This window comes from Haliotis asinina, chromosome 1 (assembly GCF_037392515.1).
Source record: "Haliotis asinina isolate JCU_RB_2024 chromosome 1, JCU_Hal_asi_v2, whole genome shotgun sequence".
Taxonomy (NCBI): Eukaryota; Metazoa; Mollusca; class Gastropoda; order Lepetellida; family Haliotidae; genus Haliotis; species Haliotis asinina.
The window spans coordinates 29,757,439-29,829,527 of NC_090280.1; the positions used below are offsets into that span (position 1 = coordinate 29,757,439).

Here is a 72,089-nt window from a genome sequence, read left to right on the forward strand (position 1 = left end):
TATGAAATGACCATGAGAAATACAGTGACCATTTGTTATTTTAACTACTCTCTCCATCAGCTGGTTCACCCTTAAATGTGATGTGAAATATGTGTTTGCAAAGTTGTTTGAAAGAGGTAGTAATTCTTCGAATCAAATTCTCACTTCGATCGAAACTAAACCAAATGTAGATATAATAATTTGTAATCGCTGTTGACGTCACAGTGTTATATTAAGCTTATATGGAACTAGAAACGTGTTATATCGAGTAATGCAATACACCTAGGTATATATGTATATAATGCCGGAATATATTTTACGTAAACCAATGTTTGAAATGTGGGTCTTGTGACAATACTACTGTCGCCTCAAAACAATCGTGTAAGCTCACACAAGTAGCCATGTATACATATAGTACGTATGTACGTATATACACTAAGCTGTTCTCTGATTGCATTTATATGTTTAATATTTTAATGTATAATCTGAATCTTGATCTCTGTTGGAATCTACACTATCAGCGAATTCTTCAAAGACTTTGTAAGTCTACAATGTATATGTTTGGTGATGCATCGTGTTTATGTTATCATAGATTGTAAGTCCGTGAATCCAACCCCACTGATATATAAACTACTTTCCGTTGACCACAAAGCCGCTCAATACACCCTCAAGAGTTATCCAATATTGTTTTTTAAACCTCTTCCCCACCTCTCTGGCACCCTGAATCACCTTCTAATCTGCCTCCACCCTCTGACTACCAAATCATCACCTTGTTTCTATACATACTGAAGATAGACTTGGCGGTCCACATCCCAACAAGCACTTGTTTCACGGGATCTGTACAACAATACAAATCCCTTCTTTTGCCCCACACCACGACGAATTTACCTGTTTCAAAGTCAGTGATGCGGCTAGGTAGAGCATTGAACAAAGTCTAGATAACCGTGATAAATTACATATAAATTGCCATGGTTCAAAATTTCATTCAATGACAGGAAATACCCACTGAACTCCTACTAAGCAAATAAAACCACGGGGTGTGACGTCTTCAATTCATCCTTGCACTGTTGTAAACCTGACTTTTGTCAACGGCGTTGAAATAAAACTTAATTGCAAGACACTTTCCGAGATGCTGAATTACTCCAAACCTCGGCTAACATATGCTGGATAAGGCGTTGTATAGTCACACCTCGACAGCGAATACATGGTCCTGATTGGCTGAAGAGGAAGGTCAGGGGTTATTCTTCTGTAAGGACATGCTGGAAAGGCGCAGCCTGTATTCAATGGTCCCCGGGCGGCAATTATCACAGAGCTATCTGAAGAAGACAAGAGTGTAAGTGAATATTTATCCCCGCGTGGACGTCGCTCAGAGACAGACAAACCACGGAGTTGTCGTTCCCGGACGACGCTGTCACTGTCAATGGAACATCTAGGAGACACAGGGGAACCCGCAGGTAAGGGGGACGATGGTCTCGGGGTGGGGGAGAGGGTGCATACCTGGATGGGATTAGTATTGGTGTGACTCCAGGCAGCGCCTACTCTGCTGCCACCCGCATATAAACATAACGCTTGTTGGATGAGAAACCTTTCGTATTCAGCCCTGAAGGTATTGGCATATCAGTTCTTTTTGTATGGACAGTTTGGTATATTGTAGTGAATTTGTGTTATATTAAACATTCCGCATCCCACCTTACCCACCATTAGTCAGTTTACATGGTATAACAAAACACTTCTTAATAATATTCATTCGTGATAGTTGACATATTTGATCCCACATGACTTGCAAATGTATTGGAACAACATTTCTTGTTTTATAGAGAATTTGGTAAATGGCACTGAATTTGTGTTATGCTCAACACTCTGGCGTGTAGTCAGTTTACATGATGTTACATATCAGTACTGAATAAAACTTGTTCGTGATAGTTGACATATTTGATCCTGGAGAACTTCGAAGAAATGTATTTGGGACAACATTTCTTGTTTTACAAACAGGTTGGTAAATGCTACTGAATTTGTGTTATACTGAACACTCTGTATCGCACCTTACCAGCTATTAGTCAATTTGCATGATATAACAAACCACCTCTGGAGTATATTCATCCGTGAAAGCTACTGTGTTTAGTAAGAAACCGCCTTAGCACATATGTGCTATTTTATGAGAGACAGTGTTGATGAATGTGACTAAATATTTGTCTCCCAGAAGATGCCAGTTTCACCAAGTTACAATTTGCTGATTATCAGGGAATGAGGTTTTACAAACACAGTGTTATTCCTGTTCTTGGTGTCACCAAGCAAACAATATTTATAACATGCATTAATACTAAGCCAAGATGTTGTTTGTAAACTGAAAATGAAGTCTTTTGACATGGGATCAAAGGTCCAATACGTTTCGGCATAAGAGAGCTCAAACTTCAAAAGACAAATAACTGTCATCCATTGGAAAGTGTTAGTAATGTATAAATTAATTAACAGCAAAATCAGGTAGAATGGGCTTGACGGTAATTCTCTGTACATTTACAAATTATTGTTACAGATGTTCCTATGATGAATTCTTTGCATTTTAACTAGAAATGATAACAATACGTAACAATAAGAGTCAGTAGGTAATTTTCATATAAAACAATTCTTTATTTATATAACTCTTAGGAAGTCAAGATCGAAATTTGTACTGGTATGTCACAATATCACTGTATGTCGGCGTCGACACCACCATACAGGCTTACCTATACCTAGTTCCACAACATAACACATTGCTTATTTGTTGGCTATAGACATTGCTTGTTTATACATTTGTACCCAAACAAAGACTTTGTATGTTTGTCAGACTTAGTTAAGTAATGTTCATATTCCTGATTATATTGCGGTTGTCAATACATATTGCCAGAATTGTGCACATCAAAGTTATAGCTTACAGTTATCAAAATTATTTCAAGGAAATGCACTTTTAACTCATATCTGTTTGATGACATGATGGACGTCGGCAATGTAAAATGATGACAATTTATTTCATATTTGCAACTTATTTAATCCTGTACTGGTATTCAAGTAAATGAACTGGTTACATTTGAGCATCATGTTTATGTGTGTTTCATTTCAATATACCTTAATATATACCTTCAACACATATTGGTATTATTACTGCATAAAGCCTCAAAATATTGCAAGTCTATAAAGGTCAGAGAACAGATCACAGACGTAGATTTACATGAAGGGCATATTGCATTTTGACAAGTGTGTGTGTGCAACACAATTATGACATACTGTGGCTGTGTTAAAATCATGACATTTAATGATAAATTATTTAAATGGGTTTCTCTGCCAACAATTAAACACTCAGCACAATAAGGCAACACAATAGAAGCTACAAAATCTTTACCACATTCATAAGGAATCTGTGCAAAAAGCCGAGTCGGTTGTACAACTGTGACTATATCATGAACAGGTGTTGTTTGTAAACAAATCGGGTCTGAACCAGACAACCCAGTGATTGTCACGATACGATGACAGAGCATGGTGGTACCCGTCATAAGCATATGCTAAGTCTACTCATTTGCTCACCTCATGTTTTGTAATGTTTTGTGTGCGATTAAGTTTGTGTTCTACATCCTCCATATATACTTTGTCAACGTACGGCGCAATTACCACGCATTTCAAATGCCAGCTGCTAGGTATAAGTTTACTGTATCACTTAATATGAACAGGTTCTCCCTTCTACTTCCAATGTTTACAAGCCACATTGAAACACTGAAGCACTGCTGAAACAAATACTAATGATATAGTCAGACCTGTACAATACATTTTGCTTTTATTTACTGTGGACATGGAAATGATTTGGTCGCTTCTATTCCTACGTCAAATATTAAGCAAAACATTCACACACGGTATGTGGTGAGTGGAACAAATAGGAAATCAGTATTCTTCATGGTGACCTGTTTGATACGTGCATCGAACATAAATTCTGCAATCTTTTGTCAGTAACACTTTCTTAATGAATGTACGGTTTGGGCACATGTAATATTCAAGCATATATATTTCAAGCTATCTATATCATTTCCGTGAGTTTTTAGTCGCCATTGATAACCTATTTGTACCGTTGGTATGATCTTGTGAATTGTGATCTACAATCTTGTTTTACGCATATTCAAAACAGACCAACTCTGTCCAAGAAATTTCCTGATGAATATGTATCCCGGTCTAACGATTCCAAAGATACAAAAGATTAGTATTCCCTGACCCGATGTCATATGTAAACACTAGCATCACCCCTACATTTGTATGTGGAGATAAACATTGTGTAACACATTCATCTGACATTTTGAAATTTGAAAGGCGTTCTACATATTTGCACCCCGGCAACCAGAGAGGTTTCTCGGAGACGACTTCACCGCTGTAAATAGGCAGGATTTAGTGAGGGGAACTCACTACGGGAAATTATCAACTGCGCACCGTTATAGCCTTTGTTTTGCACGAAACAAACCGGTTACGGTGCAGCTTCATATTAATCCTATTTCCTTTTAGTTATGCCCAACAATACAACACAGTCCACACATTCTGGAAGCGGTGTGTCAGCTGTAGCGAGGCAACAGCCCAGAGTTGGGGCAAGAATGTCATAAACCGCTCTGGCTTTGTCCTGACAACGAGAGTTACCCCGCATGAGGCCCAACCGTTCAATGGTGGAGGGGGGAAAGTAACGGTGTATCAGTATGGCTTGACAACAGCAGGGTGACGCTCATCTGGGTCTCATTGAATGGGAAATAGAATTATGTGGTTTGATTAGTCTTCAGCTGAATAGAAATCGTCTCGGTCGGGACGGGAAATGAATGCTCACGCAGCGGGTACAAACGTGTGCACCGAAAACAACATATACTAAACAAAATAGTTAGGGATCATGAATATATCTGGTTTGTGTCCTCAATCTTTATTGCAAAAAATGTTCCCCCCAAATCCTCGATCTTTTACCTTTTTTTCTCTATAAGTAGTGAGTGAGTTTAGATTTTGAGTCTCATCGGCAATATTTCAGCCCCATTGTCACTAAGTCACGTTCAAGATTTGTAATGATTAAAGATAAAATATATAACCCCCTGATTATTATTGCAGTAAAACAAGTAGACTATCACAGATGTAAATTTAAAACTATTAGTTAAATCTAAAACAGTTTAACTGTTTTATCAGACGATACAATAAAAACAGGCTGTTGATCGCCAGTAACTGAAGGCAGGTCACTATACCAGCTAGGGACTATGGGGACCTACAGTACTTTTCTTATCCTATCTAGATTTACACCGCCCCTTCAGCCGCTGACGGCTGAAGAAAATTGATCACAAAAATACCACGTTTAGAAAATACTTCTATAAGTAGATGGAGGGAGACCAACACTGTACATCTGCACAAACTGGTTAACTGGCCATGGTATGTTCAAGCAAACAAATATACAGGAAACTGTGCCTGTCTTATACTGATAGTGTTAGTGTTTGCAGTTTCCTTCAGATCTTTTCCTCGTTATATGGCTGTAATATCGCCGATGCGATGTAAAATTTCAACTCATTCACGCCATTCTTTTAGCGTTAAGATAGTCGTAAGTTGATGTTAATGAATGGTACTTACGGTCATCGTAACACGTTGAGAAAATCTAAGCCCTGGGTATTTAGGGGATGATCGCATATTCGAGTGTCATTTGGTATACATATTTGATTGTTATGGTGTATTGTTCAAGGTACATTTCTGTGTGATGGGTTCAGTGTTTTACTGGCTATTTAGACACTCGCCACATGGTGTCTTTACCAGATCAACACGCTGACAAATGTTTGTAACTCAGAGGCTGTCAACTGATATTAACATAATATCGGTGTTCCTTTGAACATCTATTTTCTACCAAGTTCAAATTGAGTACGACCGACCAAATCATTCAAAGTAAGTTTATCACGGCCAAGCCTTTAATCGTAGTTTTTTGTCTTGGTTTAGGTCTTTAAGCAACGGCGATTTGACGCGTGCAGACGTTACATACATGTATGTGGCACTGTTTCGAATACACGTTGAATACCTGGAACCGCCTTTGATGAGAAACTGTGACACACATTAATTATTCTGCATTATTTTGTGTGTGCTGCAAAAACGCCATGTCAGAATCATTCCTGAAGGACCCGTTGATGGAGTTTCCCGAACGTGTTGTACCCAGTGATACACAACGCGTGTTTGTACCACCCCATATGCGCCATCTATTCTGTCAGAGGCATGAGTGTTGATTATCACACCCTATAACCTCTATTACATAATTTGATTTGGAACAGCGTTATATTTTCCAACATCACGTTTATCTCCGCGTTATTAACATTTTTTAAAATATCATACTGTGTTGGAAAAGCAGAGGTATATAATGTGATTATGTAGCTCTGAATGACTTTGAAAACCAATCACAAGCCAGCATTTATTGAAGTCACGGTAGAATACCACCTCCTAATCTCCAGCTATTCTGCCAGCGGGATGGGAGTTGATTATCACATCCTATAACCCCCACGACATAATTACGACTGTCTTGGTTCTTTCTTCAATTTTGGAAACGCATTTTCTCAAATTCATTACATTGGTGTTTTGCCTCAGTAATCGTAATTCAATAACTGAGAATGAAAGCTATTTTGTTTATTATTTTGTACAATAAAATTTCATTTTAACAAGACCTAAATCTTGTCACGTAATACATGGTGCATCATTTGTACAACAACAAAACAAACAAAAATATCAATGGTTTTTAAAACAAATCAAATCACGAATATCTATCTATCTCTCGACATTCATACATATTTTAATATATCTGATATCGTGTGTGTGTTTGTGTGTCTGTCTGTGTGTCTGTCTGTGTGTGCGTGTCTGTGTGTGCTTGTTATCTGAGATGAGTCCGTTCACCACATGATTTGCACTCACATGTTCTCTGCTGAGCGAAACAGGTGCCAGATGTTCATTGGAACTTGGCCCACTTTACTTGAAGATCCGGGTTTGTATTGATCTTCAGTAACCGATACTCGTCGTAAGAGGAGACTAACGCAATCGGGTGGTCAGGTTTGCTGTTTCTGCTGACCCATGACATCGCATGTCAACTGCGTAGATACATGCCCATATTAGCATATTAACAAATGTTGCCAAATTCGTCCAACATCTATACCATCCACCTTTAACACTGTAATCTATGAGGAAGCATGTATTTATCTATCCAGCCTGCTTAATCTTTAACAGTATCAGAGATCAACCGTATATATTTGACATATACATATATTTGGCTACACATGATGACCCATCTACCTCTACTCCAGTACGACATTCATCAGATACGACTTCAGTCACCCGGATACCTGCCGTTATACGGCCGTTCCGTCGCCAGGTAACCGCTGAGCGACCAGTTGGAGCCTGTCGTAAAATACCACCACAGGGTATATCGTTAAAAAGAGCTTTGGAAAATTCTGACAATGAGCGTTTATAAAATATTCTTTCACGAATTAACCGTTCATTAGGCGTTAAAGTAGTTGTTGAGGTTGTAAAGATATTTCCGCGAGATCAAGGTCAGCATTAAGGCGGATGGGCTGTAAGTGAGATGCATTTATTGGACTACCATTAACACGCCCTCAGTGTTCTGTTAACGAGAGATTTGTGCCCGCAGGGCTTTCAATGATATATTCCACGGCTAGTGTGTGCTTAAAGATGTCGCTTAAACTAACTGCAAGCCCTTTATCTCACGCATTTAACTCCAGATTAAATTTATATTTTTTTTTTGTTACTTTACAAGATGTTTAGTTTAATCTTGTGCAATTGCATAATCGAATCTGTCTTATTGTTTTTACCTACATCTTACATTTGGTTCGATAACATTGAACCTGTAACAGTAGCAACACTGAACTAAGCACATACCAACCCTAGACCAACGTGTGAGTGACTTTAGTTTTATGCCGCTTTTATCAATATTCCAGCAATATCACTGCATGGTCCACAAGAGATGGGTTCACACATTGTACCCCTGTAAGGAATCGAACCCGGTTCTTCGACGCTACCCGCTTCCCCACCTACACTGACCCAGTGTATTTGTTGTTGTTATATTGGGTTTTTAAATGCTGTAGCCTGGATAAAATGATTTTAAATGAATGTGTACCAGTTGTTATGGTTATATACCTAAAACGTATCAACATATATTAACTTAAATTACCATACACCAAATGTTAAAAAATGATTATACGTGTTACACTTTTGCTGAATTTGCAAAATTTGTAAATAGTCACAAGTATGTTTTGTAAGGAGTTGTCGAGCTTTTCGTGAGCGAAGAGCTTCGTATCTTAAGGGATCATGAAATTTACTTCCAAGGGACATGATATGAGTAATTTTTAATCATGTACATTTTCCATAATAACGATATCAGTATTAGCATTCTAGTGGGAGTGTACATGTGTTTAAATGTAACCCCATTGATTCTCATGCTTGCAATTTGTTTTCATTTATTTTATGATGCACTGAATGAAATTATGGAATCAGACTATTAATTTTGAAAATTTAGTTAAACTTTCTTTTCACCTTAGCTGATCCTTAGTAAAAATTGAGCCATGATGTTTTTAATAGAACATGTATTCATCGAAGAAAGTGACTGATTGGGTGAGTAAGTATAGTTCTTTGCCGCCTTTGTGGCCACCAGAAATGGGTTACACACATTCTACCCATTTGGGGGATCGAACCCGGGAATTCGGAGATCCCGCCGCCCTCAGCAATGTTGAGTACTGTTCTCTCTATCTCATTAAATAGCAGGAGGGGTAGTTCGAATTCGACATTGGATGCAATGCTCAGCAACTCTAACGTGGATTGCATAAAATGATGAATGTTGCCATCTGAATTAGTCTAATGTGTTGGCTAGCTTGTATTAATTACAAGGTTTAGCAAAAATTAGGCATTGCAATGGTCAATTTGTTGCACGTGATCTCGATCTCAGACTTAGTTGTCCTTGATCTTGATCTCAAATTTAGTTGTCCTTGATCTTGATCTCAAATTTAGTTGTCCTTGATCTTGATCTCAAATTTAGTTGTCCTTGATCTTGATCTCAAATTTAGTTTTCCTTGATCTCAGAGCTGCTTCTAGCAGTATTGCAGCAATATCGTCGTGACATACACGAGAAATGGGCTTCATACACTGTACCCATGTGGGGAATCGAACCCGGGTCTTTGTCGAGACGAGCGAAAGCTTTAACCACAAGGCTACCCCTGCCTTATTAGTAACAGAAACAGACAGACGCAAGGATTTTGATTTGAGTGAAACAGAATGTTGGTTTTTTTTGTTTTTGTTTTTTTGTTTTTGTTTTTGTTTTTGTTTTTGTTTTTGTTTTTGTTTTTGTTTTTGTTTTTTTTTGTTTTTGGTTTTTGTTTTGTTTTGTTTTTGTTTTTTGTTGTTTTTTTTTTGTTTTTTGGTTTTTTTTGTTTTTTGTTTTTTTTGGGGGGGGTTTTGGGGGGGTTGGGGGGGTTTTTTGGGGTTGTTTTTTTTTGTTTTTTTTTTTGTTTTTTTGTTGTTGTTGTCTGGATTTTTTTGTTGTTGTTGAATGTGAGTATTAATCTTTACTTGTATTTATGGATTTAGTAACAATATATCATACGTTGTGTGTTAATTTCTCTCAAGGGTAATACAGTCTGATGTACGCCACTTTGTATCAGTGTACCCGAGCCGGTAGGCGTCCATCAGGCGGTATTACCCAAAGAAGAAGCATACAGCGTATTTATCTTACCGCTATATTCAATATACCAAATATCATTTTTTTTTAATTTGAAGATTACTACCGACGTTGTGTCATGTAAACAAAATGGCGCTTTGTTACTCGACTGGATTTTTAAAATCAGTGAAAACTGAGTGTGTAAAATAAAATAAAATAAGGAGTTCAACGGAATAAAACAGCATTTCGAGGTGATTTAAGAAGTAACGCAGTGTAAGATACTTTTTGTCTTTACGTCAACTTTGCTATGCTTTCTGCAAAAACCTTATGAAGTTAAAACAATGCTTCTGTGACATATATATTCTTATCTTACCTCACGCATAACTGTCGCTGTCTGATTGGATGAGTGCTCCTCTATAATTTTCAATGTATCCCCTGTACAAGCGAGGTGCATGGCATTACATCCCGCTGCCAATAACAACGCATTCGGTACTTCGTGGTAGTTACTTTTTTATTTCGAATAACATAAAATGAAGCATGATGCACGGAAATTACCGATGTTTTGCACATGGAAATCGATGGAAGGGAGCTAACACAAAGTATGTTTTTCTTGTGTCGGACGTGTACGATCTGACATCCATGCTTCACACAGTTCAAAATTAACATTGACATGTTCGGTAAGATAAATACGTTGTTCACTGGTCCCTCGGTGACCATGGATTGAGGTACCCGCGATGTTTGTTTAAATTCCCCTCCCCCAATGCCCCTCGTGACCACTTTTAGCTTCATATCGTACATGTGTTTAGTAGTGTATAGTGGACTGGGGTAAAGTGTTGATCAGCTGGCTGCATAGTATACTCATGGAAACAAATAAGTACACGTGTTCCTTTATTTATTCCCAGAGTGCAATGTATTCCTTGTGACAAAAACGGGAAAGGAATAAAGGGACCCTGGTTTTCAGTAGATGTAGTACTACTATATCTGGATGCTGGACTCAGCATTCCCTATGTGATGTTGATGAACATATGCGATCAATAACATGCATCAGTCATCCTATATCTGTGTTTTAGACTGGTTTGAGCACTGCTTGGACCCGTCTCGTCGTTGCGGTCACGGCAATGGAGGCGTAGAAGAGGCTGTTACGGAGCCTGACAGAAACGAGTCTCTGTCGGATGAAGACCAGGACAAGAGTCAGTATTACGTTTTTGAAACAGAACAAAGGTTTTTTTTTCAAGATAATCCATTGTTATATTTCACCGTCTTCCCACTTTTTAGATAAAAGTATTTTCGTTTTGGTGAGACAAAACCAATCTCAATTTGAAAGATTTAATTCTTAAGATTTAAACTCAAATGTCACTCCAAATATATCCCCTTCTTCCCTTCATTTCTTAATTTATTTGATTTTAGCTTCCATTTCCATCAAATATATTTGAAATATTCTCAAAAAGCAACTGCGTTCATATGCATTTTTAGTACATTGTATTCGTGAATGATATTGCAATGGCCTCTGTTCGCGTTGACGAAAATCTTTGTCAGCTGAAGCCATGACCACTCAGGTCATCCTTAACTGTGTACTACCTTATCATATCTGTAGATGAGATTCTAAGGACTACAGTAAAACTACGAGAGAATATCAACACCGCTGTTACTGCATCTTTTGATACAAATATGTGAACGACATCGTTACCTGACTGATATTCTCGTACTGTACCAGGATGAAGTGGCAGTTTTAGGATCTTTCAGATCTTAAAAACCTCTCATGACGTCTCAGAAAATGCCATGTATATTTAAAAATTATGCACCGTCTTACCTTTTACTAGATTTGTTTTAGTGCAGGATTGGAATATATGTAGTGAAGCACATAAATGGGTCGATACGGACTTCTTGTTTTGGGGCTTGTTTCAGGGCTGGATATGAGAAACATTTTGTTAATGTATGACATATTTTCTTCTATATAGCGGCTATTCCAAAGGCACGTATAGGCTCCAAGCCGCACTCGACACCTCAAACGTTGAAATGGTAAGTGAGAATGTAAATCCTTGAATATCTGAGTGAGTGCATGAGCTAACATTTACAATGTATCAATAAAATCCTAGACGCAATGAATACATATCAAAGAAAGATGTTAAAATCACTACATCAGCACAAAATTAGTGCGTAGCCTTACGCCATAATACACATACGGCTATAAGTCGACATCAACCGAAGGTGAACCCCCATACTAGCGACACTGAAGTATTTGCACTCTTACTACTTATATGGAATTGACCTGGATTTACACCACCCTCTCAGCAGTATCAACAAAATGATTAAAACTTATATCTATATACCAAGTGTAACATCTTGGTATGGATATGTATACTATGTGGAATATGTATCACAATACTCACGTGTAGCAACGGTTTGCATTCTACCCTAAACATCCTTTCTTGCACAATTTTGAAACAATAAACATGAATGAGTTAAAATAAACTTTTTGCACGCAAGATAAATGTAAGTGTGTTCTGTGTTCACGCTTGTTTAAGAATTTATACCGGAACGTCGTTGCGTAATGTAAGTAGTGAAGTGGTCATTCATAAATCATCTTACTTTTCTTTCGTAGACTTCGTTTGTTTACGGATGTCATTATATGTTCCTCAAGGCTGGAGGAGAACTATGAGATAGCAGATGGGGTGTGCATCCCCCGCTCCACCCTGTACCTCCACTACCTGGACTTCTGTGAGAAGAACGACACCCAACCAGTCAACGCCGCCAGCTTTGGGAAGGTATGTCAGCTACCCACTTATCTGTATACAGCGATCCTTGTAAAACGGGAAGTTGGCGTTCTGCAGGGTGACTGACTGAGTCAGTATGGTTTTATGCTACTTTTAGCAATATCACGACGGGGCACCAGGAATGGACTTCACAGGTTGTACCATGTTGTGGAATCGAACCCAAATCTTCGTCGTGACGAGCGAACGCTTTAACCACTAGGTTACCCCACTGCCCCTTGGTCTGTAAAAGCTCATACTTGTGGCAAAGGGATGGAGGAGTAGCCTAGTGGTTAAAGCCTTCGTTTGTCACACCGAGCATCCGGGTTCGATTCCACCATGTATCATTTTTTTGGTGTCTGTCATGACATTGCTGGAATATTGCTAACAGCGCAAAGCCATACTCACTCATGTGATGAAATGTACGTCTAATTTGACTAGATTTCCCTCTTACTGAGATGACTGAGGCAACAGGTAATACTAATTGTACATTTATGAAGTCTAAGATACACGGTTAACCATCCAGCGACTCTCTGCGCCTAATGTTGCTACGCTTCAAATGATTTGTGACCTAAGTTCTGTGCATCTGGCCATGCACCGCTCATGCAATTACAAAATGGCTGTGTTGCAGATAATCCGCCAACAGTTTCCTCAGATAACAACAAGGAGACTCGGAACCAGAGGCCAATCCAAGTAAGTACACACTTTGGAAAATCTGCATAAGTAGTATAGACAATAGGAGCACTGGACCAATAGCATTTCACCCCACTTCTGCTCATACCCACACACCAAAACGGATAAATCATCAAACAACAGCTGAGCATTGCCACAATTTGCTAAACTATTATTGTACATAATTTCACGTTTTTAAATATTAGAACAATGTTCTTTCAACCCCATTGCTCTCATCCCATTGCTGAAACACAAAAGTGGCCATTTATGTAATTCTTGTTTGCTAAATCAAGTGTCCGAGCCTCCTTCTCATTGCGATTTTCTGATATGCACCATTCAAACACCATGCACCTTTTGTGCCAAAACGTAATATGTGTGCATCATAGTTTGGTACTGTTCTGTTATGTGATCAATGACCAATCGTGTGATAGGATCTAGACCCAGATGCATCTAATGTAGTCAGCGGTCTGTCCAGTTCATGATCAAGTGAGACTAAGCGACCTGGCATGGTAATCATAGCTGGTCACCCTATATTACCCATTGTGTCATCTTAGAAGAGGTAATGCTGTATATATTAATATGCTAAAAGCGCGTCATTCCCAAGATAACATTGTTACACTTAACCACTTTCTAAAAGGCATGTGTACTGCCACTGCCACTGCCACCACTGCTGCTACTACTACTACTCCTACTCCTACCACCACTACTACTACTGCTGCTGCTGCTGTTGCTTCTGCTAGAACAACTACGACTTCTACTACAGTATTATTGTGTCTTTCTTTGTAGGTATCATTACTATGGAATCGGTGTACGTGAAAACTCCCAGTACTTCGAGGTCATGTACTCGGCCAAGGCGGCACAGGGGTGAGTAACGTTAGACAGAGCTCACCCTGCTTAGTCAAGTTTCATTCTTACCACATGTTACCTACTACGGGAACAAACTGCTCCGACCCAATGGGATTGCCATCGCCAGCTATTCACACTTGCTGCCAATTGCCGTTTTGGTTCTTATTGTTTCATAGTTAATTGTAAAATAACAACTTAACATTTTTATGCTCTGTCACGGTGAAAAGGAATGGGTTATATAAATACATTGTCAGTGTTTGCTGAGAGGACGTACTAACCAAGAATATGTCAGTTTTGTGTGAACGTTAATACAATATAATGTGTTTTCGTTTTATCTTGAAACTCTGTAAAAGTAAATACATGTACAATGCATGCGATGTAAAAAATATTAAAAAGTAATGATACTTTTCATTTTTTTTGTCTAGAACCGGCGACAACAAGAAGGACGGATCAAAACAGGTAAAACATTGCTCGATATATACCTTGTCTGTCTGTTTGATGATGAATAGTACAATGTTACACCATTTAAATCGACTGACGTTGCAGTATTCGTTTGTGGTATTTATACCATGTTAACTAACTGACGTTGCATGAAAGGTTGTTACCTTTACGACATGTATACACATATATACTGACATGGTGTTATTCATTTGATATTTCACCTTGTCTACCTAACTCATAGCAATACATGTATGTGTTTATCTACTAAAGCGTCTCAATGCGTTGTAACACACATATCGTTTCTATCTACTGAAGCGGTCTAATGCAGTGTTATACATATATAGTGTCTATCTAGTGATGTGTCTTAATGCACTGTAATACACATATCGTGTCCATTTGGTGATACGTCGTAATGCATTGTCTTCCACACACTTTGTCTATCTACTGACATGTTAAACTGGATCTTCACAATTCGAAATACAGAAACAATAGCCAAATGTCAGACCTTGTCCTTGTTTTCTTTGGATGAAATGATTACATATATGTGTAGGTAGGTCTAGGGTTTTTGTATTTCACGACTTTTAAACATATTCATGGAAATTTCCTGAATTTGTAATTTCTAATGTTCCGAGCGGATTTTGTAGGAACTAGGCAACTTTATCGCAGAACTAGGCAATGGATATTTTATGAACGCTTCTATGGCCTCGTAATTTGTATTTCTCGAAACTGAACATTCATTTCTGTGTTTGAAAGTATCAACACAGCCTTGCTCTATATTTTTCTAAACTGCGAAAGGCACTATGTGTTCATAGTGAGTGAATTAAGATTTTTAAGTAACAATAGCAATATTTCTACCAATATTTCTACTAAAAGCTTTTTAATTCATGATAAATACATTTTGTAAACGAAGGGCAATAAAGCAAATAGAAGAATACTAGATGTAAATGAGAAAACATTTTATCTGTTGAGACAATGCAATGTAGAAACATGCTACACTGATCGTAATATCTAACTGTGAAACTAGTTTACGGTATTATGAGCTTCTTAGGAGACACAACGCCCACTACAGTGGGGTGGACTTATGTTACATGATAACGCTGATCAATTTCTCTGCTTCCACAAGGTCATTTATAGATGTTTCTGCGAAGGAAATCAATATGTTTACATATACGTGAATACTGAAGCCAATTCATGCGCTATGTATAAATGGTTGATGGTTGAATGAGTTGTGTCTAGAGTCAGTGGTTGTTGTCTGTATGTGTGGTGTCTACAGTCAATGGTTGCTGTCCGTATGTGTGGTTTCTACAGTCGACGGGATGTCCGTATGTGTGGTGTCTACAGACAATGCTTGTCCGTATGTGTGGTGTCTACAGCTAATGGTTGTTGTCCGTATGTGTGGTGTCTACAGTCAGTGGTTGTTGTCTGTATGTGTGGCGTCTACAGTCCATGGCTGTCGTCTGTATGTGTGGTGTCTACAGGCAATGGTTGTTGTCTCTATGTGTGGTGTCTGCAGTCAATGGTGGTTTCTGTATGTGTGGTGCCTACAGTCAATGGTTATGTGTAGATGGTGGCGTATTCCCCGAGGTCCAAGCTGGGCACCCTCCTTCCAGACTTCCCAGATATAAAAGACGTCAAGATTCCACCCAACATCGATGAATCAAAGGTAACGTTAGCCACACACATTTCTAATCTGGCTCATTAATTCATGTGTATTATGTATCGCGCCATTTTACAAACGCAATCCTATATTTGGCTGTATCGATCTGTACAGACTTCAGTTGTCAAAGAGATACCAGGTACTATATTTCATCAACACAGGTAAATCACACTTTTCCAAAACCTTTGATGTTAATCACTTTTATTGTGACGTTAATCATGATGTAACCGACATTTGAGACATGACACTGAATACAACATGAAATGTAGACAGTTTTGTTTAATTCTTTGTAGACTCTTTCGGGGTACTTATCCGTGTGTATGTTGTAAATATTCCCGCGGCACGCATTCACGCCAGCAAGTATACATGTAGCAATCCGTTAAAAGAAACGTTGAACACTATGTTTCAGCTTGTTAACAAGATCTTTGTGCTAAATAAAGTTACATTACAACTTCAGGTATTACTATCAAGGAACGCAGAAAGGCTTCTCAAATATCCTTGTGCTGACCAATCGCACGTGACTATTTCTTTACTGTGGTTCCGTCCGAAAAACCCAAATTCAACACTGTTGTTGCTGATGTTGCTGCTTTTGCAGGTGGTGACGTTCCTGATGATGTACCGGACACACTGTCAGAGAATACTTGACACTGTCATCAGAGCAAACTTCGAAGAGGTGGGTTTGCGATGACGTCATCAATGCTATTTGTACAATGGCCACCTGGTTCTACAGACATACTAAGTACTGTCTCTAATTGTTGAAAATTTAACATACACTCTATGGCCTAGACTGTTTCGGTGTTGATAAATGGCAACGTGTGATCTGATTGTGATGAAATGGTGTGTCAGTACCATTGCTTGAATACCGTACCCACTGAATACAACACTTAAGTCGAGGTCTGTACAATACACAGAACCCACTTGAAGCCAGAGACAAACGGAATATCTTGAGGGAATGAGGGAGTGAGTGAGGATATTTTAGGTATCTCAAAGTTGCTCGCGTTGTCAGTGGTCACGATAAGCAGGAAGTTGTATAGCTGTGTAATCACCCAAAACTGGAAATATCGAGTTGCATGAGACAAAGGCCATCTGTTTCTATGACCTCAAATCCAATCAATATCACTACCTTCTTTTCCGTAGCTGTTTAGATACATGTATGCTAGAAACTGTCTATTACCACTCTGAAAGAGGGGCGGTAGAGTAGCCTAGTGGTTAAAGCGTTCGCTCGTCACGCCAAAGACCCGGGTTCATCTCTCCACGTGGGTACGATCCCCTATGTGCGAAGCCCATTTCTGGTATTGTGATGGAAATTGTTCAAAGCGGCATAGAACTAATCTGACTCTGGTGTCAATCACAAGAATATATAATTATAAAGCTCGTTATTCTGCACCGTTACATTTTTACATCAAATGTAAGCGAGTGAATCATGTTTAATACCACGTCGTCACTTTTTACCTGTTTGTCAGGAAGATCATTGTTTAACGCGGTACAGCTGATATTGAACACCACTAAAATATCGATGACATCAGTAGACGTCAATAAAGATTCTCCCTTTCTGCACATATTGAACGTATGCTTCATGCTTCAGGTACAAAGCTTCCTGCTTCACTTCTGGCAGGGGATGCCAGCACACATGGTGCCGATCTTGGACTGTCAGTCTATCGTCATGCTGGTGGGCGTCTGTGACTCAATCTTGTATAAGGCTATAGCCAGCGTCCTAATGCCCACAGTGCTACAGGCGCTGCCAGACAGGTAAGTCATCGCTGTCTCACACTTAACCTCACATCATCGCCCCACTGACTCTGTTTTACTTTAAGATTTATCAGATTGATTGAATTTAGTTTTACGCCTTACTCAACAACATTACAGCTATATGGTCTGTAACATACTCGCAGACATACATACAGACAATGGACCAGACAATCTAGTTATCAACAACTGAGCATCTATTTACGGGTATGAGATACGATGACATGCGTCAACCAAGTCAGCTAGCCTTGACCACCCGATGCCATTTGTAGCCTTAAACGACATGCATGGGTTACTGAAGATCAATTCTTCACGATTCGTCTTCAGAATACATACACAGCTCTTTAAAATCCCACGTGAGGACTGATATTTGCATAACATGGAACTAATTTGTAAGAAAGATGATTTTGCTGTTCATTATATACTGCCACAGAGGTATATTCATTTAAAAGCCCTGTATCGCTGTAGGGAATATGGGAAAGGGGATCTTTCGAAAAAGAACGGATTTCAGGAAAGTGCTCTATCATGCAAATCAGTCTACGTAACCTTTGCAGATTGTCTTATGTCCTCACCTAAATTATATATTATTTAAAGAAATGTGTGGTATCTGAATCAAGCTGAAAATTATTGCTATGCTCTCATAGAAATGTGTCGTTTCACAAATTCTAAGGTGCTTCTAGAAAAACACTTGTTCTAGAAAAACACGTGTTTTCTAGAAAACACTTCTTACATGCTATTGCACATCTTTGTACATCTTGTTCACCTATATGGTAAAGACAACAACACATCACAATGAACTCGGTGCTCTAAAATACAATGTTGTCGTCTATACCCACTGAATACAACACTTCAGTCGAGGTCTGTACAATACATAGATCCCGCCATGCCATTTAAAACAACGTTATCTTCGGTGACCTTCCACCGCAATGCCTCTGTTGATGCCCTTTTCAATACAAAGCGTTTAAGTCATTCCCATTCAATGTCACGCTTGAGTCGCTAAAATTCCAGTGCCAAGCTTTAGTCGATGGTCCTATGATACGAGACTGATACGTTTAAATCCATACTCTCATATGATATCGGCCGGGAATAATGTACCAAAGTGTATTTAGGCATACATAAAGGGACTTTCATAGAGTAAGCATGCCTCAATCAGTTCTTCCTACTTGTATTTCAGTTTGACCCAGGTGATTCGGAGGTTTGCCCGCCAGCTAGACGAGTGGCTCAAACAGGCTCTGGACACACTTCCTGACTGTCTACAAAGAACAAAATTTGACCGTAAGTGTTCCAGCCACATACATCGCTTATACAGTTTATCCATTGACTGAGGAATTATTAAGATTCAGGAAATGACTGGGGTGCAGATTACCATATTCCAAAGTCAGTATGACATATGAACAGTCAACATTTAAACTTCTACGCTTCAATTATTAATATTCCTGATACACCCAGTCTGCCAGGGGCGGCGGGGTAGTCTAGTGGTTAAAGTGTTTGCTCGTCGCGTCGAAGACCCAGGTTTGAGCACAATGTGTAGAGCCCATTTCTGTTGTCTTTCTTTCGTGTAATTGCTGGAATATTGCTAAAGTTCACCCACACAGCATGACAACATCATAACCACTGTAATATATGTGTTCAGTGGCGAGGCGGTTTGCCCAGGTGCTACGGCGGCAGACATCCCTGAACCACCTGTGCCAGGCGGCCCGAAGCGTGATTCATAGCTCCGACATCACCCTACAGATGCTTGACGACTGGCTCAGTGTCGACCTCAGCAGCATCGTCAAGCAGACTCTGTACACCATGGATCACTACTCTGAGCGGGAACATGAAACGATATTCAATTGTAAGTGACTGACTGTATCAGCTGACGATTTTGGCGTTTTGGGGCGGTGGGTGGGTGGGTTGGTAGGTTGGTCTGTGAAACCTAATTCTAGAATCCCTCGCCGTGATATTGCTGGAATCTTGCTGAAAACTAAACTCACTACATTCCGAGACACATCAATTCTCGTTATAGCGAAGGGTAATTGCGAGGTTAGGACGTAAATACCTCGCTCTTACATTCCCCGTGTGTCTACTGCACAGTGAGTGTGTGAGTGAGTGAGTGAGTGAGTGAGTGAGTGAGTGAGTGAGGATTTTAAGTCACGTTGGCAGTATTTCAGTCATATCGTGACCAAATCAAGTTATAGATTTATAATAATGAAAGGGAAATTATAAAAAGAGAACTGTCAGCAAAGGACAGTAAAAAACTAGGGTATTACAGATATATAATTTTAACCAGTAATTAAATGTAAGGCATTTTATCTACACATGACAACACAATATAAAAACAGGCTATAGACCATGGTGACTTACCTTTCGGCTATTTGCAAAGTTATGACAACATGGCCCTCAGTTAAAATAACATTTACTGTGCGGGTAAAATTGTGGTTTGTATAGATTTGCTTCAGTAGTTTGCGGAGACAAATACCGTTTTGTGCACAGAGACCTTCCTAATTATGTTAATTTTATTATTAATTTTATTTGCCCTACAGTGTGCACAGAGTTCGAGCGTCTTCTGGAGGAGCAGGCCCCAATCGAGTCGTACATCGAGTGGCTAGACAGCATGGTGGACCGCTGTGTCATACAGGTAAGGACAAACCAAAGCACCTACCTCAACACAGACCCGCGAAGAGCCAGATAAGAATTGGTCTTCATTCTTGTCGTAAGAGGCGACCAACGGGACTGGGTTAGTAGACATATGTCATCGTATCTCATTTGTGTAGAACGACGCACTTGATGCTGATCACTGGATTGTGTGGTCCAGATCCGATTACTTACATACCTTCGCCATAGAGCTTGAATACTGTTCAGTGCGGTGTTAAAGATCAAACAGAAAAACCTCTAACAGACATCACACGCTCTCATGTGTGACTTATGACATTGCTAGTACAAGACGTCCTCCGGTATGTTTTGAACACTGGAGTTTCGAATTCAGCATTGCTGTAATCTACATATTTTGTCAAACTCTCAGTTCCAACACATACGTTAAACCTTGTAAAACATGTATTCCAACTCACACTAGTCTGACTTGTCGTATATACCACACTCTTAGAAATACCACACATTATAATGTGATACCCTGATATTTGTCTCTGAACTGACTCTTGACTTGTTTCAGCCCAGCTTGAAGAAGTCCGGGACGATGCGACGACTGGCCCGGCAGTTTCTGCTAATGTGGTCGTGCTTTGGGACCAGGGTCATTCGGGATATGACGCTGCACAGTTCGCCTAGCTTTGGTAAGTTACTCGGGTGAGTTTACTTTTACGCCGCACGTAGCAATATTCCAGCTATATGGCGGGGGTTTGTGAATAATTGAGTCTGGACCAGACAATCCCGTGATCAACGGCATGAGCATTGATCTACGCGACTTGGATACGATGACATGTGTCAACCAAGTCAGCGAACCTGACCATCCGATCTCATTCCTTGCCTCTTACGACAAGAGTCCTGAAGACCAATTCTAACCTGGATCTCCACGGGTCTATTGGCTAAAGCGTTTGCTCGTCACGCCGTTCTGATGATTATTATTATTATGTTGCTTGATGTTCTTATAATCATTAATTTTATTATGAAAGGCTCCTTCCATCTCCTGCATCTGATGTTTGACGATTATGTGATGTACCTGGTGGAGAACCTATACTGTCAAGAGCGAGCTAACGATTTCCTGCGAGCTATCAAGGGAGAGAACTCAGACAGTAAGCAGTATTTCATCGTACATGTTCTCATGGAATGATAAGAACAGAGCACAGAAAGACAGGTGAAAAATATATGATAATCAATAAGCCAATCAAAGCGAAAAAAACACAAATACCGTTTCGTTTGTCTTGCTTTGAGAGAACTTCTGTGCTCAAAAGAAGTCATTTGGGTTACGTGTACCAAATTATACTGTGTAATAGAAAGCTCGTTGGTCAGTATGTTTGATTGCGATATGTATGGAAAGCCCAATGGCGTAGCCTGGTATAGCGATAAATTGATTGTGTGATCTACATTCCAGATCCAATAGAAGATATCATTCTTCCAGATCCAAGTGTTATCAAGGAAAGCTTGTTATCACCCGCTGACACGGCGACCTTGACCCCTACGATACAAGAACGAGGTTCTGTCATCACGAATGCACGCAGTGTCATGGGCCACATGTCAGGTAAGTTCATAAGTCAATCATCCGGACATTCCATTCTAGAGTTGGCGTCCACAAAGAGTGAGTGAGTACTGTTTTGTACCACTTTCAGTAACATTCATTTGGGACACCAGAATTGTGCTTCACACATGGTACCCACGTGGGGAATCAATCCCGTATCTTCGGCCTAAAGAGCGAACGCATTAACCTCTGGGTTCCCCACTGCCCCTCCATTTTAGAAGTGATATGCCACGTTACAACCTACCATGACGCAACCGGAGTGATGTCCATTGACAAATCACATTGAACTTGAAGGGTAATGTCTCTTATAATTACAGCTGTTGACCAAGTGCTTTGCATAATGGTTTATATAAACATATCTTCTGTACAGCGTACGATGACGCAAGTGGTGTGACGTCATCATCTTGCAGCGAGAGACTGACCAATCAGAACAAAGTGACGCCAGACTCGCCTCGGTCTCGACATCAAATCCCTGTCTCACAAAGGTACGTACACACGTGTCTCGATACACAAATCTGTCGAAGAGATGATTTAAGACGGTCTTATCTCCATAAGCCGCACTCTGAAATAACTACATGATTTGCACTCAAATTGGAATCTCGGTCCACTTTACTTGAAGATACGGGTCAGTGTTGATCTTCAGAAACACTGAAGCATGTAACGGGATCGGGTGGTCAGGCTTGCTGGCTTGGTTAACACATGTCATCGGTTCCCAATCGCGTATACCAGTGCTATATAAATCAACCAAAGGCGGCCAACTATAATATGAGTTGACGTCTATGCAAGGTTTCGAATCCACGTCAAGGACGTATATACAGAAATTCATTTTGAGGGTTGGATTCGAGGAATGGCGGCCATGGATGTAGTAATGTGGTGTGTCCCACTCTTATGTTCTTTCCATACTGAGTATATATCATTGTCGTCCAACTCCCTCACATGATTAACGATGCTAAGTAACATTGATCGTTCCCAGCACACCTGTTAATTTTGTCGCTTTAGGTGTGTGTTGATCAACACCGCACTCAGCAATAGTCCAAATATAATTCAGACAATCCAGTGACCAACTTCATGATCATTTGTGGGGTACGATGACATGTGTCAACCAAGTCAGCAAGCCTGACCACCCGACGGATCAGGTTGTCAAATTACTGAACAGCATCGGGTTACATTTGTGTCAACGTTCCTGTGGCCTTGAATGTAAGAAATGAAAGGACTGCAAGCAGGCCTGAGCCAAGCCCGTCTAGGCTTCTACTTCGAAACATTAAGCCAATATTTGTTCGATCACACTCTTGAAATTCCCTAATAATCTATCCTATCAATCTTTTGTCCACTGACATCTTCAGGAAAGCATTTCTTTTCATTCCAGCAATAACCAAGCGGTGTTCCAGTCATGTGCTTCTTACAGCGCCCCCTACAGTCAAGGTCACACAAAAAGTACACATGCGCATCCAGGAGGTCAAGTGCAATACAACTATGACGTCACTTCCGGACAGGTTTGTAATGGCTTTAACCTCACCGTAAAAACGTTTCATATGGAAAATGTACTTTAAAGTATTAACGTAATTGTTTCAAGTTTCAATACCCTTACAAATTACGTATTACATGTACAGAATATTTGCTTATTACTACAAAGGCCTGCGTTCATTTTCCTTCGTTGTTAGAATGTGAGAATTCCCAGTGTCACACGTTTGTTTTGACGTCTAGTAATGATGACCTGCGGCTGTTGAAAAATAAGAATCTTCACCCTCAGGATCAGAAGTTTGTTATGTCTTTGTCCACTACTGTTAACTACTAAATACTGCCGATAGCAGCATGAAACAATCTTTAGTCACTCACATTTAACACACAGAACACTCGTGTACATGAGTTATCTGTCTCCGCTTGTATTCATGAAAGCTGCATGCGCCTGTTTGTTTACAGATGCCTGGTCAACTGACAGAGGAGACCGGAAGACAGGCTGCCATGTCACAGTCCGCCATGCGCAGTGGGGGTATTGCCACGGACTGGTCACTTAGCAACCACACGAGGCAACAAACGTCAATGAACGAAAATGTTCCCCCTCTAATTAAGATGTGAGTACTTTCTTGTATTTTATTCAGTTCGGGTAAGGGTTAGCTGCTTTGTTGTTTGACGCCGCATTCTGCTATATTCCAGCAATATTCCTGCGATCTCTAGATAACTGAGTCTGGATCAGCCTTGATCAACATCATGAGCATCTAGGCAAAATGGGATACGACAAGCATGTGTCAACCAAGTCAGCGAGACTGACCACCCGATCCCGTTAGTCAAGATGGTAGTTCCCCTGGTTCAGTCCTTCAAATACATACACAGTATTTGAAGATTTTCTTTTGTTATTTGTACACCAATATTATCATATTTATTCATTTCCAGGAACGAAACCCATGGCTATACTTCTTCGTTCCCCCCATCCATCCGACAGTCAGGCATGGAGTGCGGAGCCTACAGCTACGACAACGTTGGAAAACCTGCCCCACAGACAACTCCGGACAACAGTTCCTACGGTTACCATGGATACACCCCCGTCGGAGATTTTTATAACTTCACGGATCCCAACTCAAAGCGAAAATTAGAAGAGGACACATTTTTTCGATCGTATAAGAGACAGACAAAGGACTTCTATTATGAGAATATTCCTGGAGGTTTCGCACAGATGTAACTGATGTGGCAGCATGGATGGGTGTTATTTATTTCAAAACAGTGCTATGAGTATGTATGTTGTTGCGCGAATGTTCAATGTTAAAAATGCATTGTGTTGGGAACCTGTTATGTACTTGTCCTTAAAACATTTTTCAATTTATGACATCTAATATCTTCCAACGATTATCAAGGCCAACATGGAAATAACGACTTTCAGGCACGCCTCATGTAAGTCATTTATCGTGGATCACTATTGCAGCATGAGTGAGTGAGTTTAATTTTACGCCGCTTATAGCAATATTCCCGCAATATCGCGGCGGAGACACAAGACATGGGCTTCACACAAGCGTTTGATACAGGTGTCCACATTCGGAATTGCGCCTTCGGCGTGATGAGAGAACGCTCTAACCACTGGGCTACCCCATTGTCCCGCGAGAGCTGTACTCGGTTGCAATGTATGGACTTTTATCTACTATTTATTTAGGTTATTTACAGGAACCAATAGCTTAGACTTCATGTTCCGCCGATCATCTTTTGTAAGTCATTGTGCGATGATTGTAATATGTGCCAAAATCTTTTAATACAATATCATGTATGTATTTTGTCATCTGCACGAGAGTTACTGGCTTGTTGTCTTCGAGTCTGCGAGCGGTTTCACCATAATCGTTGGGAATTGTACAGTCCTAGTCAGAAACATGTTTACCATGTTAGGCTCGTATTCGGAAGGTCCATCTAAGCGATGTGACTGTTCTAATTTATGTATGATCTTAATTTAACAAACGTGAGATAAAATGAAACAAGTCTAATATCACTGTTATTGTCGTTTATTTGTACTTATGGACACACGGAAATGTGGAACAATGGTCTCAATACACGCATCTTTTTTTAATTGTGTGAGTTTAGTTTTACGCCGCTTTTAGCAATCTGTTTAGTTATCCTAGCGACTTGGAGTGCCTCAGCTTCCGTCATGAACAGGCATTCGTGAAGAGCCGCGTGCATCTCCTGGTGGTGAGTGCTGGATAAAGATAACAGTTCTTCCTCCTTGTGCTTGCTGGTGATAAGAGGTGGTTGCGCTCTTGTGTCGACGGAGGAAAGGATTCTTGTGGTTGAGGGTACAGGAACCGGGAGCAGTGCTCCTACTGCCCAACACACCACTTTGACCTTGACTTCACGCTTGGTAGAACGGGCCCATTCCATCATGGCTGGTCACGCCATGTCCTGTGCATGGAAACCATATACATGTACAATGAAAACGTTCTGCATTGCTTCAAAGGTAAAAATACATATATGGAAATTCTTTTGTGTATATTTGTTTAGTGAGCGCATGAGTCAAGTCTGATAATCACATCGGCAATATCGATGCCATATCGTGACTAAAGTTTTGAATTATAAATTCCTATAAATTCTGAAAAGGAACTGTCAACGAAGGGGTCGAGAAATACATTGGATTTCAAAATAGGACAATTCAGTATAAAAATGGACTCTAGATCGCCAACAACTGAAGGTAGATCACCATACTATGGAACACAAGGACATGAAACTCACTTCAGTCAAATTTTAAAGGAACGAAAAGACTGCGTTTAAAAATCTGTTGAGCTGAAAATTAACTTTGAAAGATTTGGAACTTACGCACCATCTCATAATTGTCCTGTTCCAGTGGTAAATCTGGCGATGCTGACATTCAATATCTATTTACAGGTTTGTCATTTATGTGGTATACAAGTGTTGTTAAATACCAAAAGTAATGCAAACATATATCGCTCAACTCCTGCCGACACATTGTACGTGACAGGACCAGTTCCTTGTTTGACAGGTCGGAACAGGAAGTAACAGCAGAAATAAAACACAAAGGAGTCTCTTCTGTAGAACGCTTCACCAGAAAGGAGGATTCGACAATTGATGCATCGAATACATACTAGTTTACGCTTACCAGATCATCACTGCCACAATCCACCAATGCTGTGAATGTGAAAATTTGAGTAGGGGCGTAGGTCCCCAGTGTACGTCGATGCTGTACTGTAGTCACTGTTAGGTTTGCAAAAGCACAGGCGATAGTAATGATCATACTGACATCCAACAAACACTATGTAAACTGTGGCGGGGTACGCATAGCCTCAGCTAGGTTTCATCCTACTTGGCAAAATGAATAAAGAATTCTGAGGCTAAATTGTGCTAAGGTTACCTTAGTGACTTACGATCACCTTTGTGCTTTGTGAAAGGAAGTCCAGGTCAGCACAAACTACGTCCGCTTCATATCAGACGGAATTGATCTGGATCAGCTCGGAAGAACCACTTGCTGCAGCACTGGTTGGCAGTCAAACATCTACATCGTACTCTACTTCTCCGAAAGACCTGGATTAGAATTAATCTTCAGTAATCCATGCTTTTCATAAGAGGTGATCGGGTGGTCAGACTCGCTGAAATAAGTATCTACCACAACTGTCTCTTAATTAATGTTAAGCTATTGTCTTCCTTACTTTCCCGCGGAGAGCCTCCAAAACAACACAAAGTAGCCCTATTTATTTACAATGTATTTTGTAAAGAAATGAATTAATTAGTTTTTCGTATATTGGTCTATGGCCTTTCACACAATAAAGAATTAAATAGAATTGAATTGGCTGACACATTTTATCGTATCTCATTTGCGTAGAATGATGCGCATGCTGTTGATCACTGGATTGTCTAGTCCATACATCATTATTAGCAGACCGCCGCCACATGATTTGAATGCTACTGAGCGGAGCGTTAAACAACAAGCTAACCAACCAACAGGTTTTCTGCAATGTTCCTCATGTGTCAAAATTGATGTGCAGAAAGCCAGACTCCATCTCAACCAGTCTTGGATCAAACAAAGGTAAAATTTGTTATTGCTGTACAGGAACTGAGTTCATAGGTATCATTTTAAAGAACTGGTGCCTGGTGCAAATATCAAAACTGTTAATAACTAGACATATGGAGGGGATCGGAAACCTTCCATCAGCTACACAGAGCAGTATTTATTATCTGTTCTAAACTTGCTTACGGCTGCATCATTTGTGGTAAAGTTTGTAAAAGTAAATAGTACTGTTCAATTCAATTCATCAACAAGGCCTGACTTTTTTGTTTGTTTGTTTGTTTTGTTTGTTTGTTAACGCTCATAAGCCCTAACCGAAACAACGTTGTTACAGTATCAGAAACGTACGTTTGACTTTGACGGAATTTCAAGGGGTGAGAATACTCTCCTGTAAGGCATCATTTACAAACTGTGTTACATCAAAGATGAATTTCTCCACTTTGGGAATGTGCAAATACCGTGCATGTGAACAGTTGTTGTAATGTTTTGTAACGAATTCGCCAGTTTATACTGATTTTTATGATTTATTGAAATCAGCACAATAATATTTTCAACGTTAGGAATTTGTTTTACAATACACAAATCAGTTCATGTGTACACAGTACCTTTAAACGGTATGGAATATTCTGCAAAATTTAGTTTAGAACTGTTGACTGAAGAAGGACTAGTAAAAATGACAAACATTATTGATAGCAACTTTGTTACGAGAGTGCGACGTTTCGGTACAGATTCTTGTACCAAAATCAAGCAGAATGTAACATACAGTGGTGACGAAATATAGGTAGCCACTAAAAGATGTTACACAAGTCAAACCTTTTGATAGGTAGTCTACATAATTATCTTGAACATGTTGCCAAAATATTATCTCTGTCACTATGATAAGCAGTTAAACCAGTGGAGGATCTATCATAAACCAAACTGTAAGTGGTAACAAATCGACGTATTTGTCAACTAGAATATTACCATTTGAGAATTCAAAAATGATTTTTAGAGGCATTTAGAAGTTGGACGAACATGCATACATGACAATTTGTATGGATAGCAACTATTTTTATTGCTTACACGGCATTTGACAGCATATTCAGATGAATGCTGTCATTACGTGGGTGGATAGATAGATTTTATCCAATTAATTACACTTCTTGCCGATTAATAAATAACTTGACAACACGTAATTTAAACAATTAACAAGATCACTACGGTCAAATATAGCGACAGAATATAAAGAGAATCTAAGGTTTTTTCAGTGCGGCTCCCATAGAGATTTCTGTGACGCTTCACTCAATATCGACGAATATTCGTCTACCCAAGAAAGTCTCAAACAAAGCTCGGAAATAGAACACTTAGTGTTGCTCCCGGTATTTACAGGTGGAATTTCTGTGGAGCGGAAACTTCTTCACCTCAGAAAACAGCGACTGGCATTCGTCACAAAAATCGACAACTAACTGTCAACAACTGCTAACTGACTAGAGCTACGTCACAATCCTCATGACGTAATTTGTTTACAATAAACAAGCAATATTAATATTAATTTATCACTGGTGCAGTATTTAAGTTTCCTCAGGTAAAAGGATGTGCATTAGTTCACACGACATTAGTAGTAGTTTCTGAATACCATGTAAATGGTATTACTTCTCCCAGTCTAAAAACCAAGCATAAATACAATGAACCTGACTGTGTTTATATACACTGGAAACTCGTCCAGTGCAAGCACCACCGGAAGCAACCCGAGGCGGAATGTTACAATTGGGGTTGTATATGATAGATAGATAGATAGATAGATAGATAGATAGATAGATAGATAGATAGATAGATAGATAGATAGATAGATAGATAGATAGATAGATAGATAGATAGATAGATAGATAGATAGATAGATCCTCGTTTAATTGAAATTACAGAAAACGCAACAAAATCACTATGAGTAAGTTTTAATCTAAACTTTTAATCATGTCAGAATGAAGGAAATACGGAAAGGAACAACTTCACATCAAAATAGTGGTTACTAGCTTTCCACTCTCAACAGAGACCAGGATTCAGACTGCAACTTGATCTGGTCAGGACATATCAGAGATCACTGGTCATTAATGGGTAAATATTTATAACATCCAGATCAAAAACATTACGAAACACTTGAACACAAATTAAGAACACAATTTCAAATAGAACTTAACTTGATTTTCCTGTGTGAAAAACTGAAATATCCGAAGATTTCCGAGTGTTACGAAGTTTTCCGAACGCTTATCGTAAAACCGGTTTTCGATGAAGGTATCTCAATACCCATTGATTTCATATCTGAACCGGGAAATAACGGTAAACCGGTTTTATCGCGCAACCCTAACTCTGCCTATCAGCGTCAGTTTGTCAACATCATCTGGCCAACAATCTACATTCAAGATTGACACTCCTTGCTGACTGCTCTCTCATTGGAAACAAGCTTCATTTGGGGTAACAGGTCTCCGTATAATGCCGAGACTATGGGGAGTTAATATTTGATGTTTGTGACTCATTACCTTAGACTTGTGACTCAACTGAATGGTACAACAAATCAGTATTGTGAATCACTGTAACTTACTCATTGTTTGCTCAATATTTGAATATTTTAGACTTGTATTTTGCTGGTTAAAACAGGGATTTCCTGTACCTTTTGTCACGGCAATTTATTAACCGTAACAACTGTTCCTCATTTGTATTTATACAGCAATCGTGCATGGATATTTGCAGCAAAGTCAGTGTATTCTTTTTTCAAATGTTTCATGCCAGCACGAAATTCACTGAAACGTATTCCTTGCTACACGGTCACATAATGTGTTTTGGCGAATGTTTTCACTTTATGACAGTGTCCGTCACTGCGGAAACGTTAGTTTAAAAATGATTTTGCCTGTTAGTTTACTTTCAAACTAAAATGTTTGTGCGTATGTGATATCATCTGCGTCTGGTATAACATCCAAATCCAGGCTTTACATCATGGGTTGATATATTTGCCAAAATAAAAGTTGACCTTTGTAAGCGAACACGCTCGGTACCGCTGCAATTTCTGTGTTTTGATGTTGCTGCTGTCAATATGACGTCACGCGATCACGTGACTGTCTACCTCATTATCATGCGAAATCGCAAAATGCTTTCGAGGGAGGTGCGTCTTAGATTCCTATTTCTAACTGCATAATGAAACATTACTGAAGCAGTAGCTGAACAGTGAAGAAAGAATCTCAAAGTTTTAAAGAAAACTTCGTGACAACGAAATATAAGAAACGTTGTTTAAGAGTTGTAAGGAGACCAAAGCCTAACGTTTCTTCAACGTAAATTTGAAACGTTGTTATAATGTTGTGATAAAATGACGTTACCAGTCTACAACCCGCCCACAACGCTGTGTCATGATGTTACCAGTCTACAACCCGCCCACAACGCTGTGTCATGATGTTACCAGTCTACAACCCGCCCACAACGCTGTGTCATGACTTTACCAGTCTACAACCCGCCCACAACGCTGTGTCATGACGTTACCAGTCTACAACCCGCCCACAACGCTGTGTCATGACTTTACCAGTCTACAACCCGCCCACAACGCTGTGTCATGATGTTACCAGTCTGCAACCCGCCCACAACGCTGTGTCATGATGTTACCAGTCTACAACCCTCCCACAACGCTGTGTCATGACTTTACCAGTCTACAACCCGCCCACAACGCTGTGTCATGATGTTACCAGTCTACAACCCGCCCACAACGCTGTGTCATGATGTTACCAGTCTACAACCCGCCCACAACGCTGTGTCATGACGTTACCAGTCTACAACCCGCCCACAACGCTGTGTCATGACTTTACCAGTCTACAACCCGCCCACAACGCTGTGTCATGACTTTACCAGTCTACAACGCTCCCACAACGCTGTGTCATGACTTTACCAGTCTACAACCCGCCCACAACGCTGTTTGATGACTTTACCAGTCTACAACCCGCCCACAACGCTGTGTCATGACTTTACCAGTCTACAACCCGCCCACAACGCTGTGTCATGACTTTACCAGTCTACAACCCGCCCACAACGCTGTGTCATGACTTTACCAGTCTACAACCCGCCCACAACGCTGTGTCATGACGTTACCAGTCTACAACCCGCCCACAACGCTGTGTCATGACTTTACCAGTCTACAACCCGCCCACAACGCTGTGTCATGACGTTACCAGTCTACAACCCGCCCACAACGCTGTGTGATGACGTTACCAGTCTACAACCCGCCCACAACGCTGTGTCATGACTTTACCAGTCTACAACGCGCCCACAACGCTGTGTCATGACTTTACCAGTCTACAACCTTCCCACAACGCTGTGTCATGACTTTACCAGTCTACAACCCGCCCACAACGCTGTGTCATGACTTTACCAGTCTACAACCCGCCCACAACGCTGTGTCATGACGTTACCAGTCTACAAAAAAACCGCCCACAACGCTGTGTGATGACTTTACCAGTCTACAACGCTCCTACAACGCTGTGTCATGACTTTACCAGTCTACAACCCGCCCACAACGCTGTGTGATGATGTTACCAGTCCACAGCCCTCCCACAACACGTTTTCTGTAAGATGGGATTTCACAATAAAGACCGTTATATAATGATGTTATGATGTTACCAGTCTACAACCCGCCCACAACGCTGTGTCATGACTTTACCAGTCTACAACGTTCCCACAACGCTGTGTCATGACTTTACCAGTCTACAACCTTCCTACAACGCTGTGTCAAGACTTTACGAGTCTAAAAACCTCCTAAAACGCTGTGTGATGACTTTACCAGTCTACAACCTTCCCACAACGCTGTTTGATGACTTTACCAGTCTACAACCCGCCCACAACGCTGTGTCATGACGCTACCAGTCTACAACCTTCCTACAACGCTGTGTCACGACTTTACGAGTCTAAAAACCTTCTAAAACGCTGTGTGATGACGTTACCAGTCTACAACGCTCCCACAACGCTGTGTGATGACGTTACCAGTCTACAACCTTCCCACAACGCTGTGTCATGACTTTACCAGTCTACAACGCTCCCACAACGCTGTGTGATGACGTTACCAGTCTACAACCTTCCCACAACGCTGTGTCATGACGTTACCAGTCTACAACCTTCCCACAACGCTGTGTGATGATGTTACCAGTCTACAACCCGCCCACAACGCTGTGTGATGACGTTACCAGTCTACAATCCTCCCACAATGCTGTGTCATGTCTTCACCAGTCTACAACCTTCCCACAACGCTGTGTGATGATGTTACCAGTCCACAGCCCTCCCACACAACGTTTTCTGTAAGATGGGATTTCACAATAAAGACCGTTATATAATGATAGATCTCCATTTCACATTTAAAAGTCCAGTGGAATCTGTAAGTCAATCAATAAAGACTTCAAGATTGTTTTCTTGTGTTAAGTGTGGAATTTATATACTGAGCAAAAATGAAACACAACCCTGGCCTTTTCTGAAGTCTTTTAAACAGAAGACATGAAAATTATGCTTATTTTAATGCGATTTTATTTTTTCGAAACTTGCTGTTCTTTTGGTGTTCGGTATGTATGGTCTAAAATCTTGTCATTGCAGATGCCAGTTTGTTAAGTGTAACCCTTTGAACAGATTTGCCTGCACAGATCTGCGTTTCATGATTTTTAGAAGTAGTCAGTGTGCATGTTTTGTAACGACACCAAAGACACCGACGCTGATGGGTGATCTGTTGGCAGTATAGGCAGGTTCGTGATGTCAGCACCAAATGAAAGCGCCTGCTGCGGTCTGATTTTCTTCCAACATCCCAATACAAAAATCACTCACTCACGCATTCCTTCATTCACCCAGCCTGCCTTTCTTCCCACATCCCTCTGGAATACTCACTCACTCACGCATTCCTTCATCCACCCAGCCTGCCTTTCTTCCCACATCCCTCTGGAATACTCACTCACTCACGCATTCCTTCATCCACCCAGCCTGCCTTTCTTCCCACATCCCTCTGGAATACTCACTCACTCACGCATTCCTTCATCCACCCAGCCTGCCTTTCTTCCCACATCCCCCTGGAATACTCACTCACTCACGCATTCCTTCATCCACCCAGCCTGCCTTTCTTCCCACATCCCTCTGGAATACTCACTCACTCACGCATTCCTTCATCCACCCAGCCTGCCTTTCTTCCCACATCCCTCTGGAATACTCACTCACTCACGCATTCCTTCATCCACCCAGCCTGCCTTTCTTCCCACATCCCTCTGGAATACTCACTCACTCACGCATTCCTTCATCCACCCAGCCTGCCTTTCTTCCCACATCCCTCTGGAATACTCACTCACTCCTGATAACATTCATGTTGTGTGAGTCATTCAAAAAACATCACGATGGTCGCATTTGTCACAATTTATTCAAACCCACATTAATTATCAAATTTCACAAATTCGTAAATTACATTAAGTAACCCAAAGAACAATATAAAATGACAAATGGAATGTTATACGTCGCTGAGTGGAGCTGTTTAAGGTAAACACTTGCCTTTGCACGTGTTTGTGACCCATTATCAGTATTTGTATGGATTTATTTACACATACTTACCATATGATTGGAATTGTACAACGAACTCTGCTTTTAGGGTTTAGGCCTTATGCTGTGCACATATAGTGAACAGCAAAGAAACGCAGATGTGTTGTACTTTTTGTCATATTTTCAAATAGAAGACTTTTATGACATTTCATTTCGTCGAAACGTGTGTTTCTTTTGCTGTTCAGTATACATTTGAGGATCCAAACCACACAGACCAAAGTTTGAGTCCCTTTGATTGATGACATTGTTCAATGTGTGGCATTGCAAATAACTATGAATAAATTACTACAAACACAACAATCCACTGATTAAAGATGAACTGCAAAGTTTGAGCTGGCGTCCTACCAGAACAATATTGGTTTTGAAGAGAATATTCTTAGAAGTTGTGACAAACTCCACTGCAAACCAAAACATTCATTGTAAATGAGTCTCGTAACAAAAAATAATTTCAAAGTAAATTTCTAGACCAAACTGAATTAAATTGATATTTAGTCTTTCTGTTACGATGTTTCTTCTTTGTATCAAGGGAGTCCCCACTAAAACATTTTCCAGGGGGCATATCTGAGTAGACTGGTACCACCATATCTAGCACCAAGCTACAATTCCAAACCGATCAGGCAATGCACATTTGCACATTTGTCTCAGAGTGGAAAATCGATCATTAAAGTGGTTTGGGGTATTTTCAAAGGAATTATTTGCTATGGAATATTGATATGAATTGATGACGTATTGACGATGACTGTTTTGAGCTGATGCAATACATTTGTAAGGGCATCTTCCGTTTATCTGTTCAACTGAGTACGAGTTATTCAATTCAATATTTATAAGAGACCAGCGTCTAGCATGTACTAGCTGCGTTGATATGTGCGCTATATGAATACACGTTATGATAAAAATAAATACTTCTGTCGAAAAGTGTTTTCTGTCGAATAGGAAGGAGAAACTCCATGTTAATGTCTGAAACTGTTAATGGGTAAAAATACATACATCATACGTTCAAGATATGTATGGTTAAGATAAAATAGGTAAATTATCAAATTTATTTATTTCTACCTTGATTGTCGAATTGCGGGAAAATTTGAACTGGCATCCGAAACTGAATTTAAACAATCTTAGAAAGAAAAATCTAAACGATAAAATAACAGTTTATGTCATTTTCGTAATCAGGGTCATGTCGAGGATGAGTTTTATGTTCTCAATTGAGAACATTACTAGTTTCTTAGAAACAGATAACTCCCCATGATCTCAAAAGGATGAACACCACGTGACGGGTCAATGTGAAAAATATAAAAACATTTTGGCCTAAAATACTGAATAAACGTCTGTCTGACTGTCCCGAAAACAACTAGATTACCGTCAATGCTTTTCATATGCACGATTTATGCATATCGCTTTGATAACAGTGGATACGACTAAAACTACAGCACACAATTCAATTTAGAATTTATGAGTCGTGTTGACGCAGAGCTTAAAATGAACAAATTAAAACAGGTTTAACAGGGAAGATGCCCGTTACGATGATAATGTAATTAACATTTTGGAACGTAATATGTGATTCCATCGGGTCATTTGTCACAAGGAAGTCATTCCGGCATCTAACAGAAATAAACTAACACAGACGTGAATGTACAATGCCATTTAACAGTTTCAAGTACTGTATGTTGAGTTGAATCCCACTGCGGGATTCGATCTCACACTCTCAGAGACTGGCACCAAATCACCAGTACACAAAGCAGTCACTGAGCGGAAGATGAGGTGGCTGAGGGGGTTGAATGGCTTACTTTGTGTGCTAACAATGAGGATGAGAGTCAATTCAACAAAAGTACAAGAATCTGTACTTGCCTGGGAAAGAGTAATCTCGAATAGAACATATGTTAAAAAGGGTGTGTCAGGAATTGAAAGAAAACAACGTGAGCGCATATTTAAGGTAAGCTAGAGAAAGCTGATCTGATGGGGCCAATGAAATAAATAATATATGAAGTACTACAAGAAAGAAGCAGGGAGAAAAACACAGAATTATTCCACACTATCACACAAACATACTGAACACTCATTGAAAATGGCAAGATCTGTTTTGTGTTCAAAGCCATACAGAAACACAATCCAACACAAACGGAAGCGTAATTGTGGTATTATTAGGACGGGTTGTTGACCATGAGAATTGTCTCTTTTGTCTGGTTAATGAGACACGGAACTGAAGCCATTTCCATTCTGTAATAAATAAATGTCTAATGGATCAGATTATCCATTAACAGTATATTACCACACCACACATGTTAGATAATATATACCCATTAAACAAGGCACTAAAGATCAATACAATTATATATTCGATGCCAAATGTCAGGGCTTTGAACACCTCACATTTCATTGTTTCAAAGATTGTTTGCTTATTAGTGCAAATATTTTCTTCGTGAAAGTCATAGGCATATACTAAATAGCAAAAGAAACGCAATTTTTGGTCAAGTTTTAGAATAGAAGTCATAAACATGAAAAGTTACTTTTATGAGATCTAAATTTTTCGAAACTTGCGTTTCGTTTTCTGTTCAGTACATCTGATTTGTATTGTGAGTGGGGTAACTACCACATTCAGGGGATTAGACAAAGACTTTAACTGACAGCGAAATTCTGAAACACATCGGATAAGAATAGGCAAGAATGGTGCATTGCGGAGGATTTAATACAAGTTAAATAAGACAAACTAAACACAAGAACTAAAGTGGAAATACTGACAGTTAAGAAGAAAAGCAAAGGCGCCGGAAATCCTACCAGTGTGACCGGAAGTGACGGCATCAACACGTGACCGCTCCCGAAGAGCTTAGGTCATGCGTATCATATTCTTCGAGGTCAAAAAGGTCATTTCTCCTCTTCTGCTGTAATGGGATATCAATTCACTTTCAGTTAGCTCAACAAGTCTAAATATCTCCATAACAATTCACGGTGTTTCCTTTCCATCATTTACCCTCCAATTTACTGTGTGTCATGAACACCAACAGCGGAACCCTGTTAATCTGGAAACCTTCGTAAAATTGAGTACAGCGTTTTCTGTATAAAGATCCATAATTCATGCATACCCTTGTTACAGCAGACCTGGAATTTCTTAATCTGGACCAAATTATCGGGTCCGCCCAGATTATCAGGGTTCCAGTGTGTACGAAACGATGCATGTGTCAATACTTGTAGAAAAGGGACACTCCTATGCCTTGTCCTATCAGACCTCCAACTAGGTCCATTAACAAAGACTATAATCAAAACAAACCCAACCCAACCTTAATTTCTTCTTACAAATAAGATCAACTCTATGCTATACCCTCGGGAAGATTCAGCACAAACGACAATTTGACATATTAATAGTGCATTCAAAATCTAATACCTTAACAAGTCTTAGACGCTGTTTATAATGTATCAGGTGACTTTTATCAATAGGCTGTGATTGAATTCTACAGATAAACATGATGGCTTAATAAGTTTAACGGGTGATAACTTCACTATAACCTCCACTGTCTACTTTTGAAAACCAAATAGCGATCGCATATTTGAAGCTAAAAACTGCAGCGTTCGGTAGAGTCTTGAAACCCATTACATGTTCGCTCATGCGTTACAAAATACAAAATCGTCATTAAAAACCTATCTTTGGGTAAACGTGGTTCTGTACCTTAATTGTTTCCTAATAGTTACGGCTTATTTTAAATGCCCTCGAGGTTTGTAAACATGGTTAACGAGGCTTTTCTACCTCGATTTGTTTCCTAATGTTCTAACTCTGCATGTACACAAGGCTTATAAGCAAGATTAACAATGCCATTCTACCTTGATTGTGCCTAATGTTCTAACAGTGCATGTCCACAAGGCTTATAAGCAAGATTAACATGGCCATTCTACCTTGATTGTGCCTAATGTCCTAATTCTGCATGTCCACTAGGCTTATTAGCATGGTTAACGAGGTTTTTCTACCTTGATTGTTTTCTCATCCTCTGACTCTGCATGTCCACTAGTTTTAAAGGCAGGGTTAAAGAGGATTTCCTACCTTGATTGTTTTGTAATGTTTCAACTCTGCATGTCCACTAGGTTTAAAAGCATGCTTAACGGGGATTTCCTATTTTGAATTTTACCAAAATTTCTAACTGCATGTCCACTAGGTTTAGAAGCAGGGTTAACGTGGATCTTCTAACTTGATTGTGTTCTAATGTTTAAACTCTGCATGTCCACTAGGCTTATAAGCCATCCTGACTGATCTGTATACCGTCTGGAGTACGTCATGTTTTCTACGAGCATATTACAAGCATCTGCATCTATGATGGCGTGTCTTGATACTGCGTCTACAGCAGGGCCTTGATGCTAGCCTCCCAGAATCCTCTTAATGAGTTTACAGCGCTGCTCCAGCCTCCTGCTCCTCCTTGGCGAGGCAGCGCGGGCACCAACAAGTCACCTGAAAGAGAGTGGTATTTAGTTTTATGGCTCTTTTAGCAATCATCTAGCAATATCACGACACGGGACACCAGACATTGGTTTCACTCATTGTATTCAAGAGAGGAATCGAACCCAAGTCTTCAGGATGACGAGCGAACGCATTAACCATTAGGCTACCCCACCGCCTCCACCTGAAAACATACAGTTTCACAAGAACCTGGCTTAGTATTTGTCTTCAGCACCCATCCTTGTGTAAGAGGTGACTGGCGTGGCCAGGCCCGCAGCCTTGGTTGACACATGTCATGATATCCATTTGCGTAGATTAATGCTCATGCTGTTGATCACAGGTTTATCTGGTCCAGACTCGATTATTTACAGGTCGTCGACATATATCTGGAATATTGCTGAGCGTGGCGTTAAACAACAACCAACACTTTCACGGGATCATTAACTGTCCCTGGCTGTTACAACCAAGGAAGGTCTGGCGCTAGCCTAGTCACTTGTGGCTAAAGTGTTCTCCCGTCACTCTGAGTGGCTGTCCTTTTATCCTATGGATGTTACATGTGTCGTCCAGTTCTGGTGAGCCCTGGTGTGAGCTTGTGGAATAACACATAAAAGCGAACGCGCCTTTCTGGTGTTTCCCGTCGTAATAACTCACAAAATTTTAATACTATAAAATGTATGAAAAACTAAAACGACCCTTACAATCAAACCTATTTTTCAGCCTTATGTTATCAGAATCATATCATGTGGTTTGGGAGTCTTAGCATGTAGAATCTGCATGTCTCATTCCTTGTCCTGTCAGCTATCAAGTATACGGAACAAATAGCAAATGAAGCGCCATCAAATCCCCGCAGTTAGCCCTCGACCTCGCCATCCAGAGTTTCAACAAGAGTTCCTAGTGCAGCTGACCATGTATTATCATGGGTTACAATTTGCCTCGGTCTTTAGAAATGGTAAAGGAGATTTCGCAGCAGTATTTCAAACATCACAGGTACCAAAAAAATAATTCATGCCGATGGTTTGACACATGCCAGCGACTCCCAACTGCGTTGACCGATGCACCTACTTTTATTCGTTGGATTGCCCGGTCCAGATATGATTACTTACAGCCTGCTGTTCAGCTGGAATATTGCTGTATGAGGCGAAAAACAAATCATACATGCAAAGTTTTCTACAGTGAAAGGTCAATGATGTTACTGTTTAACGTCGCATAGGAGGAAGGGAGGCTACTCTTCACACCTTAGACGGCGAAGCTTGCTGAAAGTTTGAACTTTATTCTTTACTACTAAAGTCACAAATATGATTTGTACTCAAAGGAATGTCCTAGCCAATGATAACATAGTGATATATATATACAAGTGTAAGACCAGAGAATAACGGATACCTCCGCCAACTTTGACGTGATACTAAACAATATGTATTCTGTAGGTGTACCTTTCAAAGTGCAAACCAGTGTGAATAACGGACTTTTCCAAACTTTTAACGTTAACAATGTAATGCAATGTGTGTGTGTGCAGAGGGGTGGGAGTGGGGGTGGGTTTCTGATTGGTCACACCCACTGTTAATTAATACCACCAGAGACCATATAATATTATATGGTCTCTGATACTACTCAAAACAAAAACGTCACATCATCACAGATTCACAAGTCATATATAAGGATCGGGTGTCGTCCACACTCATCGACGTCTTCATCACCATACATCATTTCCATTATATCTCATAACTGAATGAACCCCGATCTTAACCGTTTGGGGAACATCTGGCACATGACTGGTCGTCGTGCGCAGTAAACAGATCTGCCTGTGCAGAACCTGGCCCAACTGGAAACTGCTTTACAGGAGGAATGATGTAGTCTGCCTCCTCTGAGAGGATCAGGAGGCTGGCAGTGGGTATGAGGGGGGAGAGTGACTATCATACAGTTACACTCAAACGCGCAAACTGGCATTTTGAATGTACACATTCACCAATCATTTTAATACTGAACACCTGTAGCAGAGCTGGTTCTATATGTAAATCAGTGGGATTTTTTTATGTTTTGTTTTTAAAGAAATGAGCAATTATTACCATAACATCAACAATCATTTTGTCGTTTGTTATGAGTCTTACGAGTCAGAAAAGCTTCATCGTGGTCACCACGTGTTTACAAAAGTACAGTGTGTGTTTAATTAGGTTCACTGTGTACATGTTACTCACTTTGAAGCGGGGCTTCATATGCCCGGGTCATTCGTAGCTGAAGACCTTGACCATGCCGTCACTCTGGACGATGATCAGCTTGTTGGAGGAGGTCATGTTGATGGCCACTGGTCGAGACAGTCCACTTTCTCTGGCCAGGACAAATCTCTGGAAGTAACCCTCGTTAGTAATCAGCTGGATCCGACTGTTGGCGTAGTCGGCAATGAAGATGTTGCCGATCTTGTCAGCGCAGAGACCTTGGGGCTTTCTGAGGACGTGGGCGCCGTCGGGGTGATAGGCGTAGACAAGCTGACCATCTGGGGATATGCACTTGACGGTGTTGCTGCTGACGTCGGTGACAACGTAGTTGCCTTCCCTTGTGAAACAGACGTAACGAGGGGTGACAAATATCGGTTTGCTGTACGCATCTGCGTTAAACGACTTCAGGATCTCCCCTTCAAGACTGATGAGATCCACGGAAGCATCTTGAAGACAGCTGACGAGCAAACTGTCTTCAGACTTGGACATTTCGATACTGTCGTATTGTTTTTCTGTCCTCACTCTCCTCTTCAGGGCCATTTGTCCATCGGTGACAACAAAGAAGATCACTTTTTTGTTGATGGTAATGGCCACCTCCTCTCTCTCGCCACATCTCGTCAAATCTCGCGGTTCCTCGCTGATCTGGATCTGATCAATGAGATCGCCATTACCTGTAAACTTCTGAACTCTTTTGTTTCGACAATCGGCCACGATTATCTCCCCTTTCGAGGTGCATGCAACTCCCCATGAGGACAGACCTTCGTCCGAATTGCAATCCTCAATTTGAATTTCACCCAGCTCCTCAAAGTCTCTATTAAACAGTTTCACAGGGTCTGTTACAGCGAAGTTGACCCGGACCATCACGTCTTCAGGTGGGTCGACGGTCGAGTCTCCCTCCTGGCCTATCTGCTGGATCGAGTCTTTGATGGTCTCGTACACCTGTAAGATCTCTACATCACTTCCGTACTTGAGCAGAGCCTGCATCCGTTCACTCGCGCACTTTAGGGTCCCCATGTGGTCTTTCTTAGGACCCTTTTTCGCCCCATTTAGTTGGTTGCGAAGCTTCTGTGCCGAGTCGTTTAGACGACTGAGGAGGTTGTCCTGGCTCTGTTCTATCCTTTTGATCAAATCTGCAGCGAGAGATTTAATCCTCTCCTCTGACCGCTTAATAGTCTCTTCCAAGACCTCCCCGGCATCCCCCAAAAACTGACCCCCTGGCGTACCGTCCGACTTCAGTTGCAGAGCTTCTGCTTGAACGATGAGCTCGCCCAGGTCCTCCTCCCGCTCAGACATAGCTTCCACCACTGTCACGCAGTTCTTACATGTTCTGTGGGACGTTGCTACACACTGGACACAGGCCGGACCTCGACAGTCCACGCAAAACAGCTTCAGCACCTCCCCTTCGTGCTTCCCGCATTGAACACTACGCTTCCGCTTCATGACATTCTCCAGCGGAAGTTTACGCATCTCATCAGCGGAAATGACGACATGGTCAGCAGTGGTCGCTCCGTGCAGGTGGACCTTGCCACACGCGTCACACATTGCATCGTAACAGTCCATGCACCAGTTGACAGCGGGCGCCGCCACGTCCCTTCTATCACAGATATCACAGGATTTGTCGTCGTTATATGCAGTCAACACTTCACTCAGTTTATTCACAAACGTATCGTCCCTGAAGCTATCGCCGTACCGCCCTCTCCTGCCATCGGGTGGGATCGAGGTGGTCTGTTTGCATTTTGGACATGGGAAGGACTTGGAGCCATTTCGGCCAAGCTCGCCGTTGATGTGGTCGTTCAAACACGTTTTGCAGAAAGAGTGCAGACAGGGCAAAGATTTAGGACGTCTTTGAGGACGGCCGCAAATTCCGCAGCTGCAGAGACCCTCAGAAAGAGCGCTGAGGATCTCCGCGTCCGCCATTGCAGCGGTCGTCTGTTCTTCTTCCAACTACCGTCTGTTGTATTCTGTGTAGTCTCCTCCGTAAATTCTACATTTGACAAAACTTCTCAGGAAGTCGGTTGATGTAGTCCTCCGTCCTTTCCTCTATAACGTTTCGTGGTAATGTCGACAGTGCAGCTCGATGTCGTTAGCACGCGGTCATGTGACTATCTGGAAAACAAAGAGGGTATTGTATTGCACACAAGCAGTATCGAACTATTGATATTCACCTGGTTGGCAATGGAATGCGGTGATTAGCACGCTCAGCAGAGGGGCTGTTGGGTTTAGAGATTATTCTGTTTATCAGCTTAACACGGCTCTGCTGATCAAGCACACATTTATTCCATGTGACCTTGACCCAATTTCTACAATTAGCTGCGTGACGTGATTTCAATCGTCTACAAGTTGTTCCTGATCCGATTAATATTTCAGCTTTAAAAATCTGATAGGTCTCCAAGCTTTAAAATCTGAACAAGTAAACCCCAACGTTCGGGTTCACAAACAAAACAAGATAAAGATATGCGTTTCCCTGTTACCGTCAAATGACCATAGAAGCGGCAGTCGCCTTTTTCCCTTTAGGTAAGCACTTTATACAATCCCGAAAACAGAACAGTAATATAAACACGTGGGAATACAAATGTTAACTGGGATACCTTAATCGAAATAATTATATACGCTACTCCTGTACTTAAACCCACGTCTTTGGATTTCCCATTTTAATACAGATTCTTATTTTGATTGTTGCAAGTGAAACTTGCGAGCGTCAGAATCTACACCATCCATGCAATCAGAGCACTCAATCAGTTGTTGTAGTAGTAGCAGCAGCCGTAGTAGCAGTAGTGGTAGTAGTAGCAGCAGCAGCAGCAGCAGCAGCAGCAGTAGTAGTAGTGGTAGTAGTAGTAGTAGTTTCAGAGTGAATGAGTTTAGTTTCACGCCGCACCCGGTAGTAGTAGTAGGAGTAGTAGTAGCAGCAGCAGCAGCAGTAGTAGTAGTAGTAGTAGTAGCAGCAGCAGCAGCAACAGCAGTAGCAGCAGCAGCAGCAGCAGCAGCAGCAGTAGTAGTAGTAGTAGTAGTAGTAGTAGTAGCCAGCAGTTTTGACAGTCACCTACGTCTACCTCGCCTTACTAAAACTCATAAGTAATGACAAGGAAATAATTCGTCGGCTTTAGCCGTTTATCCCTCAAACAAGGACAACCAGGCAAGTGTTAGGAGGTTCAAGATTATCGATTACTTCAGCTGTTTCAAAGGTAACCGGATTCAAGCCAAATCTTTCCGACTGAGTTCTCCTAAATGAATCAGAACGAACCCCACTGCCATATTGCTCCTATCTAAAACAATGCTGGCTCATTATCAACGTCCAAGATAAAACTACATTCTTAGCAACGTGGCTGGTGATATATTCCAATTAAAGCGAGTTGCTTGTGTACGGCTTGGAGATACATGGCTCAGAGAAATAAACAGAACAGATCTTGATCGTGCCCGCAAATTAAGCATTCGTTTCGTGAGGCGTTACTATGAGGGAAATACATATACGTCTTTATAGTGACCAGACCGTGATGACATTAGAACACGCTACTATTAGAAGGTCTGACGTCGTTACAGTGAGGGTATCTGACGTCGCTACAGTGAGGATATCTGACGTCGCTACAGTGAGGATGTCTGACGTCGCTACAGTGAGAATGTCTGACGTCGTTACAGTGAGGATATCTGACGTCGTTACAGTGGAGGTATCTGACGTCCTTGCAGTGAGGGTATCTGACGTCGCTACAGTGGAGGTACCTGACGTCGTTGCAGTGACGGTATCTGACTCCGACGTCGTTATAGTGAGAGTATCTGACGTCGTTAGAGTGAGGGTATCTGATGTTGTTACAGTGAGGGTAGCTGACGTCGTTACAGTGGGGGTATCTTACGTCGTTACAGTGATGATATCTTACATCGTTACGGTGAGGGTATCTGACGTCGCTACAGTGAGGGTTTCTGACGTCATTACAGTGGGGGGTATCTGACGTAGATACAGTGAGGGTATCTGACGTCGCTACAGTGGGGGTATCTGACATCACTACATTGAGGGTATCTGACTCCGACCTCGATACATTGTGGTATCTGACGTCGTTACAGTGGGGGTATCAGACATCGCTACTTTGAAGGTATCTGACTCCGACGTCGATACAGCGATCTGATGTCGTTACAGTGGGGGTATCTTACGTTGTTGCGGTGAGAGTATCTGACGTTGCTACAGTGAGGGTTTCTGACGTCATTACAGTGGGGTATCTGACGTCGTTACAGTGGAGGTATCTGACATCGCTATAGTGAGGGTATCTGACGTCGTTGCATTGAAAGTATCTGACGTCATTACAGTGAGGGTATCTGACATCACTACAGTGAGGGTATCTGGAGTCGCTACAGTGAGGGTATCTGACGTCGCTACAGTGGAAGTATATGACGTCGTTACAGTGAGGGTATCTGACATCGTTACAGTGAGGGTATCTGACATATAAATGTAAGATGTTAGGTCGTAACCACAAGATCTTACGTTACCGTGTGATCTCACGTGAGGAGGCGTTACATCGTTACCATGAGGACATCATACGTTACCATGACATCTTATATCGTGACCGTGAGGAGATTTTACGTAATCGCGAGAAGATCTTACGTTTCCATGTGATCTTGCACCATTACGGTGAGTAGATCTGGCGTCGTTATGGTGAGGAAATCGTACATCTTACGTCGTAACTGTGGAGAGATCTTACGCTACCGGAGATCTTACGCTGTTAACGTGAGGAGGCGTATGAGGACATCATACGTTACCATGAGATCTTATATCGTGACCGCGAGGACATCTTACGCTCCCGCCTGATCTTACGTCAATACCGTGAAGAGATCTGACCTTCTTTTCATGAGATCTTACGTCGTTACGGAGGAAATCTTAGGTTGCTCCTGATTCGAGAGATGTCGGCAGCGTTTATCACTCATACCTGAATTTTGAATTGGTCCAGTGAGTGAGATTAGTTTTACGACACCTTTAGCCGTATTCCACCAGTATCACGGCGGGGGACACCAGAAATGAGCTTGCTACATTGTACCCATGTGTGACATCGAACCCAGGTCTTGACAGTCCAAAGGTCGATAGTGACCGAACACTACGCATGGGAGTCGACGCCACAGAGGATAAGGTTAACATGGTTGGTTCACACAACTGTCATGTCTGACTATGTGTCACCATCGCATCTTACGATGTCGACTACAGATCGTGAGACACAGCCAGTGATGGTTGTGGCGTTCAACAGCATTATTCTCAGACATTCCGCCAACCTCGTGGTTGGGGGCATGACTGTCCACGTCGTATGTGGGCTCACAATTCAATGCGGAGAGTTCGCAGGTTTGTCTCGTAGGTACTGATTGCGATTCTGCAACAAGCGTTTCAGTGCTCCCTCATAACGCCGAAACCCTGTTTATTTTGATAAACTCTGGAATTCTGTTTATTCTGACCAGCCCACAACCCATTCCCCATCTCGTTTCATCAACCAAATATTATACATAAATTCAAATGAATATCATTCACCGTGACGAAAACAGCATGAGACACACACCAGCTATAATCCTTCTAACGCCTACGACTCAGGAACAGCCTTCAGTTCAAAGCTTACCACCCAGGCACACACACCTCACCCAGACCCAGGGACAAAATATATAACCACCCAGCCACGGACATTAGTTCTAACGGCATCTTAGTTTTACCTTTGGGTAGAAACACATAAATATTTATGACGCTATAAGCTCTCGGCAATGTACGAATATTTGAGAGCAGATATTACAGCTCATAAACCGCTGGTTCCTACGACTCATGGCTCAATAGCTGAATGTCCGTCTCTCAATGTGCCTCATTGTAGATTATATTGTAAAACACAAATTGCTCACTCAGCGATGACGGAATGGCTACAGGTTTGATGTGTACAAGACGGGTCAGGGCAGGGGTTGACGTGATACGGGTTTATGGCTGTGCTACAAAGCAGATATGATTGCTTGACTGTGTTTGACGAGTATACTCGGTGACATGTGTAACAAAGGTCGGATTAATCTTTACACCGTGAATGAGTGAGTGTGGTTTCACGTCGCTATAGGCAATATTAGGGCAATATCACTAGAAGTGATCTTCATAGAGTGTACCCGCAGGATTCGAAAACTAGTCTGCGGGGCGAGCGTACGCTTTAACCACTGGGCTACTCCAGCACCCCAAATCACATTATCCCAGAAATTTTGCATACTCTTTATACATTGTACACATGGGATTCGAACCCGGATCATTAGCGTGACGAGTGATCGCTTTAACCACTGGACTACCCCACCGCCCCGGTACAATACGTTTCCAATGTGGTATCCTGTCCTCACAGAGATACTCAGGTATCAATCACCTGTTTACCGGTACAGACTCAACTAAAAACGATCCGTTAATGGCCAACCACTGCTAGATGCGGCATAAGACTTTAAGTGTTCAGTTGGTGTAACAGAAAGGAATGCTTCTAAATAACAAAATATGCAACATAATTTTAAAATACCAAGCTATTGAGGACACTGCACTCAGTCACTCGTCTGGTCTCTAAATTGATACAATACCATGAACATATGCAAGCCAAGCTGTAACCATATGCTAGCCGTTATAATACAATGCAACAATGATGTAACAAAACTTTCTCTTGACTCTTGACATCGCCCCCATTCATCACATTACGCAAGCGCCGTGTTCCACTCTCAGCCAAGTACTGTCAAAGATGAAAGGCATTCGTCAAAACCACCTGTAGATTTTACCCACCAGTCTTTCATTGCTTCAACATGATTTACGTCACATGTGCACCCTGTATATCATTAAAACCACCCCTACCCCCCAAGTGTACTCGAGCAGAGTGGGGGTTGGGGTAGGGGTGAAGGGTCACCTGTGCTTTTGTACACTGCCAGTGTTATGCTATCAAACATACATGTGTTCGCGCAGTGAAATATACCATGCACTATACAGCGAACATTTTGACCTTAAAGGCACCATGCCACACAACATTTCTCCGAAAGTACATCATGCATTTCTCTCAATAATATACATACTAACTATCAGCCCTCAGGAGAGCTAGCATATAATGTGTTCCCAAACTAAATACATATTCAACTTTCAATTTGGTTTGTTTGTTTGTTGTTGTTTTTTTGTTGTTTTTTAAAAAAATGCATTATATCGAGACTTGCGCACTCTACCGATTGAACATTATTTCAAGCGAAGCCCCTTGGGTCGCTCTTTACGAACATCCTATCATGCAACTTGTTATTAAATCCAGTTTGGCAAAAACCAAAAACACCGCGTGCAACAATTTTCGACGAAGCGGACCAATCGTTCCAAACAGGGCAAGTGTTACTTGTTTTGGAAGCGGTTCACTTTGAAGTTTCAAGTATGGATTTCAGGCAAGTCGTAAGGGATAATAAGTATTTACTGCATTAGTAGGAAACTAAAGTGCCCCCAATAAATACAACATTGGTTATAACATTGTCGAAAATGTACGACATATTGCCTTTAACAACAGGCGCTGTTGTCGGACGTGAGTCGATGCGGTAGGTATTCGGATGAATACATGGTTGTAAAAGTAGTTCCATTTCTACCTGGGTGGTTACAAACTGGAGTCTCGCCAACAGGGGGCGTCTCAAACTTGCTTATATTAATTTGCTTCCAAGTCGTTATTGAGGACGGGATTTCATATATTTCTTAGAGGAAAATGAATTTCCACATGTCCGTCAGAATACGTTTTTGGGTTGCAAACATTAAGATAACCAAAATTATCTGTAAGTTACATAAATACAGGAACGCGTGTTTGTTGAAATCGTGATGATTGGTTATTGGATTGATTTTGTAATGGGATAATTGAAATACCTCATGAACTCAGTGGGTGGTATTAACAACATTTCAGGTGGCAACGGGAGGCCGTGAGTTGAGCGAGTGAGTGAATATTTGTAACATTCGATAATATTTCAGTAACTGTTGACCATCAGGTTATTCCTGAACACAGGCACCAAGATGACTATTCTTGTAGGTGCTATCCAATATTCTACAGGTATTGCATATGTTGACATCCTTCTTTATCCCTCAGTATTGTATGTTTAAACGAATCTATCATCATATATATCATATGTTTAAATGTTTATCTCGAATACTCGATTATTTCGAAATGTCACACATGACCTCTAAGATCTGGATAACACTGTGTCCGTGTTGATGGGAATTAAGACAGTCATAGATGAAAGAAGGGTTTGTGTATACTTTGTAAAACCTCGTCCCCACGTCCCACTAGCCAGGTCATACTTTGTAAATCAGGCCACTACAGCCCTGATCCTGGCAACATTTATCTTACCTCACACATAAATGGGGTGGTTACGCAAAATTTGTTTTTCTTGTGCCGTCTGCAAAATTTAGCGATGGCTGGTCTTGTAAATGCATATCGACGGAGGGGAGATAACGAAAGTTGTTTTTCGTTGTGTGTCCGCTGCAAAATCAAGCGATAGCTACGAAGTTGATTTGATCAGGGAGCATAAACAAACATCGAGAGTACATCAACCCTTGCCCTCCTCGTAACCAGTGAACAACTTATAATATCACAGCCCTACATTTTAGCAAATCCAAATCAGAACCCGCTGTTGGATCACGTTATCATTACCATGTACACAATACATGTATTCATAATACCCGGAGGTATGTGGAGGTTAAGTCGAGTCACAACAAAGACTACGTTGTTAGTAGGTGCTTCGTGAATACACTAAGCAGTGCCTATTGACGGAGCGAATACAGGAGATTACACTCTACAAACCTGGGAAACAAAGAAAAAGTGGTGTCCGTCCTTTAACTCGGTACACGAAGTGAGTACATGCTTGCGGCTTTAGTTCCTCGTCGAACAGTACACTTTGATTCATCAACTTGACCTAGGTGGAAATAATGAAGTGATGCCGGTCTGAGGTGTTTGCTACAAGTAGTGGCAGGCTGTCCGATACGTTCTACACAGGTAAAGTGTTAGTTTCACTCGAGCGTCATCGTGACCCACCTGTGAAACTCCGGGTTAAAATTTTCTTCAGTAACCTGTGCTTGTCGTAAGAGGCAGCTAACGGAATCGGGTGGTCATGCTCGATGACTTGGTTGACACATGTCATCGTATCCCAATAGCGTTTGTTTAAGACAGATCTCCTCGGAGCAGTGACCTTCTGTGGAAACTGACCCAATAAGAACAAAGGTCCTTTGGGAAAGCTGATCCTCTTGGAGCACCTTGTCATGTAGGAGCACCGACCATCGTGGAGCACTGACCATCGTGGAGCATCGACCCTCTGAGAACACTGACCATGGAGGAGCATTGACCCTCTGAGAACACTGACCTCGAGGAGCATCGACCCTGTGGGAACACTGACCATCGAGGAGCACCGACCCTCTGGGAACACTGACCATCGCGGAGCATCGACCCTCTGAGAACACTGACCCTCGAGAAGCACCGACCCCCTGGGAACACTGACCATCGATGAGCACTGACCCTCTGGGAACACTGACCATCGAGGAGCACCGACCCTCTGGGAACAGTGACCATCGCGGAGCATCGACCCTCTGAAAACACTGACCATCGCGGAGCATCGACCCTCTGGGAACACTGACCATGGAGGAGCAATTCCTAAGAAGAGCAAATGACCCTCTTTGAAAACTGATGATCCAAGAACAGCGATCCTTTGGGAAAGCTGGCCCTCTAGGAACACTAAGACATGGGTCTGTAGGACGGATACTGTCGCCATTTATGGGATATGAACACTTTTATGCAGACTAAATTGCCTCGGTACATAAAACTAACACTGAATACTTATAGTTCTCGAAAGATGGTATCTACTTAAGCTGTCATTTAGTATTTTGAATAACTACAAAGTGGAGCCCATCATGTCCAACCTCTTCCCCAGAAAGCCTCTGGCTTTACAAAACCTACCAAACACTCTGAGCGTTATGAGTAGTTTAGATACGACAAATAACGATCACCTATGTCACTGCTGACATGTTAATCGTGATAAGAGGGTGCGTGTGTCTCTGAGAGAGAGTTTCCTTTTACTGTACAGCGAGGTGTTCAACAAATATACTTACAACATGTAAACGGAGGCATCTTCAAACGCCAACAGGAATTGTTAATAAACGACTCTTCATGACTTTGCTATTAAAAAACGGCATTACGCTGTCAGAATGAGCGTTGGGCGAGTGCAAAGCCAGCACTCACAAGCGTTGTGCATTCCCTCACTGTCCCGCACAACCGGTGCAAACATATCGCTCCTTGTCATTGTGCTCCGTTGTCCTTGGAAGTTGTTGTCGGACTGGCATCTGCTCTTTAATGTACTTTTACGTTGTCAAGTCAAAATACGGCATAAATAACTTCTGACGTTTAGTTTTTTGAGTGAGTGAGGTTTTAATGCATTATTTAGCACTTCTTCACCAACTTCACGGTGGGCACACAAGGAATGAGCTATACACTTTTACCAGGAGTTGGGAGTGACGACAGGAGGTACTCAGGCCTGTGAGGTTTGAAGTTTACAGAAAAACATGTTGCGAAGTGCTCTGTGTGGTAACTCTTCCCATACAACTTTGGGGGCGGTGGCATAGTCTTGTGGTCCGGGTTCGACTTCCCAGATGGGTACAACGTGTTAAGCCCATCTCTGGTGTCCCCTGTCGTGATATTATTGGAATATTGCCCAAAACTCACTCGCTCACTCACTCACTCAAGCACTGGCTCATTTATGCTACTTTGGTTGGAAAAGGCATTGTCATGTTGAAAGTCGCGATCAGTCGCCTCACACCAATTACATACCTTCTCTACACCCCGGTGTATGTAACAATGTGATGTTATAACTTATAGCACACATACATACGTACGTACACACACACACACACACACACACACACACACACACACACACACACACACACACACATGTATGTAATTATGCCACACGGACAAGTGTACTTACGTTAGTACTTTATGGCAATTTTGTACATGAACTGTAAATGTTTGTTTGTTGTTCAACACCGCAGTCAGTATTCCCGCTACATGGTGTGTAAATAATCGAATCCGGACCAGACAATCCAGTGATCAACATCGCAAATGATTACATATGTCAACCACTCGGTCTGACCAGTAGATCTGGCCACTCGACCTGATCCCTCGATTTGGCCAATCGATCTGGCAACGACTCGTCTCTTACGACAAACAGTCCATGCAGGTAGCAGAGCTACTGTGTCTCCCCATGGTCCATAGTAAGACCTACTACTAGGTCCCCAAGTACCTACCTTCAGTTGCTGGTAATCTATAACCCGTTTTATATAGTATATCGTCTTTCATAGTTAAGATATTATATATTATCACCCTAGTTTTACAATTATACATGTGGCATTCTAAAATCACCATGATACATTATGCAATTTTAACTTGTTTTAGTCATGACATGGCTGAAATATTGTAGATGTGACTGAAGTCTAACTCATTCACTCACTCACTCACTCACTCACTCACTCTCTCGACAAGCATAGGTTGCTAAAACCAGTTGTAACACGGATTTCACGGGTCTGAATAAGGTGTAAGTGAATGAGTTAATGCTTAACGGTACATTTGCAGTACTGTACTGTGGGACAGATAAATAGTATTACAAAGGTGTTGACAAATTGAAATGTTAAACACTAACTCGGAGAATGGTAAGGTAGCGTAGTGGACAATGCTCTCGCTCGTCGAACTTTCATCAATTCTGAGTCATCAGAACTCTGAACGAACTAAGCCGTATGGTGTTCCCCACCTCAATATCACAGCCAGAAAACAATAAAAACCAGACTGATTTTACGATTTTTTTTGTATCAACATATGTAAGTAATATTAGTTTTCGTTTTGCAGCTGGATGAGTTTAGGTTTACGCCGCCTTTTGCGATATTCCACTATATCACTGCGGGGACACCAGAAATGGGCTTTACACATTGTACCCATTTGGAATCGAACCCGGTTCTTCGGTGTTCCCCACCTCAATATCACAGCCAGAAAACAATAAAAACCAGACTGATTTTACGATTTTTTTTGTATCAACATATGTAAGTAATATTAGTTTTCGTTTTGCAGCTGGATGAGTTTAGGTTTACGCCGCCTTTTGCGATATTCCACTATATCACTGCGGGGACACCAGAAATGGGCTTTACACATTGTACCCATTTGGAATCGAACCCGGTTCTTCGGCGTGACGAACAAACGCTTTAACCTCAAGGCTACACCGCCAAACTTTCTGCTTTACTGCTTTAAAGGTACATAAGATCCTAAAAGCGCCCATACGTTACCGTTTAGCCCTGCATGGGGATTATCTGTCAGTATTAACCTTTCCACAGACTTCCCTTAGCGTAGCCCGGTCTTACCCTTGGAGTCCGGTTATCAAGATTAAAGACTTCAAAATACTAGGTGGATCAGTGTAAGTGTATCGGCGTGACGTTGATTTATTGTGACATGTCGTTTATCTGTGCCCTGTGGATAAGCCAATAATGCCACTAACAGAGCCCAGAACACTCGGTCGCAGAGCGGCTTGTAATTGAAGTTTGAGATTCTTAGTCATTTTGACTTTGAATATTAGAGGTTGGCTGATACGTGGAAAAGTAATTCCGTTATGCAGTTTAAAACGAATCGGATGGTATAGTCACTGAGAAATTAACTGGAGCGTGACAAGAGGAAAATATCGAGTATGTATGTATGTACAGAGGTTACATTAGAATTTTATGGGTCAAAACGCCAAAGGTTTAATACAGAGGTTATATGGCCGTTGTTAGCTGGGATACGCAACTCAAACACTCGTTCGGGCCATAATTCTTCTCCAGCAGTGTAAACTGGTTTAAATGAGCAATGAGTATTTACACAGGATTAGAGACTCAGATGTGTCTACTGTGTCACGTCGGTAGGAGGGAATAATTATGTTGAGTATGTGAAATAGTAGTAATACCAATTTCACGGATCAAGATCGAACTATATTTTGTTTTTTTCGACGCCTATGCTTTGTGTCAATCAAGTTAAATCTTAACGCTCGTCGCGGGATATTTGTGTCGAACACATGTACTAAACGATAATCTAAATAAAGGCTGGGGCCGGAAACTAATGAAACTGTAGAAAAACTGCTGTGGAAAGTAACAGCATTTAAGGCGAATTGCTCAAGAAACTTACAAAATTGAAGGTGAATTGCTCAAGAGACTGACAAAACGGAAGCTGAATTGCTCAAGAAACTGAAAACACTGAAGGCGAATTGCACTAGAAAGTGACAACATCGAAGGCGAATTGCTCAAGAAACTGACAAAAGTGAAGGTGAATTGTCCAAGAAACTGACAAATCTGAAGGTGAATTGCTCAAGAACATTACAAATCTGAAAGCAAATTGCTCAAGAAACGGACAGCACTGAAGGTAAATTGCTCAAGAAACTGTCAACACTGAGGCAGATTGCTCAAGAAACTGACAAATCTGAAAGTGAATTGCTCAAGAAAATGACAAAACTGACGACACTGAAGGCGAATTGCACTAGAAACTGACAACGCTGAAGGCGAATTGCACTAGAAAGTGACAACATCGAAGGCGACTTGCTTTAGAAACTGACAACATTGAGCCTTTCAAACTCCAGCAAACAGTGACTAACATCGTATGGAAACAAGTTGCAGTAAACAGAGACACTGAGTTAGACCTTCAGCCGGACAACTCAAGTCTCCAGTGTCTTGGTTACTCACGGGTACCCACCTTATGAACATTCTTAGGAATAATGCATTTACAACGAAATCGGTATATTAGTGGGAAAAATCAAGGTCAACGAATAATGTGTACGGTATGGAAAAACAAATTTCAAGATTGACGAATAACGAATACGCTACGGAAATACGAACGTCAAGATTAGGCCTAGTGAATCATGGGGAGACTGTGATTATCGTTTTTCGCGATAAAGGGCTGAAAGGTCGGTAATTATGGGTACCCCTGGACAAACGAATCGTAGTTGTTTGGTATCCCCGAAAACATAGGTATCCCCGAAAACAAACTCTCGGGCCAACTAATGATGCTTACATCCGAATGAACGATTCCAAAATACCCCAGAAAAACCGAATTGGTAGCTCCGGAAGCGGATGACTCACGGGTAATCCCAGATAAACAAAGTTGATAGAAATACATTTCCGGATTGACGAATTATCGGTAGCCTCCAAACACACAAAACACCGAATCACATAGTTGATAAATCCTTACTTTTTCAAAAGGCAATATTCGTAATAATAGGATTTAAGAGTTTTCTTACTCCATGTCAGCTTGGTATGACTTGATTATTCATTTGGGCAATGGCATTCCTGTGTTGACCTTCCTGTGGTGCAACTTGGTACCCGTACGCCAATTCAAAACAGAGAATGCATTCTGATAATACTGAGGGCGACGGAATATCTGAGCAAGCAATACAGCAGGGTTGTACGTAAATGTGACAGGGTCTGATGTAAAATACAACCCGGCGTCTAGTCACACCCAGGCACGCACCTGCACATGGTAGACTGACAACAGGAGAATATGATATAGAGATACACAAGATATAACACGTGTAACCACTGCAGTGTAAATAATTCCCGATATTGTAAATGAATGGGGACACAGCGGTTTAGATAGCTTGCAAGATTTGCGTCTCGTTGCATTAAATGGATCCGCTGATTAATTGTTGGTTTGAATCAGTGATGGAAAGACTTCCGCCCGTATCCCCACTTAGGTTTCATTCAAGTCAAATGATATCATCAGAATATATATTTCCTCATTTGACAAGGATGAGTTTTAACATGTTGTTTTAATTGTATCTTAACAATACAAAAAGACAATTAGGGGCGGTGGGGTAGCCTAGTGGTTAAAGTGTTCTCTCGTCACGCCAAGACCCGGGTTCGATTCCCCACATGGGTACAATGTGTGACGCCCATTTACTGGTGTCCCCCGTCCTGATATTGCTGGAATATTGCTAAAAACTAAACTCACTCACTCACAAGAAGACATGTTAAACTTCTAAATGCCAATCGAAGAACTTTCACTCATAGTTAAAATTATAGTGGGGAGATACCGGCGGAAGTCCTATCCCAGTATTCAGGCAATGCTCGAAGATGAGTTTGCTTCTTCGAAAACTTTAGCACTGCGGGGAGGTGGAGTAGCCTAGTGGTAGAGGCGTTAGCTCGTCACGTCGTAGACCCGGGTTCGATTCCCCACATGGGTACAACATGAGAAGCCCATTTCTGGTTTTCATGTCGTGATATTGCTGGAATATTGCTGAAAGTAGCATAAAACCTCACTCACCTATTCATTTAGCATTGCAGGGAGATAAAGAAAATGTCATGGTTCAGGGTCCAAATATTCTGACGACGATAGCACTTTCCTCCGTCACAGATGAACAAGTTGTCGAGTGTTGACGTAATTGTAATACTATTAATACCAGCGTTAAACTTAATTCACAGTGTACACACTCGTGGGTACTAAAACGTTTGATTACAAACTTGATCTCAGATTACTTACCGTGAACATTCCGTCACAGTTGTCTGCTACCAAGACGCCCGACCACGCCCCCGCCTACCTTGTCTGCACCAGCGGCACTTGTCCTCTCCCCTCCGACTGTCTACCTGTCCTCTTCCCACAGATCTCTTTACTGAACTCACGGCCTGCCACACCTGTCCGCTGTCCACATGGACGGATCGTTCACCTGTAGACAATGTATCCTTGTCTGGTAGTGTTTGACGTGGAAATAGCGGTGTGTGACGTCCCTCCTGATTGAGATATAAATAGGTAACGATTCCTGGGACCATGCCCCTTGTAAACGAGGGTCAAGAGGAGTGCGTGCTAAACGCGAGAAGTGTAGAGTCAAGAGAACTTGACAGCGTGAAGAGATTTATACGATGAGGGTGGAGACGGATGGAGCGAGGCAGATTTAAACAAATCCGATTCTTTGAATTGTACGTACCTTCAAGATATCACACACTTGTATCAAAATGATCGCAAAGCTGATATTTGAATCATTGGTGACGTCTTTGAGGTGAATGAGTGAGGGGGTGTATTTTCAACTTGTTAGCAGAAACAGTCAGATGTATATCGCAGTGGGGAACAGCAATATTCAAGCAATATCACAAAGCGGCAGCAATGGTCCAGCAATGTCAAAAAGGACAAGGACACTAGCCAAGCCATTTCTCGAGAAGTGGTGGGGTAGCCTAGTGATTAAGCCTCAGCTCGTCACGTTGAAGACCCAGGTTCGATTCCCAACAGAGGTAAAATGTGTTAAGCCCATTTCCGTTGTCCCCCGTCGTGATATTGCTGGAATGTTGCTAAAAGCGGACTAAAGCCATATTCACTCACACACAAGGAGCGACACCAGGCCACTTAGGCCATGACACTTGATAAAAGTTAGCTGTATTGCAAAGTGCAAGTGGAGAGGTAAATTTAGTGATTATTGTTTTACGCCAGCAATGAACTACGCTACCCTTAAATGAGTCCCTCGCAAACAAACCCGTTTCACACGAACACCGATATATGACGTCGAGGGGCAGTTGAGTAGGCTCGTCGTTAAAGCTCTTGCTCGTCACGCCCAAGATCAGGGTTTGATTCCCCACATCGGTGCCATATGTGAAGCACGTTTCTTGTTTCCCATGTCATGCTGTTGTGGAATCCAGGCATTCTTCAGCCGCCTTTCAACCAGGAGATATTTCTAAAAACCGATCTGCCAAGAATTACCACAGCAATTAACTCAAATTCAAAAGGCTACGTTCTCAGATTCACCCCCTCGTTTTGAGCCTCCTGACATAGAACTTGACAATAAAGACAGCGTGTCTTACGTCCATCGATAGCTACGCCTGATACACAACACAATCAAGCTGATAACAACACGCCCATGCACGTGAAGAAGTTATACACCTGCTTGAATTAACGCTCGTGCTGGTTGTATGTGTAACACTCCGTACTTCCACACTCAGCAGAAGGGGTCGATGTCGGCTCGGGTACTACAAATATGTACCCTCGTCTGTTTGCAGCAACGTACCCATGTCAAAATCAGAATAAACGAAACCAAGGGGTCCATAGGCGTTATGCAGTATTCTTGATCAGAACCGTCTTACTGTTGTACTAAATGCATTTCATTGCGGTTTGTTATAAAAATGGAAACGAACATATAGAGTAATGGATATCCCTCTGTGTACAGTAACACTCGGAATCAGTTGAACGGAAACGAAGTGCACAGGGTGTTCAGTTTTGGGTTTCGGAATATGGACTCGGACCCCGTCTTGTGGACGTTGTTTAGTTCTCTTTCCGTGTGTTGACTTTGTTCAGGGTGATTTTATGTTTGGTTCGCCCAGTGGAATTCCAATCAGAAAAGGTATTGCAACTAGATAATACTTTTCTTTGTCTATTTAAGGGTTCTACCTATGAAATGCAGAAGATATCACTACACAGCCCACGGGTAAGATCAGACGGACCGTTGCCAGGGCATGGTACGAAATAGGCTGCATTCCGGTAGCACTCGGTTCAACCACGGCTAAGAGAATGCAACAATCTAACAATTAGTCTTTGAGATGAACATATTTTACAAGAAAGAAGACCCATAGTAAACAAAATTGAAAATAGTAAAGAGGGGCCCTGAGACTTTCTTCATTTTCAGTTAGAAGCTATGGAAATCTAGACTAGCCACATTTTCTAGACTTGCGTGAGCTTTCGTGGATATATTTACTTCAGGGTCTGTATGACAGACGAAGCTTAACATTGCCATGAGTATACGACATTTCTTACGACAGTAGCGACCTTGGTAGTAAATGTATTTAATGCACGGGACATACCAGGCTATAAACGTGTCAGGTCAGGTTCGGTGAGTGAGTGGGTGACTTTATTTTTACGCCGCACTCAGCAATATTCTAGCTATATGGGTCTAAATAATCGAGTCTGGACCAGGCAGTCCAGTGATGAACATCATAAACATCGATCTACGCGGCTGGGCTACGATGACATGTAATCAGCGAACCTGACCACCCGTTAGTCGTCTCTTATGACAAGCATGGGTTACTGAAGATAAATTCTAACTCGGATCTCCATTGGTGGTTCGGGCGATGACTGAAGTGTCATCGGCGTGGATCGTTGTCCATAACATCAGTTACGTGCACGTACAGCAGATATGACGCTGGAACAATGCTAGAGGTTTGTATTCCATGGGAAGTCCCGTCGCCAAAGTCTTTTCAGGGCTGACACCCAATCCTGGTTCCTTCATTTTATTTTAGGCTTGTCACTTCATGTGCATTTTACAGTTTTGGTGTAATGAAATATTCACGTCTCGCTTTGGGCGACAAACGTCGCCGACAGCACTCAAGTAGGATATGTCCAAAAGCCAAGCTATTAAAGATCTATTAACTTCTTTATACAACCTGTTGACATGTCAAGGTCCTCGGAGGTTCATAAATACAAACTGCAAGAGTACACTTTATCTATCTGCATAGTATAACCGTACAGTGTACAGATATGCACTGGTCGTGTGGTTGTCGGGAGACTTCGTGAAAACGTGACACTTCACGCCCTGCTATATTCATCAGGGATATACTGCATAGCTAATACTTGCCTGACAACTGTCAATATCGGGTCTATTGTCCCAGGTAAACACTGATGAATATCAGCAACAACAGCTCTCACAGACAGGGTCGTGTAGATCGATTAGATACGCCAGAACACTTGTATGAACTTGAGGCTTTATAAATCTTAAAAATGTAAAACTTACCAACGTAGCCTGTCTGCTAATTACCTGGAGCTGGAAAAATAGGGAGAATGGTATTGGATGGCACTTTCTCTACATATATAGTCTCCTGCTTGTAAGGTGAAGGTGTAAGGTTTAAGTTGGCTGTCAGACTTAAGTCACAGCAAAACAGTGTATAGCGACGCCATGTGCGTGGGCGTGGGCGTGCTCGTTTGCATGTACTTGCTCGGACTCATGCTGGTTTCATGGTGCTATCAAATTTGTTAATATTTTTGTTGTCTAGGCAAACATTGAGCACACAGTCTGTAGAGGGGCTACGAGGAGAAGGATATAGACTGTCCCTACTCGTCACTAGGAGTGGGGTTTGGGGATTGGTGGTTAAAGAGTTCGCTCGTCACGTGGAAAACCCGGGTTCGATTCCCCAAATGGGTACAAGGTGTGAAGCCCACTCCCGTCCCTGTCTTGTCTTTCTCCTGGTCTCTCTTCCTTCTGTCTGTCTGCTCTCTTCATTCTGTCTGCCCGCTATCTTCCTTCTGTCTGTCGGCTCTCCCGCGCTTGCCTTTCCTGCCTGCTTTCAAAGGCAGATGAACGATTAAACATCTGCATTTACAGTTCTCACAGACATAATCTACTTAGCTGGCCGTATTTGGACGAACGCCCAGCGTGCACTCACATCCAGCAATGCACGTGCAGTTGTATTTGGTTGTGTCTAAGGAGAAGTATATTGACTGGTGACAAATCAGATACACACATGTACACAGGAATTTGCAGTAGACCTACACCTGAAGCAAGGTTAAGCCCAATGACAACGAAAGAGCCTACATAAAATTTTACGCGGCAGTATTCATTCAATATCACAATCAGCACATACAAGTAGAATGTTCATGTGGTTTGACACCCATCCTCATCTCCAGTTATTTAAGAAACAACGAAAAAACCAACAGAATTTAAATAGTTTGAAAAGTGGTTATACTATGACTTACAGTCCCAAAACATTGCATTCGTGTTGACTTATGTTGCCTTGTAAGACACAATGGTACGGCACGGAAGAGATACTGTTATTATTAGAATGACTGAGTGTAGATAGTACTCGTGGAGTAATCAAGATTGTGTGCAGAGAGTAGTAGAACCATATTCTACTCGTAAGAGGCGACTGACGGGATCGAGTGGGGCCTCAGGCTCACTGGCTTGGGTGACACATGCCATTGTAGCCCAACTGCGTAGATCGATGCTCATGCTGTTGATCACTGGATTGTCTGGTGCAGACACAGATTATTTACAGACCGTCGCTATGCAGTTGGAATTCTGATGAGTGCAGCATTAAACAACGAGCAAACTAAACATTTAGACAGACAGACAGACAGAATGGTCTCCTTGACTTATGGTACGTACACATCTGATAACTGATAATAACTATATAACGTACCATCTTATATAAACCTATGTTTTTGTAATATATTTGATAGTCAGTTGATCAGAAAAATGTCAGTGTTAGTGTTGCATTATGTAAGCACTGTGAAGCTGTCGAAGGGGTTGCCCACATTATATACAACCGGACACATTATCTCCATCCATTGTCTCTGCACATCATCAGATATGTAACATAAATAACAACGTTGTGATGTATCTATAATAAATGAAATACTGCTAGTAAAAGTTGCCTCTATGACCCATATTACATACATATCGGGTAAAGCATATGTACTATGTACTATTTTGTACTGTAGGTCGAATGGCCTTATATGCAAATAATCTATCTATCTATCTATCTATCTATCTATCTATCTATCTGAGTATACGCCGTCAATATCACAGCGGAGGACACTTCAAATGGGCGTCACACATTGTACCCATGTGGGGAATCGAACTCAGGTCTCTTTCGTGATGAGCGAACTCTTCAAGTGAGAACACAGGATCTTCCCTAGTCAATTCATTTTCCATCCATTTCTGTATTCCTGCTTTCATTTTGTAACTCCTCTGTAAATATTTATAGTGACGACGTTTCCACGCGATCTGACGTTCACGTGTGTTCAGCCATAATTATGTATCGTGACTGTGACGTATTGTTTCAACCCTACAGCTGGTTTCTTGGAACATGAACCCATATAAATACTAGTATCTGAGCTAATGTACAGAATCAAGGGTTATAGCTTTGCCTTGAAATCTCCGAGGCTTGAGTGAGTGTGGGTTTACAACAACATTCCAGCAATATCATGCCAGGGTGAAGTCCTCACACATTGTATCCAAGTGGGGAATCGAACCAGGCCTAACGTGTTAACCGTTGTGTTACCCAACCGCTTTTGACAACATATAAACAGTTGTATTGTGTAATTTCTATGCCATTGTTTCTATCAGAGTAGTGACTTCGGCAAATTAATGCCCTTGATTTTATAAAATAAAGTATTTACAGTGGTGTGCCACATCGATGCCGCACATCTAAATCCATACCGAAACATAAGTCTCTTAACCAATTCAGACAATGACCTACTTTTCAGCCCATCCGAATTTTCTCCTGTGAAAGTGAAAATAGAGATCACAAACAACTGGTTACACTGAATTCCAGTTCCTTGGTTCATAAGTATATGGTATTTACAAATAAAATTAACTTTACACTTTTATGACACCGTATTTCTATATTTTAGGGCGAGGTGTAGGCAATATGACATTAACTGTGACGTCACAAGCTGTCCCTGTATATTGAGGTCGTAAAACGATTCACAATGCATCTGGTTCACTGTTTACACCTGTTATGTGCATTTAGGTTTATTCATTGTAGTTCTGTAATGCACAATGACAACAAGGTACTTTGATCACATCATCCATTGGTGCATGAAGCAAAATTTTCCCTAACACATTATCTTGAGGATCACACTTTATCAGTAAAAGACAGATTCTACTTATTTTGTTGACTGAAGTCAAGGATCCGCAGCCACATTCTCGAGTTACGCACCTATCAACCGTCTAACCCACTCAGCCACCGAGGCTTTCACAAGAATGGAAGTCGGACAACTGGTCGCACCACGGACTTTGTGTACTCCTCTGATTCGTGTAAACTGGCACGCCCCCAATGCTGAAAGCTATGAATACACAATGCCATTTAGAAATGCCATTTACACTTGCTCAGTAATCCTCAAAAAAGGTACTGAATTCTGTACTTCACTGAGAAAGTGAAATCCGGAATGTAACTGTTAAATCTGACCACTTTCAAAACAACATTGTGTATTCATTACTCTTTCATCCACAGAACCGTGAAGATCCGGGTTAGAACTGATCTTCAGCAACACATGCTTGTTTGAAGAGGCACTCATAGGATCAGGTGGCTTTAGCACGTCATCGTATCCCAATTATGTGTGACGCCCTTTTTCTGGTGTTCCCCGCCGTGATATTGCTGGAATATTGCTAAAAGCGGCGTAAAACTAAAATGACACACTCACTCAATTACGTAGATCAATGCTCATGCTGTTGATCACTGGGTTGTCTGGTCCAGGCTCGATTATTTACAGACCGCTGCCATATAGCAAAATTACTGCCAAGTGCGGTGTATAACTAAACTCACTTCAAGATGATCAAATCATCTGTACCGTTACACTCACAACACAAGACATACACATTGCTAATTTCATTTATTATACATTTATTGACGAGTATTTACACAATGGTGACCACAATAATAAGACAGTGTGTCACATGGCAGTCATGTGATCACAACAGAAATGCGTATCACGTGACGGTCATGTGACTATGAGGAAGACGGAGGATTACCCACAATCCCTGGACCCTGATTTCAATGATGGGCTTGACTTCTACTATTGGGCACTGTTTTCAAATCTGAATTACATTCACACTTACACAGTTTGGCTCCCATTAACATAATGGCAAGCATACACTTGCCTAAGTACTAGAAATATTCATCTGGCAGTTACACTTTCCTACATATAAAAGTTAGAGATTCTAGTTTTTGTTATTGTATTTTAAATTTTTGTTTGTACCAACTGTTGTATTTTCAACTTTAATCTGTACCGTCTGTTTGACTTTCAACTTTACTTTGTACTTACTGTTTGATTTTCCAATTTACTTTGTACAACTGTTTCATTTTCCGGTCTATTTGTACCAACTTTTTGATTTTCAAATTTACTTTGAACCAACCGCTGGATTTTGAAATTTACTTAGTACCAAATGTTTGATTTTCGAATTTGAAGACAGTCCCACTCACAGATAATTTCTCACAATGGCAAGAGTTGCATCCACAAATTTATTTCAGTGGTTTTCCAAATACAACATGGCTTACCTTGCATACTAGGTTTAGGCGAAATAGATAATATATTACGAGATTGCTATGTTTGAAATTGCATAGTTTCCTAATATCATAGACATGTTACAGATGCTAATGCATGAAAACTTCTTTGATAATTCTTCTCAACATTCTCACCTGACACAACCTGCATTTCTTCAAGATAACATAATTTACGTTTTTTTTTTCCCATTTAGAACAAAGAGCAAATGAAAATAATAACCATTTATATTTTTCTGTTTATAATAGTAACCAGATATTCTCACTGAACCGAAACTGATGACCTTTTTATGTTGAAACATTTAAAAAAGACGTTGTTTTGAAATGTTTTTAGAGAGGATGAGCTACTTTTGGAGAGAACAGAGGCTTGAACACTCCTGTAAGACCAAGTCATCGATACATCAATGATGGAGGTGCTGTTCATGGAATACTCTGGAAGAGTTCTCTCCCCTTCTGAAGGCTGAAAATGCTTATAAGACTTCCTTTCGCTTGGTCCAAACAACTGTTTTGAGTGTACGCATCAGGTGTGCATCTCATTAATAGCTCTCTACTTTTTTGTGGATCTATGGAACTTGGTACGTGAAATGTGCGGCTGCCCTGCCAAGTATTGCAGTAGAGGATAATATCACAATGAGAAGTCTGGGCACCAATGTCCCACAATGTCTTGAAAATCTGCCTGGTTGAAAACAGGACATATCCCAACCCGTGGACTGGTCCAGTCTAATTTTGGATGTAGACGGTTAGATGTGTCCAATTTTCAAAATGCCCTTCATCAGAATAAGTCAGATATTTTCAAATATTTCAAAACAGGAGACATCCCATGTTGTACCTTACGTGCAAAGAAACCTGCAAAAAAATCCGAGGTATTTTGTACCACAGACCTATAATTTCATTAAAAACTAAAAAAAACCCCAGCTTTTATAAAGAATAAATAACTGATTTCAAAATGTGTCTAATAAATGAACATTTGGTATTTTTGGTATTTTGTCTTGACTTATTGTGCGACACTGGTACCCTACCCATAATGCAACTGTGCTGAGTATTGTCAACATTAGCCAATGATCAATGGCTTAACAAACACTTGTCATGACAGTGAAATATGCCAGCAGGGGAAATTGAATTTCCACATAGATTACCTCGTAAAACATGAAATACATATTTGAGAATATTATTTCTTCTAAAATCCTATAACCAACATCCTGCTTTCATCTTTCATCTGCCCTACACTCATTTGTTTGGACATTCGTGTACTGTTACACCCACGTGTTAATAATACTTTAACACCTTGCACTCGCTCTTAACACAACACTTGTTGGTAGCAACACCCATTTAACACTTCGTTCATGCTGATACTGCAGTTTGTCACACCATGTTCACAATTACACTCAAGCGTAACTTCAGAACAAAGTATACATGTTTAACACAAATACAAGTTTGTTACACTTGAGGGTAATTTGCTAACATTACATCAGAATTGAAATAATTCCATGTATGTCTGTTGTGAGATTTGTTTCCATATTACTGTAACGACCTAGTTACAATGTAACCAGTTATGAACATTTACGCCACGTACGACCACTCACTCACTCAATGCTTCCCTATCACTCATCATATGACATACCTACCCAGGAAGTCTACGAACTTGCTTGGTGTAACCTTACCCCTCAATTGTGTAACTTTGAATTGAGTAACATCAGCTGACCTTACAGCACTGAAGAAATTCAAATACTTAGTACTACTTTCCAATGAACTACTTGTTCAAATCAGCTTTTCAATACTTCTGATATAAATTTTATTGTTTCAATTCTGTTTTCAAGTACTGCTTGTTACATTCATCATTAAATTACAGGAATTTGAAGAGTTTGAAATTCATCTCGACAGGAAAATAATCCACTTAACAACCCTGAGATAAGTGTTCACTGAACTCCACAACCAGTAAAATCGTAAACCTTGATTACTATTAAGACAATTCAATTAATATCTGAGCAGACAATTTATGAAGCATGCTTGAATGGCCAAATGCAGGTTCATGCCAAGCAGTTCCTGGCAGATGGAACCAGGCATTCTCCTCCCAGATTAAAGGAGCTGTAATACTGATCATCAGATTTACACTATATTGTACATCATGTATTTTAAAACGATGGGAATAAAATCTGTGATGCTAGAAGCACTCCTAAAATCCCCTGCAGTGTCAAAAGTACGGTATGGCCAAATTTCCCTTAAAACCAAAGTTCTGTCAAAACATTAAGTTATTTTTCACATTCTTAAAAATACCATGACAGTGTTATTATGGCAAAATGAGTATTTGTTACTTTCATGATAGGGAATTTAATGTACGAATTGGCAGTTGCCTAAAAAGCAGACACATGCAAGAACTGTAAAAAAAGTGCCCTATTTTGAAGAAAATATACAAAATGTCCCATATATTCTGGTCAGACATTGATTTCAAACTCTTCAAACATGACAAGTAAAGGTGTAAGGTTGTATGCCCACAAATTCAACAGAATTTACATAAGATTCTAATTCTTATGAAACAACAAAAATATAGGCTTAATACTGAGCAACCCTTATATACAGTAGTACATAAAAGTCATAATTTAACATATCTTCTCGTTTTGTCTTCTAGATGCTATACAGTTACCCTAAGTTGAGCAATTCTTTTTTTTGAAACAATGTTCAAAAAAAATCTGAAAGTGTGTGAATATATCTTTTCGTGACTGAGGTGGCTACAAGCTGCTTCAGCAGCGTCGGTAAATACCGTCTTTAAACAACACTGACAACAGGCTGTGTCAGCACACTTTATCCGTTCAGCCTTTAATGCACTTCCAGAGCATGATCTATCCGTCCAGCCTTTAACAGTCCTTCATCTGTTTGCAAAAGCTGCCAAAAATACTTGCAACGCTGTAAAGTCCTTTCAATACTTATTGCGTGACAGTTTTTAGCATGTCGGTCCCTGAATATAAAACGGCTAGGATCCATCTTTCAAATAATACAGTGCATTAAGCCAGCCCAAATGCATACAGACTTTCCTTTACAGTAGTCTCTGCTCCACCAGCAAAGCCTGTCACATTCTGCCATTTCTCTTCACAGCCTCATTTTGAAAATGGCTTCACAGTTTCCATGGCGACACTCCATGATAAATATCCATTTCGAATCTCAGCAGTTTTGCACCAATTTCATTCACTGAAAATACATCTTGTTGGTCACAAGATCTGGACATTCGTCCTATCTGAATGTTCCACATCAAATCTCCTCGAACGTGATTCTGCTATGCCCCTGTTCAGATAATTTATATGTACAAACAGCTATGTTCAGTTCATATCACTGTGCTTGAATTTCTCGTTATAATCTCAACCCTCACGCACTTCCTTTCGTCAGAGTGCCCCATTCATATGAGAGTAGTCTGTACACTGTGTGGCACAGTTCGTGAAAGACTGAGACTTCTCAGACGAAAGCGATGGTGACTTGTTAAACGTTGTGAACTCTATCGTTCCCTCTGAAATGAACAAAAATACATATATAAATACATTGTTCTTAAAACATTGACGAGACAAGCACTCGGTCTTGCAACCCAACTTTGATTGGTTCCTCCTACAAATATAATTATACAACCCAACTCCACAATCATCATCATCCAAATATAATTATACCGCAAACTCTCAAACTCAACTCTTGCAATTTTAGTTTTAGGCAAGCATTGGTGAAACTACTACTACGACGACAACGACGACGACAACGACTACGACTACTACTACTGCTACTATTACTACTACTACTACTAATTTGTATGGAGCCTATTTTCAACTTTATCCTGCTAATTCATGCTGAAAAGGGAAGAGAAATCATGTATCACATGTTTGTAGAAACTGGAACGTTTTGGAAGGTGTGCGAGAACATGCAGTTTTAGGTGCAAACATTAAATTGTTCGTCTATACAATCAGTTGTTTAATTGTTTGCACGACAAACATTCATCTCACCGTTGCTACTCAAGTCTGTATTTGTAGCTTGATCCTTTGTTGTGTGTTCACGGCTGTGCGGCCTCTTGCGACGCCGTTTATGCTTCCCATGATTCCCTGAAATATGGTCGCTTGGCGACAGACAGTCCATAGTGTTTCTGGCACTGAATATATTGGGGCTTGTCCCACCATCAAAAGTTCGAAGCTGTCTATCATTTGGATAGAAACACTCAACTCCGCCTGGCACATGCATTCTGGGAGATTTTTGACTATTTGTTTCTGTACCAGACATGTCCGCTTCATTGGATGAATGTCCATGACCTTGGGCTTGCACATGTTGCAAAGAACTTGACCTTTGACCCAGTCGGTACAACACAGCAGGGTCATGAAGTTGTTTTTCTCCGTTTCTTGTGCCGCCATTTTGGTCCAACAAAGGTTGATCTAAGTACAGAAAAATGCTTGTTACTAAAATCTATATTCTCCCTCTCCATTCCTCTCTCTCCTTAGAATTTGGAAGAGCATGAATCAAGACTCTATCTTTCTTTCTCATAGCCTAGATGAATGTGAGTTGTCTCCCTTATATCTAAACAAACAGCTATGACAATAGCCAGCTATGTGGGATCACAAGTTAAGATAATCTTAGTATATCAGAGGCATCAAACATGTTGTCATGGTAACTAACCTGGGGGAATATCAGCCATACTGAGTTGTCTCCCTTACATTTTAACAAACAGCTATGACAATAGCCAGCTATGTGGGATCACAAGTTATGATAATCTTAGTATATCAGAGGCATCAAACATGTTGTCATGGTAACTAACCTGGGGGAATGTCAGCAATACTGAGTTGTCTCCCTTACATTTTAACAGGCAGCTATGACAATAGCCAGCTATGTGGGATCACAAGTTATGATAATCTTAGTATTTCAGAGGCATCAAACATGTTGTCATGGTAACTAACCTGGGGGAATGTCAGCAATACTGAGTTGTCTCCCTTACATTTTAACAGGCAGCTATGACACTAGCCAGCTATGTGGGATCACAAGTTATGATAATCTTAGTATTTCAGAGGCATCAAACATGTTGTCATTGTAACTAACCTGGGGGAATATCAGCCATACTAAGTTGTCTCCCTTACATTTTAACAGGCAGCTATGACACTAGCCAGCTATGTGGGATCACAAGTTATGATAATCTTAGTATTTCAGAGGCATCAAACATGTTGTCATAGTAACTAACCTGGGGGAATATCAGCCATACTGAGTTGTCTCCCTTACATTTTAACAGGCAGCTATGACACTAGCCAGCTATGTGGGATCACAAGTTATGATAATCTTAGTATTTCAGAGGCATCAAACATGTTGTCATGGTAACTAACCTGGGGGAATATCATCAACGCTTTTTGCTGTGTTGATGCTGTTGAAGTTGTTATCACTGGTGCTGTGAGGGCCGCTGTAGTGAGGTATGGACCCATTCGGCACAAGGGTGTGATTCTGCAAGGTTAACAAACAATTTTCTAAAATCCAGGGGAGGGAGACAAGAAATGGTCTTCACACATTGAACCCATATGGGGAACAGAACACATTTCTTCAGTGTGACAAGCGGATGTTTTAACCACAAGGCTACCCCCCACCCAACTATCACAGGGTTAGAACCAAAGAGATAGAATTTTTGTCAGTTTGAAATAAGAAGCAAGTAAAAGATCAATGTTTCAGGTTCAGAAAACATATTGATCTCTTTCATCTTTGTATGCCACTTACAGGAACACCTCCTTTCACTGCCTGGGAGTTCATCATTTGACACTCCACTTCAGATATTGGATTCACGTTGATGTTCATCTTGTTGTTATGATTACTGTTGCCATGGGGGCCGTGTCCGTTGGCAACCAGTCCGTTGAGACCGTTGAGTGGGTAACCATTCATGTATTTCTTCCTCATGGACTCACTGTATATTCTCTGAGCTTGATCTTGGTACTTGGAGTGAATCATCCCATTCATGGCTGCAACGGATAGAAGACACTCTGAATACATGAAGGGTACTTAGCTGTGAAGTTTGTATACATTATGTATACAACCTTAATTGATCACTAATCTACACTACAAAATTGCCATAATGTATTCATCATGAATACGAGTTTAGCTGATCATAACTCCCCACCACAAAGTTGCCATTATGCACACATTATGAATACAACCTTAACTGATGTATAATCCACACAGAAATGTTGCCATTAGGTGTAAAATATGGATTGTCACCATTCCATTTGTATTGATATTATATTTACACAATATATACAATTTTAGCTGGTATATTTCAATGTCGACGTTATGTATCCAATACAAGTATACAATCTGACATCACGACCTACCCATCATGCGACGTTGTTGTCGCTGTTTCCACCAGCACATGACAATGAACACAAACAAGAGCAACAGCATGACACCAAGGACAATTCCCAGCACCATGTACAGAGTCTCGCTGCTGGACTGGGTGCTGGTCTTATCTGTGGCGATACCATCCCCTCTGTGTGTTGGGTTGCGTGGCTCCTCAACACGTGGCTTGTCCGAGGGTGGCATGTCCACTGTGTTGGTCTTCTCAGGGACTGGCTCGAACGGGAATACTTTTGGAGGATTGGTCAGAGCTGAAAACAGATATTGTGTGTGAGTCAAGGATACTTTAGGGAAAGGTCTTCTTCAACCATCAACCTAAGGACCATGTACTTCAAATCAAAGAGACACTTTACTTGGAGTGTCATTAAGAACAGGGAACATTCCATGGATATTCAAATTCTTTTTCATAATGTAAGCAATGTGTCTAGCTGCAAATGCTGTTTTTAAGCAAGTGAAGAAAACGGTGTTCGAAGCTACATTACACTATGGTCAATAAGTTCTATATCCATATTGTCAATAATTTCAATGTCAAACTCAAATAATGTAATTTCATAAAAATATATCATGAAACATGCAACAAAGTGTATGTCCCTAAACAGACTAGAATGATTTCGCTAATCTGGAAAAAAAAAATATCTGTTGGAACAAGAGATGAAGGAATCAGGATATTGTATTTTCTTCCACCTTCTCAAGAACCGCCATTGACCACACCACAACCTACCCAAAGTTCTCTTCACAACCGTATTACTGCTGTCGCTGTTCCCAGCAGAGTTGAAACATAGCATACGAATACTGTATTCAGTGTCTGGTTTGAGATAGCCCAACACATGTCCACGAACTTTGGTTTCAAGGATTGTTATTTTCTTCCATTGATCTTTTGAGTCGTATGGTTTGTAAAAGATGAAGAATCCCTCAATTGGTGAGGATTCCGTGAGGATATACTGAAATGAAGAAAAAGAAACAGTAAGATGTGTATTTACTATTAAACACAGACACAAGGTTTAGTAGTTAGTTGGGTTGTTAATTCAGTCCTGCGTGCCCCACAACAAACCACATGTGATACATGTGGTTTCACCCTAGGCAAGTTAGCTTCTTCAAATTGTCTCTGTTCACTCAGCAGAAAATGGGTACCCAGTGGGACAAGTCATATGATTGTAACCTTCTAGCACCTAACAAACAGCTTGAGTTATCTGGGGTAATAATGTGCTGTACTTCGATAGTTAAGAGTTTGTTGAAGGGTCTGTTGGTTCAAAGAGCTTGGAGACTCACCTGCCACTTGATGCCGATACCAAAAACATCCTTCCCATGTTCCTTGCTGTGAAGTGGCATCGCTTCCACAATAGTGGGTTTGTCTACTGGGGGATGGGCCTTGCCTGCGGTAGCAACCTTCATGAAGAAGCGATGAGAGTTCTGACCAACCTCGTTGTCGTTATTAGAATACACAGCGGCAATACGAAACTTGTAAATTCCTCCTGGAAAACAATCATAATGCATCTGTTAAATTAGCATTATTCCAGTAAAATCACGACAGAGGAGACTATACATGAGCTTCACACTTTGATCTTTTGTGGGTAATCATAAAATGGGTCTTCAGCATGATGGGTCAATGCTTTAACCACTAGTTTACCCCATCGTTTTTGTTTGTTTTAGAAGTGCATACCTGGTTTGAGATTGGACACTTCATACATGGTGGTGTCCTTGTCGATGTCGCGGTCGTCGGTGTGCCAGCTGGCCTTATTAGGGGCTACCTCCTTGTACTGCACCCGGAAAAACACAATCGGGAGACCATCATTCTGGGGCACTGTCCAGTTCAGCTTGACCGAGGTGTCAGACAGCTGGTCAACATGTGGTCGAGATGGGGGGACCAGTTTGGCTGAAAACACAACATACTAACTTAGTATTCAATCAACATGTGCATGTTTAATATAGATGCTGGATGAAAGAAGATTGGAAGAGACAATCCAGTGATCAATATAACAAGCAAAATCCCAATCAATCCAGCGCAATGGAATCAACAAAAGAAAATAAGCAGTTGAAATTTACGCCAAGAATTGAATACACTTCCGGCATTTCATGGAGGGTTATATCCTAAAATGGCTTTAGTTAAATATGGAGTCATAGAGTCAAAATTAAT

At 41.1% G+C, this 72,089-nt stretch overlaps 3 protein-coding genes across 8 annotated transcripts in view; 1 reads left to right on the forward strand and 2 right to left on the reverse strand.

The window, feature by feature from the left end:
- Window positions 1–1,399: 1,399 nt before the first annotated feature.
- On the forward strand, window positions 1,400–24,667 carry LOC137290293 (transcription factor RFX4-like). Its single transcript, XM_067821102.1, has 20 exons — window positions 1,400–1,433; window positions 10,717–10,836; window positions 11,605–11,665; window positions 12,288–12,411; window positions 13,028–13,089; window positions 13,855–13,932; window positions 14,340–14,373; window positions 15,920–16,018; window positions 16,608–16,685; window positions 17,598–17,761; window positions 18,933–19,033; window positions 19,392–19,595; window positions 20,284–20,378; window positions 20,910–21,027; window positions 21,367–21,486; window positions 21,786–21,932; window positions 22,300–22,414; window positions 23,296–23,422; window positions 23,850–24,001; window positions 24,321–24,667. Exons 1-20 carry the CDS (start codon window positions 1,400–1,402, stop codon window positions 24,604–24,606), a joined length of 2,319 nt encoding a protein of 772 aa, XP_067677203.1. The 3' UTR covers window positions 24,607–24,667.
- A 9,131-nt stretch (window positions 24,668–33,798) lies between these two features.
- LOC137278393 (E3 ubiquitin-protein ligase TRIM56-like) lies at window positions 33,799–42,723 on the reverse strand. Of its 2 annotated transcripts, XR_010956656.1 has the most exons (3): window positions 40,600–42,680; window positions 37,873–38,419; window positions 37,759–37,800 (listed from the first exon to the last, which is right to left on the reverse strand). XR_010956656.1 is itself a non-coding variant. In XM_067810694.1 (2 exons), exon 1 carries the CDS (start codon window positions 42,532–42,534, stop codon window positions 40,627–40,629), a length of 1,908 nt encoding a protein of 635 aa, XP_067666795.1. In that variant the 5' UTR covers window positions 42,535–42,723; the 3' UTR covers window positions 33,799–38,419; window positions 40,600–40,626. The 2 variants fall into 2 exon arrangements, 1 of the variants encoding a protein (XP_067666795.1); XM_067810694.1 differs by having other exon boundaries at window positions 33,799–38,419; window positions 40,600–42,723.
- A 20,204-nt stretch (window positions 42,724–62,927) lies between these two features.
- LOC137290267 (interference hedgehog-like) overlaps window positions 62,928–72,089 on the reverse strand; it is a 262,516-nt gene continuing 253,354 nt past the window's right edge. For all 5 annotated transcript variants that reach the window (XM_067821075.1, XM_067821090.1, XM_067821056.1 and 2 more), the window contains 8 exons: window positions 71,616–71,828; window positions 71,225–71,427; window positions 70,677–70,896; window positions 69,934–70,206; window positions 69,326–69,564; window positions 68,944–69,058; window positions 67,588–68,007; window positions 62,928–67,106 (listed from right to left, as the gene is read on the reverse strand). In XM_067821075.1, coding sequence (XP_067677176.1) covers window positions 66,985–67,106; window positions 67,588–68,007; window positions 68,944–69,058; window positions 69,326–69,564; window positions 69,934–70,206; window positions 70,677–70,896; window positions 71,225–71,427; window positions 71,616–71,828 — 1,805 coding nt within the window. In that variant the 3' untranslated portion in view covers window positions 62,928–66,984. The remainder of the gene's footprint in view (window positions 67,107–67,587; window positions 68,008–68,943; window positions 69,059–69,325; window positions 69,565–69,933; window positions 70,207–70,676; window positions 70,897–71,224; window positions 71,428–71,615; window positions 71,829–72,089) is intronic.

Bases quoted from the DNA above. Each gene is read 5' to 3' on its own strand.
- LOC137290293 (XM_067821102.1), top strand. From the start codon at position 1,400: ATGGAACATCTAGGAGACACAGGGGAACCCGCAG. The intron at 1,434-10,716 runs GTAAGGGGGACG...TCTGTGTTTTAG, and splicing joins AGACACAGGGGAACCCGCAG to ACTGGTTTGAGCACTGCTTG. The intron at 13,933-14,339 runs GTGAGTAACGTT...TTTTTTGTCTAG, and splicing joins TCGGCCAAGGCGGCACAGGG to AACCGGCGACAACAAGAAGG.
- LOC137278393 (XM_067810694.1), bottom strand. From the start codon at position 42,534: ATGGCGGACGCGGAGATCCTCAGCGCTCTTTCTGAGGGTCTCTGCAGC.